The sequence below is a fragment of the Columba livia genome, chromosome 1 (genome assembly GCF_036013475.1).
Source record: "Columba livia isolate bColLiv1 breed racing homer chromosome 1, bColLiv1.pat.W.v2, whole genome shotgun sequence".
Taxonomy (NCBI): domain Eukaryota; kingdom Metazoa; phylum Chordata; class Aves; order Columbiformes; family Columbidae; genus Columba; species Columba livia.
Window position 1 is genome coordinate 10672988 of NC_088602.1, and position 60948 is coordinate 10733935.

A 60948-nucleotide genomic window follows, 5' to 3' on the forward strand; every position below is an offset into this window, starting at 1 on the left:
GACTCGATGATCCTGAGGGTCTCTTCCAACTGAACTGATTCTACAATTCTATGATTCTATGAAAACTGACAAAAAGAAAAAGTCTCAAAAGTCCAAACTCCCTTTAATTGGAGAGCTGTGAAATTCTGATATTGTAAACTTATGGAGAGCTGTGCTCCAAGCAGCCTTAAATCTGTTTGTTAGCAAAAGTATCTTCCTTCTTCCTCCTGACTCTGGATCCAGTTTTATTTTTCTGGATTCCAGTTCATGTTGTCAGCTCCACACACTGTCAATGTACAAATACACCTACAAATACAATCTACAAATACTTTTTTCGAAAGTTTTACACCGTTCTAGGAGAAACATATTGAGGAAATGTGGCATGTGGATTAACCCTTTCACTTTCAGCAGTGAAGTGCTGGCTTTAGTGATCTATGCTGTGTTGAGTCAAAGGGTATTCCACTGATTTCAGAAAGGCTCACAATAAAATAAGTCAGACCTACCCCTTTTGGACCTATCAGTATTAGCGGATCTGGAAGAGGCCCAGCACAGAGTACTAACAGAATGCCTCATATCAGACAGGCATACAGCACCAAATTAATTTCTGCATTTTCTGCTATGAAAACAATTGTTTTCCAACATCTTTGATGCCTTTTATACTTCCCAATGCTCAATTTTAAGATGTGTGTCAGACATTGGGATGATCTGCTACATTTTCCATGGTATTACCTATTTAACATTCAAGTAGTGTTTAAAATTACTTCATCTAATTCTGTGCACAGTCTGGTGCTCCTGTCCTTTTTATTAACCAGAACTATGGACTAAAACTTCACTGAAATCTTCATGGTATTTTCTTAAGTGAACTAGAATTTCTCATTCCCACCAATAAAATCATGAGTTTGTTTAATGAGTTGGGATATCCAATATCCTCTTCCCCTTCCTATTTTCCTCTCTACCAGTGTTCAACAGATATACAGATATTTCCAAAATCTATATTCTATAAACAGACTTTTTTCCTATGTTGCTCAAACATTCAGCCAGAGAACTATGACTTCTCACCGTTTCATCACTTCTATATCTTGATTTTTTTCTTTTGCTGCAGAAAACTTACAGAACACAGAGGTTCTAATGATTACTTTCCTCTTAAGTAGAATAGTTCCTGAAAGTCAACTGCCTACAAACCATTGCTTCAACCTGTGCCAGATTTTCAAAAAGCAACTTCATCAGACTGAATTTGTAGATACATGCCATTGGACTGACTCAAGTTCTTAGTCATGTTAAAATGCAGGTCAGTTTTTCCACGCCCCAAACTTCTTTCTTGGATTTTAGAGTACTCATACCCCATTTTTGGATGACTGCATGTTCCTGGATCATGAACTTGATTTAGAGCAGTTCTGCTCTGAACAGTCCCCTTCCCATTTTGTTTTAGAATGCCTTTTCCAAGACTTTCCCTAGGAGTCTGCCACTTCCTTTTAGCATTTCAAAACCTAGATACTGTTATTTAGCTGCAGACCTAATGAATTCCCTACACTTCCGAATCTGTCCATTTGGCTAAGTGGTTTTTCAGTCCAGGGATGAGATTTTCTTTGGACATATGTGATGCTGTCTGCTAACTAGTCTTGCATTTATAACAATTATTTTTATAACCAATTTTTTTTAACACTGCCAGCATTTAATAGAACTACATCCTTTAATTTTTGCATTATTGCCAATTTCCTTTGTGTCTGAATAGTTCAATAACAGTATGACCCAGGATAAAATCTTCTTTTCCCTGGATGTGGATGTTGCCCTGCTAAATATGAGAATGACAGAATGTAAAAGCTTATTTAGCACCACAGCAAATTTCTTACTTTCTGAGCATCACAGAATCACAGAATGATTGGGGTTGGAAGGGGCCTCTGTAAGTCATCTGGCCCAACATCCCTGCTCAAGCAGGGCTGCCAATATCTCGTTACCCAAGACCACATCCAAACAGTTTCTGAACATCTCCCAGGATGGAGACCTCATGACCTTTCTGGGCAACCTATGCAGTGTTCAGTCACCCTCATTAAAAATGTTTTTTCTGATGTTCAGAGGGAACCTGCCGTGTTTTGGGTTGTACCCAAAGCCCCTTGTCCAGCCACTGGGCACCAATGAAGAGAGCCTGGCTCCATTTTCTTTTTACCCTCTGTTCAGGTATTCCTATACATTGATGAGATCCCCCTGAGCCTTCTCTTCTCCAGGCTGAGCAGTCCTGGCTCTCTCAGCCTTTCCTCACAGGACAGATCCTCCAGTTCCTTCATTATCTTCATGGCCCTTGGTTGGACTCTCTCCAGTATGTTCATGTACTGAGGAGCCCAGAGCTCGACACAACACTCCAGGTGTGGCCTCACCAGTGCTGAATAAACAGGAAGCCTGTAGCACAGATCTCCATAAGTTCTCCATCAGCTCAGAGAGAGCTGATTCTTTCCTCAATGTTTAGCTTTTGGAATGCTTTAGCCAGTTGACTTTCTATTGCATGTCCAGGACTTGCACCATTTCTAGACCAATCTGTTTCCTGAGAGCAAATTTCTTCAGTTTTATTATGCTTGGGTGACTTACCTTGGCCATTAAGATATGCCTTCACATCTAGCCATTTATTTGTGTTACAGTGTTGAACTAAGAAAATAAGCTATCCTCATATATTTTTATGTAAGCTGAAACATCCTGACCTCTGGCCAAATGGCCCTCTGTCTAAGTTTCCTTATCATTACAGAAAATAGTTTGTAACTCTGTTTTTCAGCCTGCCTACACATTTTGCATTTATTGTACTAGCAAAAGCATTCAACTAAATGCCATTTTTTCCTGCTCTTTATGATAATAAAAATATAATTGTCTTTGAATTGTATGAAGTCCTTCCACTGTTGGTTCCACATTTTTGTCAGTGGGTAGTAGTTCACAGCATATCTTCTCATCAATATATTTTATTTCTAGCAACATGGTCACCTGCTTGATGAGAAAAAAAAAAATAGCTAATCAGGCTTCTTTTAAGTCAAGTAGAAATTGTGAAAAAGCTAGGTGACAGCACATCTTTGATGCTGTTGACAATTTATAAGCATCTGAACCCTCTTGAACGCAAGAGATGAAGACAAATGAAGGCAGTTTCCTGGCTTACAGAAAGCACCTTTCCAGCAGTCTTCTAACCCATTCTCCATACTTCTAAATTTGGATTGATTCTTTCTTCCAACCCCAGTTCTAACTTCTCCTTTCTTCACCTCCGTTTGCATCATACACATCAAATATCCTTCACAGAGGTTATGCTAACAATGGAATGCCATTGCACCCCCTTCACTTTTGGGCAAAATATCTGCTTAACTTTCTCCTATAAGTATTCTACATGAAAATCAATGATTTAGTAAAGTTTATCTTAACTTTTTAATCTTACATACTCCATCATTTATACAGTAAATGCAGAAACACAGAAATATAGAAAAATTAATAGAACAGTTCTACCTCCTTGTCAAATAAATAAACATTGTTTTCTTGACTGAATTATATTTCTCAAGCACAACATCATATCAAGAAATCTTTTTTTCCTGTAAACTTACAAGCAAATGCCAGGTTTTTCTAGGAGGTATCAGATAAAGCTTTTACTTTGCAGCAGAACCCTAAGCTCTCAAACTCAAAATTGTTGTGTTGCCTGCAAAATATCAAATGTGAGTAAAAAAAATAATGTAATGGAACCAATGATAAAATGTTTATATCGCAAATCACTCCACCTGGGGTATCTGTCTGCTAGAGTGGCTACCTCAGTCACGCACACCAAAGCACAGCAATCCTGCTGATTGATGCTAACAGACTGTTGAAAATGTATTACAACTTCTTCATACTTCATACCTTCTAAAGCACAGAAGTCTCAGCTTCTCAGGGGTGTGGTGCAGCAGAACCTGACTCCAGATATATTGAATTCATAATGCAATGGATATATCATCTGGGAATGCCTGACAACCTTATCTGGGGCATCAGATTTTGATGAAGTTTAATGATGGTTGGTTTGACTGATTAAGCACAGCTTCACCTTTGTCTGCACTTCAGTTTTCCATATGCATGAATCTGGAAGCATTCCATTCTGTCAGACTAAAGACGATCATCTACCATCTGTGTCTCTTCCAGGACACCTCTTTACATGTCTGGTATGTAAAGTCACTTTATTTTCCACTTGGCAATTCAGAAGGGATGTGGAGCAACTGGAGAATGTTCAGGGAACAGGGCTAGTAATAAAAAAAAACAACCAACATTTACTAGAAGAAAGAAAAAAAAAAAGAGCTGTTTTCTTTAGAGAGGGAAGACTAGGAAGATGTGTATTAACTTTTCAAATATGTTAGAGGTAGACATAAAAAGATAAAAGGAATAAACTCCTTTTTATGCTTACCATGAGTAAAATCAGTATTAGTGCTTTAAATTACAGCAGTAGAGATTTTATTCAACATTGCAAAATAAACTCTTCCTAGTAGTAAGGACAATGAAGCACAGGAATAAGTTGACAAAGTCAGTGGAACCTCCACCACAGAAGATTTTAAGGATTTGTTGGATATGCACCTTCCAGAAATGAAATCCATTTCATGTACACTTACTTCATGTATACCTTCGTGTATACTGTCCTTTTCTTCATCTGTGCTCCTTTGCAACCCTATTTTCTATGATCAAGTCCTCCCTTTGTGTCAGGTTCAGAGAGTTTTTCCAGGCAGCCCTATCACCTCTAGAAGGCACTTAGACATCTGTCTATGACTTTTGATGTACTTCCAACGTCAACATTTTCAGATAACACAAAGAAGTATTTCAGTTGAAGATTCATTGTTTGATGTTTAAGTCATGGATTTTTCTACAGCTCTGAAATGCAATTGCAGACTCTGCAATATATGTCATTTTTTCTCTCTAGACATTTTCATTGATTGGATAGAAGAAGATAGCTATGGAGTTTGGTCTAATGACTCTGTTTTGCTACATAGATACCAAATCTAGGAAAGGTTGTGTGATAAGTGGATTTTAGCACTCTTGATTAGTGTCAGGCCACAGAATTTTTATTATGCCCATTTTATTTCTTATCTTACTCGCCAGACTTTTTGCTGCACGAGATTCAAACAGTGAAAGTCTTATGAGGCAGAATACTGATAGAAAATTAAATAACTGTTTATGGACTTTTCTGATATGAAAATCCCAAGCTGCCAAGATTCATCTGAATCAGTTCTGGGAAAAGAGCAAGGCTGCAATAATGTTATATTTTTCTACTTCACTTGGTGACTTATTTCATTAACATAACAATTTGCTCTAGACTCTTGAATGATGACTGTAAAGTACAATTAGCCACCAGCTCTATCAACGGAAGTCAAACTGTAGTTTTGCTGAAGGTCAGAGGAATGCTCCATTACAGGAGGTAAAGTATTCTGCAGTACCTTAGCTAGCTTATTAAAATGTTTTGGTCCATATGCAATTTTATAAATGTCCCAGTGCTCAGCCTCTCTCCTTACCACTGGAAGCCATTTGTAGTTCTCAGCTCCTCACAGTATAGTGGAAGTGCAGTGGAAGTTTAACTACTTAAGCTCCATTTTCTTCCCAATTCTGAGAAGGTCTGAGGAATTTAGAAGATCTGAGGTCATTGAGATCTAAGAAAAGGGCATTAGTACAATTTTTTAACACTGAACAGTGAATTCAGAACAAATATTTAAGTATCTTGCATAAAAAAACCCACAGGATACCCAGCTGAAAGTACAGAATATGAAAGGCAAGTCACTTAAGACTTGTTGTAGATTCTCCTTCTAGAAAATGCAATAATTAGTCAAGAATTGGTTTTCCAGGGCAAGCAGCTCTACAGGAGGTGTTTCTTGAGTGATCAATATATTATTGCTTATTCAATGAGTGATGAAGCTTGTCTGCCTGACAAAGCGTTATTGGCTCACCTGGAAACACATCTTCCCTCTAATATGAAGAAGGACCATCAGCAGTGGACATCAGTGACATAAGTGCAATTCACAATGGCATTGCCATTATCACATTATTCTTAAGGGCTCTCTTAGGGATGTCACTGGCACAAGTGACTGGAAAAAACACTTCAGATTATGCTCTTTTCCAATAGCACACTCTTCCCTTTTCCTGGCACATTTCCCTGACTTTTGACATTGTAATCATGAAGTATGATTGAAGGATAGAGCCCATCTCCTGGCTCAGTCATCTCCTCTTGTGACGGGGGCACCCCAAAACATTACTCCAACCAAATAATAAACTTAAACCAACTTTGATTCAGAACCAAAACTGAAACCAAGCAATTTTGCCCTCACTATGGGCAGTCCCTATTCTTCATTCATGTATGAATTAATTAGGCTGCCTAAGAACAACCATACCAGGTCAACTCAAGAGTCCAGAATTTTATCACCAACAACTGTAAACAGAAGAGTGAAATATTATAACAGGACAAACACATAGTAGTATTTCTTCAGAATACACACGCTGGCTGTAATTAATTCTGGCTTAGGTAATCACTAGACGAGAGCTGATCTGTGGGGTTTTTTTTTGTAATACACAACCCAAAACTCACTTGAAAAGAGTAGATTTTATGTGGAATAAGAAAGTCTATACTGAAGAACTATACAGCATCAGAGTTAATTCAAGGTTCAGTATTGCAATTTGTATTGTAGTTAATATCATTGTAATGCTTCAAAGCTGTTCAATTAAATTTCAGATTTTATATCCCATTTAATCTGTCTATGTCCCTATCATTTGTTGCCATAGTGCTTCATAAGCTTCAGTGTCCTCTGAATTAGGCTCAGAAAAACATTCAAGTCCTAACTTCTGGAAATTCAGCTGCCTAGAGTAAACCAAGAGTCAATTAAAAGCTTTTACAATAGGATTCCCTTTCCCTCCTCTGCTTGAAAAATTTTCAAAAATAATTTTATATTAAAAAAAAATAATTGAGAAATTATGATTTCAATGAAGAAACTCTTGCAAAAAATGTAAGTGTGCTTTTTCTAATATTTTGAAATATAAGCATTTTAAAATATTTTAGATATTTTCCTTTTTTTTTTTTTTTGGTAGGAATTGCTTTCTGCTTCAAACAATATACAAAGGAAAAAAGCCAACAGGGTTTGCCACACACAAGATGACAAGCATTGGTGATGAAAAAAATATACACAAATATAACAGGTATTAAAGGTGAGAAAAAAACTTGCATTTATTTAAATTATTGCTTGTATGCCTTTTAAAAATCTTTATTTAATTAACTTTGATTGAACATCATCATTTTGCAGATGCACCTCATCATACTTGTGATTTTCCTCTTTATTTTGATTTGCCTGATTAATCTTGTAAAGATTAACCACTTTAGATGGCTATATTCTGCAGCAAACAAGAAAATAGGATTATCTCACATAGGTTAAATGATGCAGCAGTCTAATACTTTCCCTAACTTCAATATAAAGATTTCTGCATGGGCAGAACAATTCTTAGATTTAGGAGCATCTCTGCAGCATACTCTGAAGGTACTGAAATGGTATCACATAGTTTTGCTTGTGAGCTAGTGGATAAACAGCTGAAGCAACTAAGGAGACAGAAACACGGAATATTGTCCATTGACTACAACTGGCCTGTTGTTAATTTACTAGGAATATTTCCTTGACGTGATGCAATGGAGACAATATAGATATTCATTCATTTTCAGATGCGGGTTTATGACATCTGAAGACCTTTGAGTACTGACATACTTCAGATAGGCAGCTGCATGAATTACCAGTTCACTTAGACATCAAAATGACAAATGGAAAAAAAATCCTTGAGTTCCCCACTTTGTAAAATACCCTAGTGAATGAAACACCAGCTCAAATTTTGGAATGCTCTGGGCTGAGAGCTGGTAACCAAACGAAATTATGAGGTGATTTCAGCAAAGCTGTTTTAGTCTTCAGATGTTTTCTGTTTCTTCCTCTCTCATTATGGCTCCCCTTGGATGGCTTCATTCAACAAAGTGGGATCTTAGACTTTGAGGGAAAAAAAAAACCAATAAAAGGAAAAATAATAAGGAAATTTTAGTTTTGTTGCTTAAGAATGTCCTGGCAAATATTTTAAGAAAAAGAATACTGAGAGATAACTTCAATCTTTAAGACCCCTTTGTTTAGGTGGAGGGGTGTAGCTCTGAACAACCAACTTAGGAAGTTTCTTTTTATTACTGTTTCGCTAATTAAAAACGTGGAAAAATAGGTTATCTTTTTCATATCAGATACATGAGAGTCAAACATACATATGATATGCAAATATTGTTGTATCTTATATTCTTTCTAAAAAATAAACTGAAATTGTAATAAGAGCTTTGAATTACATAGGAATCTGAGACCAATGAAAACCTGACTGAAAGCCTCCACTGAAATCAGTGTTCTTAAAGGGTAAAGACATAAATACTATATTTAACTAAAACTATAGAGAACAGCTTTAGAATATGAACCTGCGTAGCTTTCCTGTCTTGGAATACCCAAGGGCTTCAGTAACTGTAAGTTGGTATATCTAGGGGTTAAAAAAAAAATACATTTTTAGGGCTCCGGAGAGGAAATAAAGAGCACATGCCTTTGCAAAGCTTCAATAATGCTATTTTGATCAGAGGAAGTTTTCTTTCTAAGGAAGTTATTAACTATAGGAGTTTTAAAAGGCTATTTTAAGATACAGGAGTAAAGCTGTTGCACTTCAGTGAGCATTAGCAAATGATTTCTGGCTGCTTTTAAAGGGGTACAGAGGGGTTAATTGGCTTCCTGCAAAAATGCAGAAAGATATGCTAACAGGCCCAAGTACTATTTTGAAGACCAGATAAGAGAATACATACACAGTTAGTTTGTGGAAGTACTGTCAGCAAAACTGGCAACCATTGCAAGTTGTGCATCCACAAGGTGTCTAAAATCCTGTAAAGACACCATACAAACCTTAGAGGAGGAAACAACAGCCTGATGACAGTGGTTTGCCCATTTTGTGGGTCCATTGAAGGGAGGACTGGTATCCTCCCCCAAAGAATGCTTGGAAGAGCATGAAAGGTTTCTTCTGAGCAACTCCAAGCACAATGTAAAGAGAAAAACATCTACTTCATGCCGTTTTAGAGGTCTGACATTTTGCAGCACATACCTAGGATGAGAGGTCCTGAGCTCCAGTGGCTATCAAGCTTTTTCAGTCAGCCTGGATGCTTTGGGGTATAAGAATTAGTAAGTTCATCAGCGCTGCTTTCAGTCATGGATCGTATCAGTCCTAGACCCACCATGTGAAAGGGACCTGGCACAAAATAACTCAATACAGAAGACATGCAAGAGCTATTGAGTGGACAGTGAATGTGCAGCATATCTGGCAACTTCCCAGGTATGCAAAAGTTCTGCACCAGGCTCCAAAAGCCCTGGAAGCCTCACTGACAGTCTTGGCCCCACCATTAGTTTGTCATCGCAGAGGGAGACTCACCCAGAGGTACATGCACTAAGGATATGGTGCCTGCTCATTTTGCCACCTTGAGAGGAAGAAAAGGCAATGCCAGTGATGGATTATCTTTCCCACAAGAACAGACAGACCAAGAAAGCATCCTTGGCATTCTGGTAACAGAAAGAGTACACAGCATATCACACACTGATACTCAAGTCCGATAGGCATCTCTTTCTTGGGTTTATCTAAGTTCATCATCAGTTCTGCTCTCTGCACTTCTATAAGCTCATGGCTTTCATACAGGCACTGTTTTTGTATGAACTCTGTCTCATGCCATCTGTCAAATTTGCAGCAGAGAGCCTTCTTGTTTTAAAGTCTTGCCCTTACACATGTTTTTTAAGCCCAGGAAGGGATGGCCAAGACTCAGGATCCCTGCATCAAATGATAGGGCTTCTTTTAAATAAACTGGTAACAAAGTCCTGGACATGCCCTTCAGCAACAGACATTGCAGCAGAAAGGACTGCACCCATTTCAAACTGTGAGTAAAAACAGATCCCAAATCGTGAAAAAAATCATTATCGTTTATTGTCTCCTGGCACTATTGAGTCAATGTGCATAGCTGACTGCTACAGATTCATAAGGACAGATGGTGGCACTTGATTAGGGTTACAGAAATGTAACCCAGCCATCTGATATCAAGGTGGGTTTACAAAATTTCTAAAAGAAAAATAAGAAAAATAATACATTTAGTCTGTGACAAAAGATGCTGGTTGAAGATTCAAGTACTAGGTCAAACTTTAATTTCTTTCTTTCTTTCCTTCTTTCTTTTTTTTTTTTTTTTTTTTTCAGAAATTGTGCTAAATAGTGAACAGAAACTACTTAAAAAGAAGCACAAAAAGGCAGTTGTGTAGTGTGACACCAAAGACAAACAAAGGAAAATAACAGAAGAAAGCAGAAATACAGACAACAGGTAAATCCTGAATCTGGCCCTCAGGGAAGCTGATTGATATTTTCCCCCTATTTTGGCAGGAAAAAGGTCTTTTCATTATGCAGGGCACATTGGCATTTTACTGTCTCTAAATTCTTACCAGCCAGTGTGCCCCACTGCCCAGAGAAAAGACAAACTCAGTTCATTAAGAAGTTCTTTGCACTCTTGCTACCATTTTTAAAAAGAGAGAAGTACCACATCTTTGCTAAGTTCACAAAGGACTGACATCACAAGTGCTAGTCATTTCAGACAGTTATTACAATGACAAGTATAAATATCCTGCAAGAAAAGGATGTTGGCATCATGATGTATTATATGTGAAAATCTTTTTGAGATTGACCTGGCTTTCAGTTAGTGACAGCTTTAATCATAATGGACACTTTGTGACAGGGTCTTCACATTTAAACCACTCATGAGACACACACATTAATCCTGGAGAGTAAAGTCCATTAGACATGCTCGTCAAAAAAGCTATCAAACCTTATCAAACTCTTATCTAACTTAGAAAAAAACATCCTAATGCACCTTAACAATGGGAAGGATAACCTCACCCAGACTATGATTTACAGGAAAACCATGGGACTCACTTTGAGAAACCTAGTGTACTGGAGGCTCATGGGCTCCATCTGTCAGAGAAGGGGAACAGCATCTTTGGCCATAGCCTCACCAAGCTAATGAGAGGGCCTTAAACTAAATTTCCCTAGGGAGGAGAACCTCAAACCATCCCACTCCTATCAGTTTGATGCCACTGCCAGCAACAGATACCCAGAGCCTGGAGAAGGATCAAAGGTCAGCAGAAGAGTACCTGAAGAACTGCATAAGGAAATTCATAGAATCATAGAATGGTTTTGGCTTGGAAGAGACATTAAAGATCATCTAGTTCCAACCTCCTTGCCATGGGCAGGGACACCTTCCACTAGACCAGGTTGCTCAAAGCCCTGTCTAACCTGACCTTGAACAATTCCAGAGATGGGTCATCCACAGCTTTCCGGGCAGCCTATTCCAGTGCCTCACCACCCTCATGGAGAAGGATTTCTTCCTTACATCTAATCTAACTCTACTCTCTTTCAGTTTCAAGCCATTAGCCCTTGTTCTATCACCAAATGATCTTGTAAGATGTCCCCCTCCAGCTTTCTTGTGGTCCTCCTTTAGGTACTAGAAGGCTGCTAATAGGTCTCCATGGAGCCTTCTCTTCTCCAGGCTGAACAACCCCAACTCTCTCAGCCTGTCTTCATAGGAGAGGTGATTCAGCCAGGTCATCTTTATGGTCCTCTTCTGGACTCACTAGAGTAGGTCCATGTCCTTCTTCTGTTGGGGCCCTCAGAGGTGGATGCAGTACTCCAGGTGGTGTGTCATGAGAGTGGAGCAGACTGAGAGAATTACCCCCCTCTAACCATGTAACTTACTCATCTCAAATGAATAGTATACGAATTAGAAACTAAGCATCATCTGTCTTTACACCCTTACTTGAAAATATTGCTATTCAAAGTGTTTTTATCCAAATATCGTTGCTCAGGAAATCATCAGGAAAGGTATTCTGAAAGCATGATATCAGAAGACATGTCCAAAGAAATTTTCTGTGGAAGATACACTAAGCAATAGTTTTGAGGACAGGTTTACAATTTTATAGTTGTCTATTAAATGCAAAGGACCAGATCCAGACAAGAATGCTAGCAAAAACGAAAAGTTGTAAAAAGGTGTTGTGGTTTAACCTGAGAGGCAGCTAAACACCACACAGCTGTTTGCTCATCCCCCTCCTCCCCTCAGTGGGATGGGGAAGAGAATTGGAAAAAAAGTAAAACTCATGGGTTGAGATAAAGATAGTTTAATAGGACAGCAAAAGAAGATAAAATAATAATAATAGTAATAATAATGAAAGAATATACAGAACATGTTATGCACAGTGCAATTGCTCACCACTTGCTAAACAATGCCTAGCCTGTCTTTGACAGCAGCCTCCCTTCCCCCGCCAGCCAGCTCCCCCCAGTTTTATTGCTGAGAATGATGTCATATGGTAAGGAATATCCCTTTGGCCAGCTTGGGTCAGCTGTCCTTGCTGTGTCCCCTTGTAGCTTCTTTTTCACTCCCAGTCTCCTTGCTGACAGGGCACTATAAGAAGTTGAAAAATCTCTGACTTGGTGTAAGCACTGCCTAGCAACAACTAAGACATCAATGTGTTATCAACATTCCCATCGCAAATCAAAAACACAGCACTATACCAGCTACTAGGAGGAAAATTAACTCTATCTCAGACAAAACCAGGACAAAAAGGTTTTCATGCAACAATGCCACAAGACTACCAGACACTACCAAGGGTGTGTATGAAGAAAGATTAAATTCAGGAATACTGTTACTGTGCTAATGGTCCAGTGGATAGGATACACAAGTGAAAATTCCTCCAAGGAGAGAAAACACAGAGTCTCATAGACACCAGGAAGAGAGGAAGCTCTCATCCTCCTGATGTAAAGTTTTACGACAGTGACTTCTACAGGAGCACAGAGCAAACAGAAAGCAATTGCCCCATCCTAGGTATACTTGATGATGTAAAATAGAATAGGATCTCATTTATAAAATAGACTGATATCTGAGTACCTGTCAACAGTTTGCCGAGATAACTAAGGCACATTGATACATATTGCTGAATGATGGGTAGAAAGAGGGAAAAAAAAGGGGTGAAGATAGGGGGAGGTTGGTTTTCTGAGGCAGTGGTGAAGATGGGATAGAGTAGACTGTGTAGTAGAAGGAAAGGATGCCACATCCCAGTGTAACGGGCAATATTCTGGTTTGAGATTCTTTCACCTTCTTCAGATTTCTCTTACATTTCATACACAAAGGAGTCTATGGGTCATAATACCCTGCAGTATGTTACAAACCAAAACCACACATTAGTTAGAAAACAGGTGTAAGCAACAGCACAACGTTCCTTGACTTAATGTTATTGCAGTGCTCATCTCTAAGCTCACAGCACCATTCATGTCCTTCAGACCATTGGCCTGGAACACTGAAATGCCTTCTTTATTGTATCACACACAGAAAACACTACAGTCCTTTAACAAAGCTACCCTCCAAATTATTTTGGGGGAAAATTCCAGGCAGCAAATGTGATTAGTCAATCTGCTGTTGATCTAGGCTGTTCAACAGACCCTTTCAGTTATGCCCATCTCATTTTCTGCCTTCTTTTGTTCCAATGCATAATTCAGTTATTCAACAATAATTTTGTAGGTACAATTGCTTTGCTATCTGCAGAGGCAGTCTTTCTTTTCCTCCTTTGCTCTACTGTCCTCTACATAGTTGTAAGAGCACCAATGAGTGAAAAAGCAAGACCTGTTTCATGGCAACAATTTTCATTTGAGGACTGCTTTTTATGTTTATGTGAATGAAACTGAAAATTGAATTTAGAGTGTGTTTTATTCTATAGAAGACTGAGTTCCCAAAAATGACACAGGGGATCGTTTTCCAGTTGACATAGCTAGTCAAACACAAAATAAAGACAGGATCTCAGAGGCAAACCTTCACACAACTCAAAGAGACTCATTTTCAAACAGTAGATTCTGCAGAATCAAATGAACAACAGCAACAAAATGGGTATTTTGCTTTCTCTCAAATTGAATTCTTGCAAGAACTATCCATTTTTTAAAGTCTTAACACAGGTTTCTATTGCAGTTCTCAGATAACACTCTCTCCTCCCTAAACACGCATTCCAGTGTGTCATGCGAGAAGCAGGCAAAGATATAAGAGCATACATTGTAAAGGATACAGCTGATGAGGATGTTAAGGCAGAGACATTTTCATATGATCTCAGGAGCAGCACCAACATTGCTCACTGAAATATAAACAGCTATCTTCTGTAATAATAATAAAAGTTCAAGATGTTTCTGTTCTAAAAAAACCCCAAATATACAAGATGGAATTTCCTCATGTATAACAGCTGGTAAAAATAACCACTGAGCTCTTCTGTTGCCATGCAGCACAGAACACATCAAAAAGGTCCAAGAGTACAGTCCTTGCTCAACCAGTTCCTGAAGCAGTGGAATCAAGGCAAGGACCAATAGTCAAACTAAGCTTTTCAAACATTTCTCCTGTTAAAAGCAATTGTCTGCCCAGGCACCATAGCATCTTCCTTACTAATGACTCCATTCACAAAATGATGAATTATCCCAACAGTCCAGCAAAATACCAGATAAATAAGTTTGCAAGAGTACTTTATCTAACATTAAAAAATTATCTCCCACCCCCTACCAAAGCACTTATCAACCTCAAGGATATTTCATAATGTAATTATTCTATAGACAGTACATTGCAATAACTCTGGTCTTGCAGCAAAGAGGACTCTGGCAAGTCATTTACAGTTCCTGCAGTGCTCTACAATCTGTGTCCCTCTTAAGTAACAGCAATATAACATAATCTTTTTTCCTGTGCATCTGTCTACTGAAAGTGAAGAAGTCTATAATATAAAACCTATTAGATATCTATAAATTATACAATGTATATATTATAGGAGCTCAGGTTTTACCACTGCTCTGGTATAACACTAACTTGAATAAAACCAAATTTTTATTATGAGTCGTGATAGTTTCACAGAAGCAAGGGTCAGTTTTAGACTCTCAGCTGTGTTATCTGTTTGTTTTTGTTTTCTTAAAAAAAAACCCTCAAAAACAAACAAACAAACAAAAACAACCAAAAAAACCCCAAAGCATTAGGAAGTCTCAAAAAAACTCTAATAGAAATGAACAGTAGCTTAGCTATTCAAGATTGACTGCTTGATCTTCAAGACTGCAAACAGAAAGGCATCAACAGCTTGGGGTATCCATGTTGAACTCAAAACTCCCTGAAGATATAAGGATGCAGCGTCATTTATTCAAGTGAAGGAATGGCAGTTAATATTCAAATCAAAAGCACAAATAGGCATGTTCTTTCATATTACCTAAACTGAAGGCAAATGATGACATTGCCTTAGGACATGAGTAACATTCTTTTTTTTTCTCTAAGATGAAAATAAAAATTGTATTGCCAGCTTTTCTTTCTAGAAGAGAATGAACAGTAGCTGCTGAAATCCTTTCCAGTCTACACATGTGAAATAAAGTAGGTCAGGAAGCAGTCAATGATAAAGCCTTTCAGAAAAGCTACCAGCAAATGAAATACGTGGGAAGGAAAGAAGTGGGCCTGTGATTTCTTATCCATGCAGTGTTCTAAATGTGTAGGCTGCTGTTTAAGGTAGAACTGAGACAAGCGGCTCCTTAGGAATCAACTTTGTAGCTATGTCCCTTTTGAAGGCCAGTCCTCAGATCAAAACCGAGAATAAGAAAACTGAAATAGTTGCTCAGAGAACCAAAATTGCACCCTGCTTCAGCCTCTTGCACTCTCCTGCAGCCAATGTGTCAAAGAAAGGGCATAAGCATGAGGGACCCATGGAAATAGCTTTCACTTTGTGCTCCCTTCTAGGTATGCCAAGGTACATCATCACAGCTGCCTTTCTGCTAACTGATTTAATGTGTTGGCTGCAACTAGCTGGCCTGAGCTGCATCCCACCACCATGCTGCACCTTTCCATCAGGCAAAGACAGCAAGAGAAGAGCCTATGGCACTGCACTTCAGCTTCAGATATTTACAGTCCAACAGGATCCCGTTAAAGAGCATTCTGTCCTACTATGAGGCCCTGTGGTCCCAGTACTCTAATACAATTTTCCTCTTGGGCTCGTATTTGACTTGACTTCCACCAGCCTGCAGCAACCTCAGAGCAGCACTAGAGCCTGCTGAGCCAGGGGCTTGCTGATGGCCAGGATGTCGTGCTGGAGAGTAATTGGACTTATCTGTAGAAAAGTGCTTCTGGAGCAAGAAGGAAACCCTCCCTTTGTTCATTCACATTACATGGTGACTAAAGAAAATAAAATGATGACACTTGGCTTGTCACTTCCTCAGCTTATACATGTCCAAGATTCTTCAGTTATTACCACATTCTAAATCTGCAGTTTTGATTTTTTTTTCCATAGAGGAAAGAAACACACCTCCTACCCTGCACCATTCTACATTACAAAGCAGTTTGGGGGAAGTTCTAGCATAATTTCTTGTCATCCACTCAGCCATGCAGGTTTTTCTTTCTTTTGGATTTAAACTTCTTTGAAGGCTTTTCTTTTTTTTTTTTTCCTTTAGGATAAAAGGTATTTAAAGAAGCAAATAATAACCAATGATAAGACAAGGGGAAACAGGTGCAAATTGGAACAGAGGAGGTTCCACTTGAATATAAGAAGAAACTTCTTAATGGTCAGGGTGACAGACACTGGAACAGGTTGCACAGGGAGGTTGTGGAGTCTCCTTGTCTGGAGACATTCAAAACCTGCCTGGACACATTCCTATGTAACCTCATCTGGGTGTTCCTGCTCCGGCAGGGGGATTGGACTGGATGAGCTTTCAAGGTCTCTTACAATCCCTAATATTCTGTGATTCTGTGAAATAAATATCCCGCAACCCTTTTAGATCAATACTCTCAAAGCTGGCCAAAGTCCAGTTAGATTTAGGGAGCCATTTGCTGCCTTTCTTTGCATTCAAGAAATTCAGAGAAACTACACTAATATCAAGATGTTTCCTCTGGAAATAAACAAATGCCATTTAATCACCAGGCCTCATTTTGTTTCTTGCATGTCTGTTATGTATGGCCCCTCCCAAGCTGCCTACTCAAATTATCCATTGGAGCAGCAAGGATATTAATATGCTGGATTTTTGTATGTTCCTCCAATCCTGCCAACTCAGAAAAACTCACAGCACACAGGCAAAACAAAAGCCAAATACAAAACACACATCTGGCAGCTCACAGAAAAACTAACCTTCATGTGTTCTTGTGTTCTCCTTGGGCAGTAATTTCTAAATTAAGTAGCCACTACACTGAAATTAAAACCAGTCCTAAGAGCTCAAGAAAACAAACCCTTAAGTGATATTTTTTGTTCACTGAATGCTATAGTGCTAGTAAACTGGAATACTGGAATCAGTGTTGGTTCTGTCTTGATAAACTGTGATCTTGGATGTGTCCCTACTCATCCTGATGATAACTCCCCCACATTATTCAGATCACAAGTCCCCTTCTAAGAAGGTCACACATCCCATAACAATTTTGCACAGGGTCCAGTCCTGCAGAACTCCGTCTCTGCAAAATGCTGACCATTACCCCTCTGACTGAAGAATTTAAGTATCTCTCTTTCAAAATAAATAAGTCAGACTTCAACTTTCATTCTACTATTGACATCAGAGTGGAAGAACAGAGGCATTTTTAACATTAGTATATCAGAGTGGAAGTCTGGTCTGAAACGAGGAGATGGGATCCTAACAGGTTCCCCATAGAATGCACATTCCAAGTAAGTTGTAATACTGCTATATGTCCCACTCAGTAGATAATGAAAGAAGGCATAAGAAGGAAGGAAAGAATGAATGGGAGTAAAGAAAGTTGAACAGTGTCTCTGACATAAGATTTAGATATAAGATATCTATAAGTATAAGATTTAGCAAGTGTCAGTATAGCTAGTGGGCTGCATGACACCAGATGCTGTAAAACTAGGACTAGGGGCCCAAGAAGGCTGGTTAATACTCAAGGATCACCTTCTCCAAGCTCAGGAGCAATGCATCCCAACAAAGAGGAAGTCAGGCAAAAACACCTTGCGTACATGAACAAGGAGCTCCTGGACAACCTCAGACACAAAAAGGAAGCCTATATAGGGTGGAAGCAAGGACAGGTAGCTTGGGAGGAATACAGAGAAATTGCCCCAGCTGCCAGGGATCAGGTTAGGAAAGCTAGAGCCCTGATAGAATTAAATATGTCCAGGGACATCAAGGGCAACAAGAAAAGCTTCTGTAGGTATGTCAGTGATAAAACTAAAGAAAACGTGGGCCCTCTCCGGAAGGGAATGGGAGAACTGGTTACCTGGAATATGGAGAAGGTTGAGGTACTCCATGATGTCTTTACCTCAGTCTTCATTGGCAAGTGCTCCAGCCACACTGCTCAAGTCACAGAAGGAAAAGGCAGGGACTGGGAGAATGAATAATGACCCACTGGAGGAGAAGATCAGGTTCAAGACCATCTAAGGAACCTGAAGTTGCACAAGTCCATGGGACCTGAAGAGATGAATCCATGGTTCCTGAGGGAACTGGCAGATAAAGTTGCTAAGCTACTATTCATCATATTTGAGAAGCTGTGGCAGTCTGGTGAAGTTCTCACTGACTAGAAAAGGGGAAAAATATATAGAAGGAAGATGCGGGAAACTACAGACCACTCAATCTCACCTCCATGCCTGGCAAGATCATGGAACAGACCCTCCAGGAATCTATGCTAAGGCACGTGGAAAATAAAGAGGTGATTTGTGGCAGCCAAAATGGCTTCACTAAGGGCAAAATGTGCCTGACAAATCTGGTAGCCTTCTACAATGGGGTTACAGAGTTGGCAGATAAGGAAAGAGTAACTGATGTCATATACCTAGACTTGTGCAAAGCATTTGACACTGTACCACATGAAATAGAGACACACAGATTTGATGGATGGAACACTCAGTGGATAAGGAATTGGCTGGATGGTTGCACTCAAGGAGTGTGATTGACAGCTCCGTGTCCAAGTGGAGACCAGTGATGAGTGGTGTTCCTCAGGGCTGGTATTGACACTAGTGCTGTTTAACATCTTTGTCAGCAACATGGACAGTGGGACTCAATGCACCCTCAGCACATTTGCCAATGACACCAAGCTGTGTGGTGCAGTTGACACTCTGGAAGGATGTCATCCAGAGGGACCTTGACAGGCTTGAAAGATGGGCCTGTGTGAACCTCATGAAGTTCAAAAAGGCCAAGTGAAAGGTCCTGCATATAGGTCAGGGCAATCCCAAGCACAAATACAGGCTGGGCAGAGAATGGATTGAGAGCAGGCCTGAGGAGAAGGACTTGAGGCTGTTGGTTGGTGAGAAGCTCAACAAGAACTATCGATGTGCATTTGCAGCCCAGAAAGCCAACCATGTCCTGGGCTGCATTAAAAGAAGTATGTCCAGGAGGTTGAGGGAGGTTATTCTGCCCCTCTGCTCTGGTGAGACCCTGCCTGGAGTAGTGCATCCAGCTCTGGGCCCCCAACAAAAGAAGGACATGGACCTGTTGAAGCAAGTTCAGAGGAGGCCACAAAGATGACCAGGGGACTGGAGCACCTCTCCTATGAAGACAGGCTGAGAGAGTTGGGATTATTCAGCCTGGAGGAAACAAGGCTCTATAGAGACCTTATAGCAGCCTTCCAGTACCTAAAGGAGGCCTATAAGAAAGATGAAGAGGGATGCTTTACAAGGTCATGTAATTATAGGACAGGGGGTAATGGCTTTAAACTAAAAGAGGGGAGATTTAGATTAGATGTAAGGAAGAAATTCTTCTCCATGAGGGTGGTGAGGCACTAGAATAGGCTGCCTAGAGAAGCTGTGGATGTCCCATTCCTGGAATTGTTCAAGGCCAGGTTGGACGGGGCTTTGAGTAACTTGGTCTAGTGGAAGGTGTCCCTGCCCATGGCAGGGAGGTTGGAACTAGATTAATTTTAATGTATCTTCCAAGCCAAAACCATTCTATGATTCTATTGTTTTCACTATCTCAGGCCAATATAACTCAGTTGAATTTGTATCATTGCCTCTTTTCGCAAGCTGAGGACATGACCTTACCCAACCAGACAAGAAAAAGAGCTGTGAGAAGAATGTAACTCTCAAAGAATGAATTTACTCTGCTGGATTTAAATGCATTACGCAGGCACATGTTTGCACACATATGAATTCAGCAGGCCTGATTCCTCACTTTCCCAAATTCTCAATGCCACAGCTGCACTTACATAAGGCAAGTATAAGTGGAGATCAGAAGAATCAAAACGGTGATGTGTGTGTTTCTTTTTGGTGGCTTCCTTGAAAGCAACACGGCTCTGTTGGGCTGTGGTCTCGGATCATGGAAATCAGATAAAAAGGAGACGAATATACTCAGATTGGTGGGCAGTCTGTGTTTGCCATCTGCTGGCTAAATGTAAATATTACAGAAAAATGCTCTCATCTCTATCGATCTTTAACAGTACTTCTAAAGAACATGTGTATTACCTGTATTTTCTTTTGTTTCAGGATTAGTAACATTTATAAGATATTCCAGGATTCAATACTTATATATGCAAGTTCTCAGAAATTTGATTATTCTAATTTACCTTTTGCTTTCAGAATGCTTCAATTATTGCATTCTCCTTCACCCTCCCTCATGTAACTTACTCTCTGCAGATGAGCTCTAAAAAGGCTTAAAAGTAGGTCTATGTAGAAGAGCAAGAGATTCTCATGTGGCCCTCATCCTTTGTCTAGTAGAACACCAACCCTACAGACAATACCAGCCCCATCACCCCTGTACCAGCACATCACTACATCCTGTAGAATCTAGATGACATTGTTAAATGGCAATAGTGGTGTTGATTGACTGAGATGTCCAGGAAGCTGATACTGAGCTGGCCAAAAGCATCAGAAGAAGCACTGATGATATGGACATCGTGAGGAAGGCTAGTCACTGAGGTGTGATGCTAGTCAGGATGCAAGTCTATGACTTTTATGTAGGAGGGATTGTTCACTTTCATTTTCCTATCAAAAACCCTGCAATTTAAGGCTGTTTCATTTATATTTTCAAAATACCAATACACAAGCTTTCCATTAATTCTCCCCATCTTCCCTATTTACATGCTGTCTTATCAAATAACTTTGTCTTGTTCCAACAGAAAAACAAGTTGCTCTTGGCAACATTTCTTTTTTAAACCCTCTTTGTGGGACTATCTAGAGGATTCACCCTGTGGGTTCAAAATGTAGAACATAAATTCTCCAAGGACTGAATGAAATGCCATGGTAAATCAGACCGCCTTTATTTAAGCTCGTCAGGTGAGGAAGAAATGATTAAACCTTTTAGTAAAACACTCATATAAAACCTTCAGTCAGGTATGTATTGTTGTGGTGCCATATTTCATAGGCATCCCCATATATGTATAGCACCAGTCACATCTGAGGCTGTAGGTACTCCTATAATACAAATTAATAATATAACATATGAAATGACACGTATGTTCTACAGAAAACTAATTTTATTAATATTCTACTAATATCTACTAGGCTTTTTTTTTAAATAATTTTATGTAGATGATCACATTTACAGTTTTGGATACAGAATGCAGCCAACCTTTGCAGCTCCTTTTTAGCATCCATTAAAAAATCTGTAAGTTCTCATCAATGGGTTTGTTTTAGTCGTCTTTTAGCAACAAAACCTAAAGTCTACATCAATTTCACTGACCATTGGCAGCCAATGAAGAGCAAGAACCTGCAAGTTAAGTGCTGTAATACTAAATACTTTGACAGAGCCAAATTCTATGTCACCAGTAACATTCAGGCAGGACATACCCAACTGATCCCCATACGTACGTACTGCCATACATCCTTTCACTTCAGTATTTCATTATATAAGTGCCAGAAATGTGTTTGGTTTGCACTTCTTGCCTAGCAGTTGAAGCATGTGTGAGAAGATATTTTCTGTGATAACGATATTTCAAAATAGACTAAGGCATGAATGGGACCTGCCCTCTTGTGCCTGCCATTCACATATGAAGAGAAAAAAATAAGTAGACATGGCAGGTCTCCTCAGAGTGATCAGTTTCATTGGCCTCATACTTGAAGACTGAGAGGCAGATGTAATTTTAACTGTACCACAACAATATTGGAATTATTAAGGTATCTCTTAACAAGAGAAGGAAAGGCGTTTACAACTGAATTAATCTTGTAGTGACTGAGGGAAGAAGTGGGCAATTTAATTCACCCTGCAATCTGACAGACTCTCATTTCAATCAATTTAGTTTAGTGCTTCTTTCAAAATCCACTGGAATTATGCATTTTCACATAAAAAGGCTCAGCAGAAGAGAGCTTTCATTACACTGCTTGGTAGAACACCCAACGTGACTGAATGCTTGAAGTTGATTTCTTTTCAAGTTCACTGACTGAACATGGGGAAACAGATGTTAGCACATCCTTTTCACATAGAGGTTCAGAGAACTGATGACTTCTCTTTTGAGGTCAGGGCAGGAGAAAACATTTTTCCCCTTGCACTGCAGGACTTTCACAAGAGTTATTTTAGAGAGTTGTTTATTTCTTGCCTTGTCTTTCTTCAGCTTCTGTCTTTAATCTGAACTCTGTCCTTTGCTCATATTTTTTTTCTACAGCTGCATATCCTTTTATTGCTCTCTCAATTGCTTTTTTTTTATCAGGAGGTTGAATGTACTCCAATTCGTCCTTGGCATGGTGATCACACAAAGTTCAGGAGTCTGCTTTACTCAAGTATCATTCCAATTTCACACCAGTGCAGTTGCTTTTTTAAGTGACTAGAGAGTAAGACTGCTGTGATTCAGGCCAACACTACAGATTTGTATGTAGTGAACATCAGTGAAGTATTTAGGTGTCTGCTTAGGGGACAGTTCATTTGAGCCACTAGGATTTTTTCAAGAAAAGACAATTCTTGAAATACGCAGACAAATGAGGAAAAAAAACCCTCACTTCTTTTTACTGACAGCAAAAATTATGACACAGCAAATTGAACTTTCCCTGGTAGAATTCTTTTCTACATCCACACAGTTCATAACTATCTCAGTCAAAACAACTTGCCTTTGCAGTAACAGCAGTTGCAAGGACCAAGAACTAGTCAGCTCACTATCTGCAAGTCAAGTGTAAGGAATACTACAGGCTTTGGACTCAGCTGTCGTAGCCTTGTGGTAGGGATACAGGGTACTGGGAAATCAGAGACCTTCCTGTCTACTACAGTGACCTCAGAAAAGTCAGAAAGACTCTGTACTTCAGACTCAGTGAGCATTAGAAGAAGTACCCTGCATGAAGTGCTTCAAACTACCTAGGAGAAATGGTTCTATCTAAGGCCAAGTACTCTAATTTCTCTGTATAATAAAAGAGATATAAAGAAATAAAAGAGCATGAAAACTCCAACCACAGAATCATCCTGAATAGGGCAAAAATTGAAACAGACATTGTAAAATTCTGAAGTGGATATTTATTTTTTACATCTGACCACAAAAAATCCCACTGAGAATTATTAGCCTTTCATTTCTGAGAAAATGAAATTCACAACAGGAAACTATTAAAAAAATAAGCTTCATACTTTGCATTACGATGTAATCACACAACAAACACAAATGTCCATAACAGTGGTGCCTATTTTTAACTTGTTTTCAAGATTTAAAGCCACTATTTCTTGTTCACCAACAGAATTGACATGTATCCCTGCTTCTGACTAGATATACTTAATCTTTTTACTGCTGCAATAGAATGTCTTAAAGAATAAACAGCTAGGAGCAGACAAAATTGCCAAAACACAGGTAACAGTAATAACTACAGCAATACCACTATTCTGTAAAATTCAAAGAATGCTTATCGGCTAACTGTGACTTACCATCAGTAAAAAGGGTATTTAATAGGTGATACAATTTAAGTCTCTTAGACTTTACTCCTGAAGTGTGAAAAAAAGTAGGATATTAGTAGGTGTCAGAGCACCCCAGTGCAGCTATGAGGAAAGCAAATATGGTCAGGATGCTCATTGTAAGGCAGTTGCAACATGACTAAATTGCTTTATTGTTTTCTCAGAGCAGAAAGGCATATATTTTAATTTCAACTATGTCCTAACACCTGAGAGGATTTTCATACGTACATCATTAATTCTGCTCCATTCTCCTTGTTTTTCGCATTGGCATCCCAGTCTTTGCTAGAAGAACCACCAGAAGAACTTGTGCTTGCTGTATGTGAAAGATCAGTGCCCTGGGAAGACAAAAGCCAAAAACAGCCACGGAAGAAATTGTTTTTTTGTAAAAACTTGTTCTCGATCCATGGAAAGATAAAAGACAGTTCAGCTGTGGTGGAGTTAATTCTGCAGTAATAACAGGCCATTTATGTTCTCATGGTGACATTAACGCAGGTCAGTTTGGGCTGATTTAACATTCTGCTGCCAAAAAAAGGGGCAGATACTCCCTGGATCACCTTCTGCCATGTCTGCAGCTTGTCTGACTCCACCACGGACCAATTCAACAGCATAATCCAGCAACAAGCTGAAGTTGAGAGAAGTAAATAGTCTTCTGTGCCATATTGATAACAAATCAGTTCATGAGTAATCTGGTAAGCACCACAAATGGGAGAAAATGGACTTGGGGAGCCAAGAGCAGGAGTAAGAAGAAAAGCTCCCTCATGCAGTATGGCAAGCTGCTAAATCAGTGCAGGCATCTTTACTTAGCTTTATCCTTCTGCACCTTGCAACACCAGGGCTGAGTGTTAACAATCCAGAACTACCTCAGGTCTCTCCATGTGTTGCTCAGATCCTTAGAGGCCTTTACAATAGTTCACAGTACCCTCCTCTTCCTTCTTTTACAGTATATTACCCCCAAATGCTGTACTATTTGAAGAACTGTACTCCCTTCTGCAAATAGATGGATGTTCACTTCTGTGGAAGCTGAAGTGTTCCACCATTTCACCAGCGAGCCCCAGAAGATGGAAGCATAAATATTTCTGACAGAGTAACTAATGTCACCATTTAAGACAGAAGGGAGTTAACAGAAGAGCACACCTGAGCTCTGAGTTAATACTGTGGTCAATTGATTACCATTTTCACTAGGGCATAAGAATGGATTCCCTTGCAGAGTTTTAAGAGCTGGAAGAGTAGGAAAGGGGATAAAAAAGGAACTTCAAAGAGAGAAGGATGACAAAATGAGTGAGCCATTATAGTAGGAAAGGAGCCTTGCTGCTACTGCCCTTTTTGACAGTCACCAGAGCCTCAGGAGAAGGAACATTATCGCAGCAACATAAATACTCCACAGATCTCTAAGCACACGGCATAGGGACAAAGCACAAACCCAACATGGAAAGGTAATAAACTTGAATATCAAAAATTAAAATCGGGGAGGTGCTGTTTACATTGACTTTTATCATTGCTCAGTGCTTCATGTAGGCCCAGAGGCAGCATTCTGACTTCTTTATACAAAGACAAAAAAGAAGAGAGATATTAAGAACGCTCAAGTTTTATTTCCAGTTCACAGGCATATGTGGCACTTTCACGTTGCAGAATGGGATGTTTCAGAACTTTAGTCACTTGGGAAAACCAGAAGCAGCATGATTTCTAGGCACCTGAGAAAGTTTTATCTATGCAATTTCTATTGCAAATACAAGAATATATAGAAGATGAAAGGAAAACAGGAGTTATAAACCTATTTATTATTTGCGTGCTTTACATTGTATGAGTAAAAAGTATGAAGCCGTTATTTTGAAAAGATGAAGCTAGAATAAAGTGTAAGAAAAGTTTTTTATGTGAAAAGTCTTCTAGGTTTCATTTCCTGCTCTTCTATTGACACTCCATAACAATACGTTTAATTTAATTCACTCATGAAGTATGTAACAATAACTTCTATTAAAAACACTTCAGATTTAATTAGTGGTTCTACAGTATAATAAAGACTTGGAACTCATAAATTTCTTTACTTTTTTTCAAAATAAATGATTTAATCCTACAGAGCCCTTGGGAACTAGGCAGGTCTTTTCATTTCACTATCTGTATTGCAAATTTGTAACAGAGAAAACCAGCCTTTCATATTTACAAAGCATATAGCATATTAATCCACAAGCAGCTCTCCATTAAAATCACAGAATCATAGAAAAATGTTAGAAGGGACCCCAGGAGGTCAATTCAGACCAACTCCTGCTGAAAACAGAGTTAATGGCCTAAGTTAGATCAGGTTGAACAGGGCTTTGTTCAGGTGTTTTGAAAAGCTCCTTAACATACAACTAGGTTCCTCAACATATTGCAAGTACAGACCCTACCTGAAAGAGTCACATTATATTGTATGCAAGTGGATGTAAGAAAAACTGTGTCGTGATAAAAGATACGTGAAAGGATAATCCTAACCAAAACACTGCCTAAGATTTGCATCTCAAAAACCAGTGAGTTTGTTTCCTCATGGGGGTGAATTGAAAATGTTCCTCATACATTCCTCACAGCTGAAAGAAAAATAACTTACAGTACTTTAATTACTTTAAGATTTTCCACTAAATCATAGAGAGAGAAAAAACATTAACTTTTCCTACTTTCAGTTTATTGAACAATGGCTTGGCCTGCAAATTGACCCGTAAGATTCTGTATAGGAACAAGCGTAGCATGTTATGCATTTATCATAACTATAATTTGTTCTTTAATAAAGCTTTCCTATGTCCTTTGGCTGCTGCAATTGTGTATTTAAGGGTCATAATATCGTGTCCAAGCTGAAGGCACACTGGAAGACGATACGTAAAATGTCTCAAAGCAGTAATCCAGAGCTTCTGAGTGGTGTGGGTAGGTCAATTACTTTCAGAGTACTGAACAGCATCAAACTTTTTACAATATGCCCATCTCAGTTTCCTCACTGTTTCCTTCCATCTTATTTCACTTGAATAAATGTGGACATAAGCCACTGGGGTTTGTTTAAATCCTTCTGGAATATTAATCAAGAGATAAGATATGCTTTTGCTCAGCACTTAGTCCCATGGTGCTTCATTAACCTTATTTCCAAGTGCTTCAAACAGAAAATAGCTGATCCAGGAGCTCTTCCAAGTTTTTATGCCCAAAGATGCCCTGGCCATATTAGTCTTTTTTAGGAAGACCAGAAGATGTGTCCATTCTTCAGCCCACTTAACTTAAACACCACATTGGCTTCAGCTTCCATCAATGAGTAGTGGTGGAGTAGTGAACACGGGCACATTATACCCTCCAGGTACATATGGGGAAGGATAGCAGGTTGCTGGGTAGGGGTACAACCTTCCACTGTGCTCATTTCCAAACCTAGCTTCCCTATATATTATAGACGAGGGCTGGGCATTCCCAGAATGGTATCTACAATGGTCAGCTAGCTGAGGGCCACTTGTCAGGCATTTGGATTTGGCCTGACAATCACAGAATCACAGAATCACGGAATGTTAGGGATTGGAAGAGACCTCAAAAGATCATCTTGTCCAATACCCCTCCTGGAGCAGGAACACCTAGGTGAGGTTACACAGGAATGTGTCCAGGCGGGTTTTGAATGTCTCCAGAGCAGGAGACTCCACAACCCCCCTGGGCAACCTGTTCCAGTGTTCTTTCACCCTCACTGAGAAGAAGTTTCTTCTCATATTCAAGTGGAACCTCCTGTGTTCCAGTTTGTACCCATTACCCCTTGTCCTATCATTGGCTGTCAACAAGAAGAGCCTGGCTCCATCCTCATGACACTCACCCTTTATATATTTGTAAACATTAATAAGGTCACTGCTCAGTTTCCTCCAAACTAAAGAGACCCAGCTCCCTCAGCCTTTCCTCATACAGAAAATGCTCCACTCCCCTCATGATCTTTGTTGCCCTGCGCTGGACTCTCTCCAGCAGTTCCCTGTCCTTCTGGAACTGAGGGGCCCAGAACTAGACACAATATTCCAGATGGGGTCTCACCAGGGCAGAGTAGAAGGGAAGGAGAACATTTCTTGACCTACTAACTACTCCCACTCTAATGCACCCCAGGATGCCATTGGCCTTCCTGGCCACAAGGGCACAGGGCTGGCTCATGGTCATCCTGCTGTCCCCAGGACCCACAGGTCCCTTTCCCCTACGCTGCTCTCTAATAGCTCACTCCCCAACTTATATTGGAACCTGGGGTTGTTCCTGCCCAGATGCACTTGCCCTTGTTATATTTCATTAAATTTTTCCCTGCCCAACTCTCCAGCCTGTCCAGCTCTCTGGATGGCAGCACAGCCTTCTGGCGTGTCAGCAACTCCTCCCAGCTTAGTGTCATCAGCAAACCTGCTGACAGTACACTCTATTCCCTCATCCAAGTCATTGATGAATATACTGAATAATACCAGCCTCCGTACTGATCCTTGAGGCACTCCACTAGATACAGGCCTCCAACTAGACTCCGCCCCATTGACCACGACTCTCTGGCTTCTTCCCTTCAGCCAGTTTGCAACCCACCTCACTACCCAGCGATGTGGTAGAGCACTCCGTTCAGATCAGCACTGAAAGTGGGGCTATCAGGCAATAGGGCCAGAATGTGTAGAATGACCTGTGCAGACTAGCCACAGCGAACCAGGTGTTGATATCATCACAGAATATTAGACTCGTTTCAGTTGGAAGACACCCTCAGGATCATCGAGTTCAACCACAACCTAACTCTAGCACTAAACCATGTCCCTAAGAACCTTGTCTAAGTGCCTTTTAAACACCTCCAGGGATGGTGACTCCACCACTGCCCTGGGCAGCCTGTTCCAATGCCTGACAACCCTTTCCAGGAAGAACTAATATCCTAACATCCAATCTAAAGTTCCCATGGTGAAACATGATGCCATCACTTTGCCTGCTCACCACACTTCATAGCAAGTTAAAAGAAATATGGGGTGGCAGGATACTTAAGTCTTGCAGGGAGAGAGGGGAAGGTAGAGGGGAGGTGGACACGCCTGGGCAGATTGAGAGACACCAGTGGGAGCAGCAAGCGCCCAGGAAGCAGCTTTGGTACCCAAAGGGCTCCAACATCTCCAGCCTCACCTGGGCCATGATGGCAGAAGGGCCTTATCCCTGTTCAGCCTGGAGAAAAGGAGACTGAGGGGAGACCTTATCACTGTCTACAACTACCTGAAAGGAGGTCGTAGCATGAAGTGGGTTGGCCTCCTCTCCCAAGTAACAAGTGTTAGGATGAGAGGAAATGGCCTCAGGTTGTACCAGGGAAGGTTCAGATTGGATATTAGGAAAAAATTCTTCCTGTAAAGGGTTGTCAGGCATTGGAACAGGCTGCCCAGGGCAGTGGTGGAGTCACCATCCCTGGAGGTGTTTAAAAGGCGTTTAGATGAGGTTCTTAGGGACACGGTTTAGTGCTAGAGTTAGGTTATGGTTGGACTAGACGATCTTGAGGGTCTCTTCCAGCAGAAATGATGCTATGATTATGGGCAGCGAGGAGAGAGCGGAGCCCTGACGGCCGGTCCCTGGATTGCGCGTGAGGCGCCCGAGCCGAGGCGGGAGCCGCTGACGGGGCCGCGACCAACGGCCGGAGCCGCTCCCCCCACCGCCTCCGGGGCGGGCCGGGCAGCGGCGGGGCTCGGCCGGCGGGGCGGGCGCTGCCGGGAGCGGCGCGGTGGAGCTGAGAGCGGGCCGGTGGCGATGTGGACGTTGCTCGGCGCCAATACGGAGCTGGCCGGCCCCAGGGCAGCCAGTGGCCGCTTCTGGGCTGTCGTCCTGGGAGCAGCGGCGGGGCTCTTCCTCCTCGGGTTCCTCATCGGTACAGTGCAGAATTAAACCCCCTTCGGATCGGGCGGTTCTCCCGGCCACCTCCGGCCTTTGCAGCCGGGGGAGGTGGCTCGGAGCCGAGCCGAGGGACGGCAGGGTTGGGGGAAGAGCGGGCGGGTTGCTGGGGGTGCCCGAGGTGAGTCCGTGTCCCCCGGCCGACACCGCCCTCCCTGCGGCCCTCAGGCCAGGCCTGTGCAGCCACCGGCCCCTCCTGGGATTTCTGACGCCTCCTATTTTGTTGAGAGTTTCATTTTTACTTGTTTGTCGGTTTCCTTTTAAATAAAGTAGAAGAAGCACACGGTGTGTGAGGCGGGTTCAGAAAGGTCCCCGGACACCACTGCGTTGAAACAGCTCCAGCCCGAACCAGAAGGGCGGGCAATACATAGGGTTTGGAGGGTCGCAGAAAGGAGGGGTGAAGTGGTCTTATAATTTAAGTCTCACCTCCCCCTCAGCCCAAGCAGGCAGTCCTGTGGGTTGCTGCCACAAGAGATTTCCCCTCCCTGCCTCCCTTTTGGCTCACAGATGGATCAGGAACGGTTTGGGGGAGGAAGGAAAACAGAAGAGCCACTTGTATTTTGAAAATACCTCTTGGTATGTACTTGAGGTTCGTGCCATTGGGAAGCCCTGACTCAATTACTCTCTCATGTGGAAAGAGCCTTTTGCTGCGCCAGTGACTGCTGTGACCCTTGCCTCGCCAGTGCCAGTTACCTGCTCTCTGCCCCCCAGCAGCTCTCTGTTTTGCATTACCCATGTAACTGCTGCTGCATTTGCACCAAACGTGTCCAGTCGCTAACTTAAAAATAAAAACAGATGTCAGAAGCACTTTCTTTATAGCCAGGTGTTCCTCTCATCACTTACTCTGGTAATGCCTGCACAGTAGGGGAAAGATTCCAGAATAAGAGCCAGACAGACCAGAGAGTGAGAAAGGAGTTACAAGACATCTGTTCCTAACGAAGGGTGTTTGTGTTTCTGTGCTTTTTTGTAAATCTGCTGCCTTATTACTGAGGTGACTGACGGGACTGACAGCATGATGTTCTGGTGCTAAAGGAAGATAGATAAGTCTCCCTCGCATGTGCAGTCAAATAACTGCGATGAATAAATATAATGTATTTTATTCCCCTCAATATCTATCTAGGTAAATAAATTCTCTTAATGTGGGGAGGACTGGCTCTGCTGTCATCATGCAGCCTGCATTACGTTGTGGCTGTTTGTCTGTCCTGAGATAAAAACAGTTGAAAAATAGTGAAAATCTTGTGGTGACACTAAAGAGAAATGGTGTGTGTCATGGGAATATTGCTCTGGTATTTTTATTGTTGCATTTTGGTGTGTTGTACAGGCTGGTTTGCAAAACCTACTGAGAAGAAGGCATCTGTGAGTCCTCATGAGGAGATGAAGGCAGAGTTCATGGCTGAAATGAAGGCTGAAAACATCAAGCAGTTTCTTTAGTAAGCAATGTGTAGACTAATCTGTCAAAAAAAACCCCAAAAACTCAAGCAGTAACCAGCGCAAGGATGCCACCAGGCAGAGAACAGTGTGCATTTTCTTGTCCGTAGGTTTTACTTAATGTGTAAAATTGACAGCTCCTCTCATTCTTGTTTGTGCTGGAAACAGTTGAGGAACTGTCAGTAATCTCAGTACTTAGAGTAATTAAAAATTGATCAGGCTCTTGCTCCAGCCTTTGATGAATGCTTGTACAATGGTGTAGAGGTTCAGCCTTTCTCTTATGTGTCCTGCTTCACTCTGCAACGATGTTTATCTTACATTGTTTTTATGGAAAAATCATTCACCTCAAACTAGACTGTATGAATGAACTTAAATCAGAAGAGATTAAATGGAAAATAATAGACTACATCAATGTAAAAGAATATCATACCAGTGTTCAAGCCTTTAGTTCTTCCTACAGATTAGGCCTTAATATCTTATTGCTACTGTCCCTTCACACTGTCATGCTGTGACCAGACTTTTGTGTTAGTCTGTCACCGTTCCAGCCTTATACTCACTTTCATGAAGAAAGACATGTTTCCAGGCTCTCTCCTTCTCCACAGTGGATAGCTAGAACAGACAGAGTAGATACCAGCTACGGTATCAGCTGATGGAACATTACACTGCTCTTAATAAATCTAATAGTCCTAAAGCTTTAGTCTTTTTTAAGACCATGTTTTTTTTCCCCAGTAATTTTTTCATCTCATTTACCCTTTAGTGCTTAAATTAATTGATTGTAAATGTACTGTTATTTCTTTTCATAAATCCTAAAAGCAGAGCTACTAACATTTATTCCTGAAAATAAAATTCAAACAATGGAAGATAACAGTAAAGATTTTTTTAATCTATTGCAGTTTAATTACTTTAATTAGTTTCTTAATTTCTGTAATTTAGAAGCTGATGCACTGTGTTGTTTTCTTTTTTTTTAATTTTAGCGATCTTGTAAAGATTTTTCTTTTTGGAGAGTATAGTATTTGTTAAAAGCTGTATTTATTCCAGTCAATAATAAACAAGTTGTAGTTTATCGGGAGAAATTTACTTGTTGTGTAAAGAAAGTGTTAAGATTATCAGTTACTTTAGGAGTAATTAACAAATTCAGGTTTGCCTTAAATTCCCAGCCTGATTAAATAGCAAAAAATTGTATCTTGTTACAAAACTAAATGACTAAAAAAACATTTTCAGTTCATAAGTCTGTGGCAATCCCACTCATTTCATTTCAAGTGCACTTGCCACAGAGTATTGCAAATAAATTAGCTGCAAATACATTCTCTTTGCTACATAACAGCCGTGCCCTGGACTATATAAACATTGGAAACTGAAGATTTAGGATTTTCTAACGTCTTAACCTGTGTTTTGGCTCCTATGAAGTGAACGTTTGTTAACCAGCTCTGTAAAAGGACCACTTTCTGCCCTCTAAACGCCCTGTCGCTATGCCGACAGGAAACATTGTGCCTCATTTACTGTAATGCGGCCAGTTCTGTGGTGCAATATGGCAGATATTTAGTCATTACTCAGAACTACCAGTACAGGCGGTCAACAGATTAGAAGAGGCAATGAAGAAAAACATGATGTTCGGTTAGATGGGAATATAATACGGGAGAATGTTACTGCATAAGTCAAATTTTAATGAAAACATGATTTAAACACTCCTAACTCATACAGAAAGCAGCTGTTGGCTTTAACAATAACAATAACTGTGCTCTTGGTTCAATATGTCATCCAGAAAATGGTACCATCACTGGAACAGATACTTTTAGAACAGTGTTGGTACTAGATTGTGACATTATCAGAGGAGCATGGTTTTATCTAGCAGCATTTGATACAGTAGCAGAAGTGTATAGTTCTTTCAGAGTGCTTTGTTCGATGGCTTTGTTCTCACTAGAACTCAAGAATCAAATTTTTTCCTAACATTATACTCCCTTATTGTGGAAGATTAGCACCAGCTGATGTGACACATACTTGCGTGACATGTTGATGCCATGGTCATATGACAGTATGAGGACATCATGATGACATCATCATTCAGCTGGGAGTTTCTTCAGTTTCACAACTGGGATTTCTCAGTGGCCTGCACTTCACTTTTTTTTTTTGGACAATGAGTTGCTCATTATTTATGGTGTCTTTCCCTGTTTGTTATTCATGCTGCATGACTTTTAAGTGACAAGCTGTTGAGTTTTTCTGTTCCTTGTTTAAGCCACTGTGAACTCTTTTATTTGCCAATGAGACACACTCAGAGTGTTTGTGCCAAAATTAATTAAAATAGGGGAATCCAAGGAGAATATCCAGTTATTTAAAAGTAGGGATCAGACTAACTATGCACATTTCTAAATCAAATACACAAATATTATTATACTCAGTTCTTTCATCACTTCACAAGAAAGGTCAGTCTTATTATGCATAGGAGTGATTGGCCTAAGGTCATCTGGAAGACAAGGAATAAAGCAAGGACAAGACCTCACAGCTGATGTCATCATGCCATTCTTGCTAAGCTACACTGTGATGAATATACAAACACCTGTGATAGCTCAGGACAGAATGAAACCTGTAACCTCAGCTTATGTACAAGACAGGCAAAAGCAGAGATACAGAGGAGTCTGGGTCCTTATTTAGCCTGGGTACATCTGGTCATCTCAAAAGGGTTTATTTCTAGCTTGACTAAGAGGAGTTTTGATTATGAGCTGCAATGCCTGATCCTGACTCGTTGCTTCTCTTTCTCTAGCAATTTTACACGACTTCCTCACCTAGCAGGAACAAAAGAGAATCTCCATCTGGCACAGCAAGTCCAAGCTGAGTGGAAGGAGTTTGGTTTGGATTCTGTTCAGTTGGTTCATTACGATGTCTTGCTCTCTTACCCTGATGACACTAAGCCCAACTACATCTCAATAATCGATGACCATGGAAATGAGGTACAGAAAACAACAGTTTTTGCAAACAGGGAACAAAATCACTTTCATCCACTCAGGAAGATGAGAAGGGAAAGCTGTCCTCTGTTAATGGTGTTGGGCCTGATCCAAAGCTCGTGGGAATGAGGGGTTCCAGTTTGCTTTTATATTTTGTATCTTCTTAATGTATGTGCTAGGAATACTAACAATTACTCTAATTCATACAGCATACTGACATATATGGATTAAAGGAGAATTATATAAGAGAATTACTTTATGTAATTCAATTGTTTTAAAATTGTTCTGTTATTTAGAAAAAGGAAGTAACTATGGTCAGCATCATTATTTGCATTAATTTATTATGCAGTATTGGTAATTGTACTAAATTAAGTTTCCTGAGGATTAGAGTTTAGGCCTTGAGATATACTGTCAGAAGCAACATCAGTTCATTACAGGGTAGCTCTGGGGTTAACAGAAGCTCCAGGGATGAGCAGAATGCAAGTGTTATTTACTTTTATGATCTAACCTGCTCATACCTGCTGTACTTGAGACCTGCTGTACTTGAGACCACCTTAAGGGACCCAGTGTTCATTTAAGCAGGATTCTGTGTGAAGAGTGGAGATAGGATCTGTAAGATCATGTATTGAACCTGTATACTGAAAGGGATGCCCAGTGCTAACTAAAGTTTTGGCCACTCCACATATAGAGTTCTAAAACGAAAGTCCTTTAAACTGCAAGTATAATACATGTGAAATGTGCCTGACTACAGTACTTCTTTTCCATTTTGCTTGGTTTACTTATTTTTTTTTCTTCTTCTTTCCCACTAGATTTTCAACACATCATTGTCTGAGCCTTCTCCTCCCGGATATGAAGCTGTTAGAGATGTGGTGCCACCTTACAGTGCATTTTCAGCCCAAGGAATGCCTGAGGTAACAGAGCAGAATAATAAAAGAAATAGAAGTAGAAAAAGAAGCAGCAACAGATCAAGAAATAGAAATGGAAAGAAATGGAAAAGTATGGAATACTGGTGCATAGTGTAGAATAGCATAGGATAGCATAGAATGGTAAAGAAGAAAGTGAAATTCCTGGGTCATAGGCTTTATTTGTTCAAAACCTGACATCACCAGTAGGAAACAAGTCCTAGCTCCAACGTCCTTGGTAGATTTGCAGTGGAACAATGTTCAAATTGAGCAGTCATACATATATGTTCCATTTTTTTTTCTAATTTGAGTCAAAATTGGATTTTATTTTTACCTTTTCCTTTGAAATTGTTGAAATAAATCTTTACTGTTGTCAGCTGCTATAACCTTCTCCAGATATTTTTGTGACTATGCACCATTGTTTCCCATCTTGGTGAACAAATAAGACTGTTATATTTATGTAGCCAGATGAACAATGTAATTTTCAAAATGCTGCTTCCCCAAGGCTCACACTGACAGGTATAACTGCATAGGGTATAGTCTGCTTGGAAATGGCTTTTGCTAGCATTTCAAGCTGGCGGTAAATGTTGCTGTGGTCTAAGCTTAACACTAATCCTTTCTGTCTTCTTGTCCAGATGGTATCAGCTGACAGGCTTTGTTTCATGAAGCTGAACTGTGTAACAGGAATTTTCATTCCTATGATTATTAGTGGTTTCAATTAAGAATTTGTGAGATTGGAATTTTTTGTTGTTTTTCTCAGTATCTTTCCTGTCTATACATAGAATAATGTAGGTTAGCAGGGCCCTCTGGAGGTCGTCTGGTCCAATCTCTGCTTTAAAGTTGGATCTGACTTTGAAACCTGCTAACAGTGCTTTGACTCACACAGCCTGGTGTTAGTCATGTGCTTTCTGAAGTTTGTTAATAAGCTGTGCAAGTCTAGAAGACAAAAGGTATCCTGTATTCATTTGCCTCAGATACTCAAAGGACGCTGGAGAACCAGGCAGATAGTCTGTACCCTAGGATACGGCAGCTTAGAGTGTTTCAAGAATTGCAGTGGGAATTTTGAAGGTAAAATTAATGGATTCTGACTTTGTATCATAACATAATATGCCAAAAGAAATAAAGAATAACTTCACCACTTTATTTGGTTTCTGCAAAGCTACCATAAGTGATGGGATATGGGAAATGATAAAAACAAGTTTTAAAAGTTGTAGCTTCCTCCTTTAGAAAATTATTTTATTTTAATGAAATGTAAGAACATTGTTTCTGAAGAAAAATGAAGACAGATTGTCTTTTCAAAATATGATGCTTCTGTTCACCTTAGTACATAATACATTGACAAAAGCTCCAGCACTATTAGAAATAACATTCTCCAGTGAGCAGTTGTCTGCACTTGTACTGCAAACAGGGAGCATGTCTGTAGCTCAGCAATGGGAATACTCAGTGAGTTCACAGCTCTTCTGAGTTCTCCCAGGCCTATTCATGTACTTTATATTAAAAGCTGTTCTATTAAAAATCAGAACTAAGCTGTGGAGAGAGATATTTGGAATTTGCCAAGTACCATCATCAGTCATAGGTTCTCTTTCTGCTCATTGATTTTGCGAACAATTCCTGCATAAAGCTCCATGTTCAATGAAGGGAGAAAGCTGTAAAGTACCTGCATCTCAAGGGTAACTGTAGTCGCACGAGTCGGCCACCTTCCTGGAAAGTGGGAGAAACGGATCAAAAGTTCTTTATACTGAGAGACCCCAAGAATGCAGCTCTCATGTTTTCTGGGTGAGTGCTCTGATCAGGGAGTTATGGAAATACAGTTTGGTGCTGCTAGCACTATTACTTTTTCCTGCAGCTGCTTTTTAGAAATAAGTGGCAGTGACTGTCTTTTGAAGATTAAATTCTGTCAGAATGGAATAGTAGTTACTTGCCTGCTAGAGTGAGACCCTGCAGAGATTTAAAGAAGTTTCCACTCATTTCAGCTTCTCAGTAGATGGAAGAGGGAATAAATCCTCATCTTTCACACAGATTGTCAGAAAATGTATGTTTCTACGATGTGGTGTATTTTAAATAAATCCCAATAAAAAGTCAGATGAAAAACTTTAAGCTTTGAGCAGAAAGTTCTTTTAACTGTAATACTTAGCAGAATGCAAAGTAGTGGAATCATATTCTGTCAGACAGTAATAATAGTTTGGAACATTAACATCATAGATAATGACAAAATTCTGCTCTTCCCTTTTTTTTTAAGTGACTGAAACAGTATTCCTATCCAGTTTATGATGGTCATGTAAGAGGTGTCCCTGAGATCTCTAACTACACTAGCAGAGCCCAGAGAAGACATTTTGTGGGTCCACACTACATTCTCAAAGCTTGTATTTTGTAATAGTTCTATAAACATGAGGGATTTCCTCACATCACTAGGAAATTGTGATACAAAACTGTCACAATGTTCTGGTAAGAAATTTATTGCATTGATGTAGCTCTTAGTCCTGTTAGTGAGAGTTAAAGATGAAGAATTTTCAGAGATGTTAAAAGAATTAAGTTAAGGAAGCCTGAGCTACTATGCAATATATCGAATATTGCCACATGCTTCAAATAAATACCTTTTAATTTAGTTTCAGAAATCTAGAGATTGAATAAATATGAATTATTCTGCAACACCAGGAAAAATGCTATGAATACAGTTTATATGCTTTATATCAGATACAGTTATGAGAGCTTCTAAAGATTAGAAATGTTCTTTTTATGATGCAATCTACTTAATCAAAGTGTAAATGGGTTTTCATCATAAAATGTTATCCTCATGTTGGCTTGTTTTGCACTTCAATGTACAAAAAGGGCCCTGAATGTGAGAACCCAGCAGGTTGCTATTAATTGTAATAATTACAGCTCTGCAATGATGTAAGCCAAACTATTGAAATCAACATGCTTGTATTTGTCATTAAAATATAATAGCCTACAAATGTAGCTATTCTGTACAACCAGAATCTTACCAGCTGTGAAAATCTTTACCTTATTTAAATGCAGTCCCATTTATTTCATGAATTGATCCTAAGTTCATTTCACATAATTTAAGCAGAAGTTGCAACTTGAGCAGATTACGGATGAAACTATTACAGTCAAAATTACTGTATCACAGTCTTATCAGGAGATGCTGCATGGTGTTAATATGAGACCATCTGAATGTCTAGTCAGCAATTTTAGTCAGTACAAGGGATTTAAGCTTACGCCTTTTTGAAATTAACTTGAAAATCTCTCTGAAGGTGTCTGGTAATATGGAGAAATGCAGTAAAGCAGAGTTTCCTGTCACCCAGTTTCAGTTGTTTGAGCTTGTAGACACCTTCCCTAAACCAGTCTTGGCAGCTTTTTAGAGGGATTTCTTCTACAACAGTCTTTGAGATATAATCCTTAAGAGGTAAATCCAGAGGGCAATTTATTCCTTCCTAAAATAGGTGTTTAAAACAGATTTGGAGTGAATTCTTCTGGAAAGAGTGAGTTCCTGTAGAACTTACCAGCTCTTCACTGGCTAGGGAGTGTACTATAGGAACTTTGTAGGCAATGCCAGCAACTTTTAGGTAGCTGACATTAAGGAAGATGAATCATGCACCAAGTATTGAGCAACATTGTTGAAACACAATCATGAAGAATACTTTATTCATGTGCGACGTGTATTTATTTTGACAGTCCAGCACCTGCAGCTTCTGTTGTATTGACTGACAACTGAGTCCTTAGAATTTAATAGGATATTGACATCATTCAGTCTACTGCATAAAATACAATTGAGGGAATGGCAGGAAGATGTGCCAGGGGAGGTTTAGGTCATATATCAGGAAAAGGTTCTTCACCCATAGGGTCTTGCAGCACTGGAACAGGCTCCCCAGGGAGGTGTCACAGCCCCAAGCCTGACAGTGTTCAAGAAGAGACTGGACAACACCTTCAGACACACAATGTGAACTGTGGGGTTGTCCTGTCTAGGGACAGGAATTGGACTCAATGATCCTTGTGGGTCCCTTCCAACTTAGGATGTTCTTTGGTTCTACGATACTTACTCTGATGTCTGGGTCCAAAATACCTCCAGCTGTCCAAGACTGACTACAGCTTAAACAGACTATGAGTAGAAGTAAGTGACATACTCTGAGCACTTAATTCTAAATTTCTGTTTCAGAAGTCATATCTTAACATTCTCCATTGAGAACAAAGTGTGACAACTTTGGATGGTAGGAGTATAAATTCATTAGAAATCGCTTACCTAACTAATTGTCTCATGATCAAAGAAGAATTAATACCAGAGCCATCCCTGGAGTTAATTGTTTTCTCTTTATTTTCTTACTACATCACATCCTTCTTTTGACATGCTCATTGACATTATTGTTTGAAATTCTGCTTCTTTCTATTAGGGTGAGTTAGTGTACGTGAATTACGGCCGCACCGAGGACTTCTTTAAGCTAGAACGTGAAATGGGAATTAACTGTTCAGGAAAGATTGTTATTGCCAGATATGGGAAGATCTTCAGAGGAAATAAGGTAATGGTTCTATATCGAAATGTTACTTGTGCTGTCCTTCACTTTATTTCAAGAGACTGAAACACTTATGTAAAGTATTCTGAAGATTTTAGTGTAGCTGAGTTTTCATAGAGCTGTGTTTAAATATGATTCTTTAGTGGAAGATATAAAATATATATTTGACATTTTTGTAATATATCTATAGGATAAAAGTAAATAATTTGGAAAATGTTATGTGTTTTTATATTAATCTGCATGCTGTATATTGCTCCAAAATATTTCTGACATTCTTGGGTCATACATTCTAACTGAACTAGACTGTTCTTCATGATTGGGGCAGCTGTTCTTTAAGATGCCTATATCGTGTTTCTAAAGGTGTCTGTATGCTAGGCAGAGACAATAACTATATGGAGGTTATTCTAAATTCTGTATTTGTTTATTCAGTGTCCCTATCATATAAATATTTTTTAAACTACAGTTTTATTCAGATTTTCATGGCCTGACAGGTAAGGACATATTCATGTGCATATTTCAGGCATACACTCAAGTTATTTGCTCAATAGGGATGCAAGAAGAAAGTCTATTTAAAGTGTGTTTGGCTGTTGTACAAAAATTAGTTTGACCCTAATTTGGGCAGGACTGTAGTTTGTATTTCTCAGTTACCTAAGGGTACCAAACACTGAATCTCCTTGCTGGAGTGCCAACTCTTATTCTACACTGTTGACTAATATTCTGTGAGCTTATAAGTGGGTAACTCACTGGTTTATGTACAAGCCATTTTCACCAGTGAAAAGTAACTCATATTCTGGGTCAGATAGTGTTTTCGCGAAATTGTTTACCACTCTTAAAGATACTATCTGAATGGAAAAGATTTAAAAATTGAAGAAGTTACTGCTGTCTATGAATCTTTTATTAAGATGAAATGCACAGACCTTGGAGTTACTAATATCTAGACGGGCAGTTGTCCTGTGATCTGGAAATTACATGCCCTCATTGACACCAAGGGGTGATATGTTAATTCTTACAGTAGTATTTCTAATGATGTTTTATATACTGAAAAATTTGTTAGCCTGTATAATATCTTGAGAACTGTACTGGCGTTTTTCCACTTCCTAAGGGTGTACAAGAATAGGATAGAGGTTAGAAGGCAAGTACTATGTTTCCTAAAAAAAAACCCTGTGGTATTTCTGAATTAAAATACACAAATTTTAAACTGTTGGGGATTAGTTGTCACTCGGTCATTATACATCACTGTCATATCTAGTGGCAAAACAGATTGGGAAGTCAGAATGAAATATATTTTCTCTCTTTCACTTTTTACCAAGCAATATTATACAATAATAAAGTCACATGAGAACACTTTTAAATCAAAACAGCATGCAGGTCAGTCCTTCTGCCATAATAAGCCCAAAATACATACTCTTTGGAGTTACTCTTGTTCACAGCCAAAGACAGTTTCAAGCTCTCCAATAATAATCTTTCTGTGTAGTCTGAACCCCGAGTATTGAGGACATCACTTAGGTAAAAATGATAAATACATGACTAACTGAAAGATAAAGTTGCATCAATGTGATACAGTTTTTTCCATCTGTGATGTGTACGTTTCAATAGTCAGCTGATTGTATTGATCTGAACAGCAGAATACAAACTCAGGTTCTATAGTAATACTGTGAAGGATGTTTTCTGTGTTACTGCAATTGTCTCCTAGCTAAAATTCAGAGCAACAACCAACCTCTTACTTTCATATAGAACCTGATATCTGCATGTATATTTGAAGGAAATATTATTATATGGGACAGTTATGGGCCCTTTACTTAGCCCAAGCTTGCAAAAGGCCCTGAGGAATAATTGCTGTAATTTATAATGCTTTCTTTTGCCCTTTGAACTCCTGTCAAGCTGTAAAAGGACTGGATAGGGACTGGAGATGTGCTTTGCAGGTGAAGAATGCTGAATTGGCAGGTGCCAAGGGAGTTATTCTGTACTCTGACCCTGCTGACTACTGCGCCCCAGGAGTAGGTGCTTACCCAGATGGCTGGAACCTTCCAGGAGGAGGAGCCCAGCGTGGGAATGTGTTAAACCTGAATGGGGCTGGGGACCCTCTGACACCAGGTTATCCTGCGAAAGGTGAGTGACACTAGAGAAGTCATGCTAGGAGTGTCTGGTTTCAGGAAAGGAGGAGAAGGTCGTGGAGGTGTTCTTTCCCTTGGAATAAAACACATTTTTTCTTGGTCTTTCTGTTGCTCAAAAGAGGCTGCTTTGAGCTTCACATCAGTAGGCTACTTCTGCAAATGGTGCATGAGAAACAGTGAGGGAACGTTAAGGGAGCCACACAGTGCAGCGGTGGGCTGCTTAGCTTCACAGACATACCCAAGTTAGCCCAGAGATCACGACACAAGCATTCGACAGCTGAAACCCAAGTCATTTCTTTCTGCTTCTCATCAGTAAGTCAGCAAGGAGCCAGCCTGCACAGCTCTCAGATTTCTTTGCTTTTGCACTTCTCCTTTCTGCAGAATTTTGTAGAATCGTAGAAAAGTTTGCGTTGGAGAGGACCTTTAAAGGTCGTCTAGTCCAACCCGCCTGGTAATGAGCAGGGACATCTTCAACTACATCTGGTTGCTCAGAGCTCTGTCCAACCTGACCTTGAGTGTTTCCAGGGGTGAAGCATCTACCATCTTTCTGTGCAACCTGTGCCAGTGTTTCACCACCCTCGTAATAAAAAAATTGGACCGCTTTCCCTCCACAAAAGCCCCTACTGGCAATGCTGACATCTTTCATTCTGGGCCTCACGTCACCTAGCTGCAGCTGAAGCTCCTGAGAAGGTGACCAGTCCCCACTGGTTCATCACCTTCACTTCATGCTTTCTCGACTGCTTATTTGAGTTCTACCTAAGCTGTTTCATTTAACTGGACTGCATTAAGAACTACTCAAGCCAGCACTTGAGCCAGCATATATGAGAGAGGCTGTCACCTCAAGAAGAGCAGTCCCTCAGTGATGGGGAATGCTGCCTTTAGCCAGCACAACTTGCACCAGAAGAGGACACATGTTCACAATGGCAGATGGCAGGAGCTGACCATGAGGGAGATTTCTGGTTCCTCACGCTAAATTCAGTGATCTCATAGATGGCTCCCTGTCTGCTTCACTCAACAAGGGTCCTGTGAATGTTGTATTAAGGAGGAAACTTATTTTTTTCCATACCTGCTGGCTTACAAACATCAAATTTTGTCAAGATTGTGAAAATTAAGTTTCTCATTTGTAAAAATAAAAAAAAACAATTTGTATTTGGCCTCTGTCAGAACAAAATCTAGACTTAATTTTGTTCACAAAAACAGCAAAATGGAATATTCAGTAGCCCAACATGTAAGATTTTATCTGCATCTTTAATCAACTGGCAAATTTTTTTTAGTTCCCAGCTGAATATTCCAAACATCAGACTACAGACTTCTTCTTTGCTCTTGTTCTTTCTGTGGCTCAGTCTGAAGGTTTTTTCACATGGAAAGAAATATTTCTACCTAAAAGCATTTCAATGCAAAAAAAAGCACAAATAATTTAAAAATTCCAGCCACTTCTAAATGCCTGACTGCAGACACTATGGGAGAATCTTTGTTTGTGACTCTCTGAAAATGTGTTGGTAAAGAATGAAATCACTGAAGAAATGCCAGCATGACTTCCAGGTAACTGAAATTATTATCCCTGACTCTGGCATTAGGGCTGTGCTGTGAACTGTACAGATTCTTTCTGAGAGTTGTAAATGTGAACATATCTCTTTTGCTTTCAGAATACACCTACCGATTAGACAAAGGCAGTGGTGTAGGTCTCCCAAAAATTCCAGTTCATCCCATTGGCTATCATGATGCTGAGTATTTACTGCGGTGAGTGTATGGGAGACATGAGGAATTTTAAGCAGACTGTGTTTTGAAAGTTATGAGAGTATTTGAAAAGAAAGGGTAAAGACTTTTGCACTGTGCTTTTCCTATAGCTGTTGAAATAGTGTATGCTTGTTTGTCATTAGGTTCTCTGTAGGAGGTAAACATGTTGTCTGTTGTACATAGCAGACACGTGCAGAGTGTTCTTGAAAGGATAATTTGTAATATGTTATGATAGTCGGGTATCCTGAAGTTATAAAGTGCTTCTCAGTTCAAATAAAGGGAAAAGTTTTTGAGGATGGCATGATACCATTCTTGTGAAAAAGACCACAAATGAAGGCACTCATTTGTCCACGGTAATACTTGCCATGCGTGTTTGATGGGACAGTATCTGTACTGCCTTCTGTTAAAGGAAGCCGTGTGCTTTCTCTCATCAGGTGTATTATGTTGCATAAATAATGAATTATGGTAGTGAACTAATATAAGGACACTGGGGAAACTGGACTGGTTTAGGGGGTATAGTAGACATCTGTGTTTAAGTAAGGGTGCTTACTAAACATGCGAGTGATGTGAAGACAGACTGGCAGCTTACCAGAGGACAGCATTAAAATGCAGAATTATCTTAACAAACCAAATAAGTTATCTGAAAAAGCTAATGTGATTGAGTTGGCAAGTGTATCACTCCCCTAAAAATGTAGCAGTTATCATCTGTATCAACTGCTGAGATACAGAGCAGGAAATAACAGTGTTGGCAACAGTACCGGGGATAAGAGTTTAGGACAAGAAGTGAACATAATCTTCAGTGTGTATTTGTATGGAATTTTACATCCAAATTATATGAACAATTATTCAGCTCTGTATGGTGCTTCTGTGGGAATACTGAGTCCCTGAAAAATAGAACTATCTTGGTTCTCTATGCAGGTTTTGTTTGAAGCATTGAGGCTATTTATTTTTATACGAGGCAGAATTTTACTGTCTTTGCTGTCTTTGCATACCTTATGTTCATCAACACTGTTCTAGTGTTTTTCCTATTTCCTCCCAGACTTTTATGGACTAATAAGTCTTCAAACTGTATTTTTGGTAACACTTTATGGCCATCACTGTTCTGAGGATAACTGCTCATGAGGATAAAGTTATAGGCTAAAATAACTCTTTTTTCCACTGCCAACTAGTAGTGGTACAGCAGATTAATATGTATTAATATAGTGTAGCTAGATATTTCCCTTCAATAAATTGTAAGTAATTCTAGAACTTGATTTTAATGATCATTAATGAAATTTAGTCCTCTAAAAACACCGGGGCCTTGTTTTTAGTTTTGTCTTGAGAAGTCATAATTTCTAGTTGTTCCTTCTATCATATTTTTATATAAAAATATACCAAGGACTATAAATCCTTTAAAATAGGTGAATAATGAGGGGTGATTGTGATCCACTGAATTACTGCATTTCCAGTTGTGTTAACTGAGAAAAAACATCTCACCTTTGACAGTGGAACAAGAAAAGGTGACCTGGATTAATCATGTTTCTCCAGCTTTAGACACTTTTGAAACACATCAGCTCTGTCTATGCTACCAGATAAAACAGTATCTAGGGACAGACACTGGAAGACAACTGCCTGTGCTGATAAACTGTTAGAATGGTCCAAGTTATTCTCCACTAATTCAAATGCAAATGTAGCTCAAGGCAGTAGAATGTTCCAGGAACCATTTACAAGAAGCAGCTTGTAAACAAAACCTTTGGAGGCCAACACTGTTTTCCAGGATAGCTTCAGGCCATTCCAAGCTGATCTCAATGCCCAGGACTATTCCTTTTTGTTAGTTTACTAGTATTAACGTAGATCAAAAGATAGATTATTCTTCTGTAGAAGTTTGTAGTATAAATTGTCTAAGTCTAAGACCATCACTGTGGTCTGTGTGTGTGATGGGACCTAACAGAGTGTGGTTCCTGGTTCCTCATTTGTGTTTGGTGCTATTGTAAGATGTCTGTAACTAATAATGATAACTTTTTTTTATTATAGTAATATGGGAGGATATGCACCACCACATAGTAGCTGGAAAGGAAATTTGAATGTGTCCTACAACATTGGTCCTGGTTTCACAACAAGTTATTCTACAAGGTCAGTTTTGTTTCATAAAGAAAGCATGCTTGGGATCAGAGAAAAGCAGATGGAGCAATAGAATTTGACCAAAGGTAGAGTAGTTGGGGTTATCTGCAGCATTTCTTTGATTGTGACCATTTACTGGGCTGAAATGCGTCCAGTGCAAAGCTTCGCTAGATTTACATCTTGATTGGATGGATATGACTGAATTGCTTTAGTTTCCAGCTAGTCTTGAACCAGTTTAATTTGAAAAGCATCTAGCCTTTGACAGACTATTTGATGAGGCTGATTATTTTTGAGAATTGAATTTGTGTGTTGTCTTTTTTACCTGATGCTGGTTTTTATTCTTTCAGATTGGTTTTAAACAGATTTAGTAATTACAATATAGGACCAAAGTCCAGGTCTTTCAGTATTGATGGAGCTATTGTACTGACTTCATGTGAACCGTTTGACCTTTTCCTTATGTCTTAGTCATACCACATGAAAAATACTTTCTGAAAAATACACAAGCAACCCTTGAGGATGAGTTGCTGCATCTCCATCTGTGTCGTAGATAAACAGGCAAAGTCTCTTGGTGCAACTCAGGTTGGCTGATTTTCTACTGCCTGAGGTGCCACATTAGTACTGACTGTGCTGGAGTCAGTTCTGATTTGCACCAACTTCTAGATGTTTAGAACTATTTACCTTTTTAATGCTTGTTATGGTTCAGCCCCAGCTGACAATCAAGCACCACACAGCTGCTTCCTCACTGCCGCCCCTCCAGTGGGACAGGGGAGAGATTCCAAAAAAAACCTCATGGGTTGAGCTGAGAACAGTTTAATAGGACAGCAAAGGAAAATAGAATAACAATGACAATAACAATGAGATATACAAAACAAGTGATGCACGATGAAATTGCTCACCAACCACTGACAGATGCCCAGCCCGTCCCTGAGCAGCAATCCCCTCTGACCAACTTCCTCAAAGTTTATATGCTGATCGGGACTTCATATAGTTTGGGACATCCCTTTGGTCGGTTGGGATCAGTTGTCCTGGCTGTGTCCCCTCCCAGCTTCTTGTCACTCCCTAACTTCTCATTGTCAGGCCGGTATGAGAAGCTGAAAAGTCCTTGACTGCTTAGCAACAACTAAAATATCAGTGTTCTAAATCTAAAACACAGCACTGTACCAACTATTAGGTAGAAAGTGAACTCTATCCCAGCTGAAACCAGGACATTAGAGGGTTTTCATTTTTTTTTTCACTATGCCAAATTTAAAAACTAGCTGCTAGCAGAAAATCTTTGAATTTGGAGTTCTAAGCCTGTTATCTGTATAAACCTGACATCAATAACAGTACAATACTCTCAAGGGCTAAATGCTGTTCTTAGTTGCACAAGTATAAATCCAGAAAAAAAATGGACTGAAATCTTTTCAGATTTACTTTGGTTTAATGAAGGTCAAAATGCTTTCCTTACAATTTATATTACTGACTTCTGAAAGGTGTCAAGATGTTTTGTTATCTAATCTGGTGGATTTTCTCTTTGGATTTTCTTCCCAATACACTAGAAAGGTAAAAATGCACATTAACAGCCACAACGAAATCACAAGGATTTACAATGTGATTGGTACCATTAGAGGCACAGTGGAACCAGGTAAGGTTATTTGTCTTCAGTGTAATGTGAGCATGCAGTGACCTCCACATGCACTTCATAGTTAAAAGGGGGAAATTAAGAGTATAGTTTTCTCTAAAATATTGCACTACTTGATCATTGGTGTTGAAATATTTATTGTACCAGCTTTCATATGGTTCAGGGTATGTCAGCACTTTCACCGTAAATGCTGATTTTTGAGGGGGAGTCATAACAAAGGCAGAAATATTTGTCTTCAGGCAAGTAACTTAGCAATTGAAAGAGTATTCTTAAGTGGATATTCTTCCCTGCTAACATGGGAATGGATTTTTCATTCTATCTGAAGACATCATGTCCACCACTATTGACTTTTTGTCTGTCTTACAGTCTCTTGTAACCAATGCGATCTTACAGTCTAAAAAACCAGATATGTAGACATCTCTAGGGTGATGATAACATCATTTAGCTTGTAAGTGCAGCACTTCCCCGTTGCTTGAAGTATAACTGTTAACCATATTATAGTAGCACAGAGATCTAGTCTGGCTTTGATCTTATTGATCACATATCTGTCATGATTTGGACAACCCTTTTGATGATTGACTATATATATATTCAGAGAAATACTGCACACTTTAATGTTGTGAGTTGGTGTGCTGTACAAATATAATTAGTGGATCAGCTTTACCATGAAACATACTGTTGTAAAATATGAAAAGGTGCTTCTATCTTCAGAGGAATGCTGCAGTATTTCTAATAATAGAAATAACATTTGGGAATTTAAGAGATTTTAATTCTTATAGGATCAAGTTGTTGTGTTTGGCAAATTCTTTATCCCTGTCTGAAAATACAGGAAAATATCTCTGGAGATTTAAAATGTCTTTCACATTTCTATCATGTATATTATAAACTATTAAGTTTGTTGCCTGACATCTGTGTGGAAAATGATAAATTACTTCCAATTAACATCCATATGTCAGGAAAAAAGTCTTTCTAAGTAAACTTCCATAATTCATTTATCCAGACAGATATGTCATCCTGGGAGGCCACCGTGACTCATGGGTGTTTGGTGGCATTGATCCTCAGAGTGGGGCAGCAGTGGTTCACGAGATTGTGAGAAGCTTTGGAACACTGAAAAAGAAAGGTAGTGTGATGAAAGAAGAAAGCACATCAAAATCACTGCTCTCAACAGTTCCTCTTGAGTTCTTTTGGATTTAAGCATAAGCTTAATATTAAATATGTGTATCTCACTGATCTCTGGAATAAGCACTACTCTGCAGCACTTAATTTATTCCAGTTACAAGCTTGGTCTATGTGAAGTAATTTTGCTCAAGACAAAGGACACCTAAAGGAAAACAAAACACAAAATGAGGGATACTGAAATAAATATGATGTCTAGACACAATTGCTTACTGTGTATTTGAGGCTAGTCAAATTGGATGTTTCAATGGTCCTATAAAATTGATATGGGGCAACATCGAGAACCTTCTCAGCACTTGACTGTAGTTTGGAGACAGACCCAAGAATAAGTAGAGCATGTCTGTGTAATGCAAAGAATGATCTGTGCAAACATAGTAGGAGGTAATGGTTAAAAATACCTCATGCCTAGTTACATTAGAATAGGAGCAAATGTCAACTGCACCAAGTTTCAGCTGCTGTCAGAACAAATGCTGTCACCCTGCGTGACATCCTGTGGATAGAACCTCTGACATAACTCAAATACTGTGCTAGAGGAGCTTGCTTTGCCTGCCCATCGTACTGAAAAACTCATGACATTTAGTTTTCTTTCCATTCCCTCCCAGCTATTGGATAAGAGGAAACTGTCTTTGGAATACAAGCTGAAAAAAAAAAAAAAAAAAAAGGAAAAAGGTAAAAAAAACAGGGAGTAAAAGATGTAAAAGATGAACAGGTTCCAGTAGACTCAAAGGAAACTTTCAGCAAAGATACAGAGGCAAGGTAGCAGAGCCTGTTCCATTTGACCTGGGTTTAGCTCAGATGCAGAACTTCAAGCAAAAGATCTTCATTTTGAAGGTGATCTGACAGAGTGATAGAGAATTCCTTAGAGTTTGAAATTCGGCATTTGAGAGACAGGTCAAAGAAATTCAGTAACAGATATGAAAACATGGCCAAGACTTTGCTGTCGAAGTAGAAACTGGTATGCAATGTGTACTAAATTGAACAGTGCAAAAAGAGTAGAAAAGCATTTTTTGAAGAATTTGTGTGCAAGCACATTATTCGATATTAGAACAGAGATTGATACAAAATTGGCAAACCATCATTAGATTAGCTTGATGAAGAAGTTGATGTTAAAGTTCCTTAAATGCAACTCTTTCTCTACAGATCAAGGGTAGAAGACGAGCCCCCCAAAAAGCTACATTTGTTTTCACATTAGTTACCATGTAACTAACATGTAACTAACTTTATTTCTGTAATACAGTTTTCATGGTCTTTTATTGCAGGATGGAGGCCAAGGAGAACAGTGATATTTGCAAGCTGGGATGCAGAAGAATTTGGCTTGTTAGGATCGACAGAGTGGGCTGAGGTAAACCAAGGGTGTTCAAAGAGAAATTTTCACCGTGCCAGATCTTTGAGAAATCTCACAGAATCACAGAATGTTAGGGATTGCAAGGGACCTCAAAAGATCATCCAGTCCAGTCCCCCTGCCGGAGCAGGAACACCCAGATGAGGTTACACAAGAATGTGTCCAGGCGGGTTTTGAATGTCTTCAGAGTAGGAGACTCCACAACCCCCCTGGGCAGCCTGTTCCAGTGTTCTGGCACCCTCACTGAGAAGGAGTTTCTTCTCAAATTTAAGTGGAACCTTTTGTGTTCCAGTTTGAACCCATTACCCCTTGTCCTATCACTGGTTGTCACCGAGAAGAGCCTGGCTCCATCCTCCTGACACTCACCCTTTATATATCTGTAAATATTAATGAGGTCACTCCTCAGTCTCCTCTTCTCCAAGCTAAAGAGCCCCAGCTCCCTCAACCATTCCTCATAAGGGAGATTCTTCACTCCCTTCATCATCTTTGTTGCCCTAGTCTGTACCAGAAAGCAACATTTCTTCCCTCTCTCTTCTTTACACACACACACACGCACACACACACACTCTTAAATTTCCTTTTGAACTACCAAGAAGATATGGCTCCTTGCAGTATATGATGTCTTTCCATGAAACAACTGCTACTTCTCTGGATGGGAAAATAGTTCTGAGGAAAAAAAAGTTGATCAGCATTTTCTTCCTCTTTTCCTTCTCATAGGAAAATGCCAAAGTATTGCAAGCACGAGGAGTGGCTTATATCAATGCAGATTCCTCCATCGAAGGTACATAGTTTTGACTTATGTTTTACAGGAATGTGATGGTATATACAGATGACCGGGAGGCAACTTGGCTTGGAGATCCATGAAAGCTTCAATGTGATAATGTTATTGCATTAATTCAGGAATTGATATGGGGAGAAACCGTGACCCAGAATAATGAAGTATAATTCAGATATACCTGTCCCTTAGGGAAGAAGTCCATTACAATAGCTACAGTATTTGGGAAGCCATGGTAAGGGACAAGAAGTGTTGTGTCCCTGTCAGCAGTCCTATGACAACTCTTTAGATTCAGCTCCTCCTCTTATAATGTGTGTAACAAACATAGGGGCATCCTAACAAATATAAATGCTCTGACAAGGTCACAGGAGGAGAACCTTTCTACAGGTACAATCAGTGAGTTCCTTGTGGAGAGTGTAGCTCTCTAATCACTTTCTTATTGACAAATAATGGCACAAGGTTTCAGCTGAGTAGAACTTGCTTCTTTGGATAAATAGTTTTCCCTGTTTTTCAGGAAACTACACACTACGTGTGGATTGCACACCACTGATGTACAGACTGGTGTACAGTCTGACTAAAGAGGTAATACTGCTTGAAATTTTTAGCCAGTGTGTCCAGTGCTCACTTACTGAATGAGGCTCTGTGTATAAAATATGGTATCAGATGATTCCTTGTTTTCTACCTGCAGTACCTCTTCTAAGACAATAGCTAAGTAACTGGGGCTTTTTTTTTTTTTTCCCAGGAGTGGCAAAGAGATTTCAAACTTAAACCTTTAAATTATTAGCTATTCAAGATTAGGGGATTTTTCCATTCCTCCTGTGAAATTATTCCTCCTAAGAACAAAATAATTTTAAAAAGTCATGAACCAGAGAACAGAAACAAGCACAAACTTGGCTGCCCAGTTCAACTACTAGGGTGCTCACAGTAGTGGGAGACTAGGACTGCCTTTAGGCAGGGGAGAAAATTGGGCTTCCTACAGTGTTGTTTTCAGCATACTGTGAAAATGGTCAATGTGCTCAGCTTCAGTGTAGCCTGTTAGAGATTCACTGGCTCTCACCGTGATGCTCTAACACATATTTGTGTGGCACACAAAATTAAAAGATGGGGGCCCTTTCTCAGGAAATAGCCTCACCATCTTGAATGCAAGAATTTGCTTGCTTTGAGAGTGGGTCTTAGAGACTGGCACTAAGGGGCTTTTATTAGTGTGGGTTTTTTTTTTGTTTGGTTGGGGTTTTTTTGTTTTGTTTTTTTTTCGTTGTTTTATTTGGTTGTTTTTTCCCTGTTCATTTGTATTAAAACATGAACATTTAATTAGTCTTCTGTGTGTGTTGTTTATATACATATATATATAATGTACATTCAGCTACTGTATGTATTCTATGAATCTACTATATCTGTCTTCATCTGCTGTATATATTCAGTCATCTGTCTTTTCCAGGGTCAATAATTTGTTATCTCTTAGAAGCTGGCCTTAGACCGGTACAAAAGGAAAGGAAGTGTAGTCATTCAGTATAATAATTTTCTGGCAATTGAAAGACAACAAATAAAATTTAACTCTGTTAAAATTAGGTGCCCAGATAAAGATATTTCTGTCCTGAACTACAGAAGAGCTGATCACCTGCAGTTCTCATGGTAACCTGTGCTACATGCAGGTGTTCAGAACAGTCAGAAAATCAGATCAGCAGAGTCTCAGTTTGGGCACCAAGATCCATCGTTAAAATATTGACCTAAATACCAGTAAGCGTGGTTGTGTAACCCTTCCTCAAGCTGGAAAGCAGCAACAAAGGCTGAAGAATGTGGGTAACCACAGCTTGTTGGTAGGCAATGCCTGCAGAGAATGCTGATCAGGAAGCAGGTCCTGTGGGATCCCATCCAAAGTTAATGTGTGGCAAATAGTGTTAACGCTGTTCTGTGAACAGTTGCCTTCCTGACCAAAAATCCCAAATATATTAGTTTTATTTTTATTCTTATTGTGGAATAATTCTTAGATTCTAGGCATATATATTAATAATAGAATCTATATTAATAATAATTCATAGATTAAAGATAATAAAACCTCAGCAGCCCATCAATAAAAAGGAAAGATGAAAAACTACCCACAGTGTTTAGCCTTCTCAGTAATCAGAAAGGTAGTCTGAAAAGTGTGATAAAAATACACTTTATGATGGTCATGATTTGTGTACCTATGTAGCAGTTATGATTTTGTAAACACCAAGTACTGTACCCTTTGCCCTTCTATGGTTACTGCTGCATCCATGAAAATATTTTTTGTGAACTAAAACAAGGTAGAAACAGTTTTGAATTCAACCAAGACAAAACTGAGAGATTTTTGTGTTGAATATTTAAATTAAATGGCTGAAAATCTCATAAATAAGTGTCAGAATGTAAATATTGACTTGAAATGTTTTGCTTTCCTTGTGTTTTCTACCCATTTGTAGCAAATGAACTATTCCTCTGGAAAATACTATGTATTTGAGCTGTTAAAATGGAAACGCAGAAAGGTTGAGGGACTTAAGACTGTGACTTATTCATTGCCCTAAGCCATAGACTTTACATGATGCCAGGTTACAGATTTGTTGCTTGGTAACATTTAAAATTGTTCCCTTTGTCTTTTTTTTATAATATACTTTTTTTAGATACCAAGTCCTGATGAGGGGTTTGAAGGAAAATCTCTTTATGAGAGCTGGTATAAAAAAAATCCATCAAGAGAATATAAAGAGGTCCCCAGGTCAGTGACAAAAGAACATAAAAGAAATTCCAAGAATTATTATAACTTGTAGAGTGGGGGTTTTAAAGAAATATCCACTTGAAAAACTAAGCGTGTAAAAGAAATGGTGTGATTCTCAGCTGGTATAAATTTCAGAGCTTTATTGATTGCAACTGATACATTATTGTACAACAGTTTCATGAACTTGCCTTTGTAACATGGACAGAAGGCTGTATATATGAAAAGTAAAATGTTTGTGTAGTTTCTAGAGATTTAGACAAATAAGAGTAGCATGTATAAGCCAGCGGCAGGCACACCAGGTGCTGACACAGCAGCTTTCCCTTGCAGTTGCTTCCAGTGTTCTGGAAGGCCCCTGGGTTTGGGTGGCTGGGGAGGACATCAGGCAGGTTTTTACAACATTGTCCTTCAAAGTTACCAGGGTTTCTCTATAGAATCTCAAAGATTTACTGTATCCCGTCAAGCCATGCTGGCACTGTTCTGTTTTCTCTGAGGTGTGATGATAGTTGAATTTCAGCATGAGGAAGGTCATTTGGTCTTCTCAATGATAAAAGACAGTGAGTTAAATTCTCCTGTTGAGATTTTGATTTCTCTGCCCCTGAGAATGATGACTCTGCTCCTCTGAGAATGCAGCTGATGAGGTGCGTGTAATGTCAGAGTCACAGGCAATTCATGCTATATTGACAGAAAGAACATACTAGGGCAAGACTGTGTAATGACTGTGGCTGTGACTGCAGAATAATTACCACAATACTTGTAAGCAAAATAAATTCTAGTTTAAGTGTTTTCACTCAAGGCATTTTCCTCTTTCTTATTAAAAGAATAAATAAACTGGGTTCTGGCAATGACTTTGAAGTCTTTTTTCAACGTCTTGGCATCGCTTCAGGCAGAGCACGTTACAGTAAAAATTGGGTAAGTCTGTGTCTGTTATTTTGTCTCCTCTGTAACTTCCTGAATAATATCACCTGTAATTGAACCATTTAGACTGCCGGTTTTTGGGAATAGTTCAGTTTAATGTCTCAAGGTGGAGTCCCAGTTCATTACTAGATCTCTATGTGGCACTACAACACAAATATTTACTAAATAGGAATGGTCAGTTTGGTGCCAGTCAGACAAAAAGACCATTGCTCAGTGCAAGTGGATGTGCTCAAAATTACCTGTGGTTGATGAAGGCTTATGAGTGGCTTATGATGACTTTTGAATGATTTATAATAGCTAATGAAGTTTTGAATTCGAAATGGTTCATGTTTTATGGAAAATACGTTTTTGACTCTGGAGTGTACAGTGAGATGAAACTAACTGAGGAATGTCCAAGGTGGACAATGTGGTCTTTTCCTCTGAAGTCATATCCAAAGATAGAAACAGAAATGACTGCTGAGATCCAAGCAAAGAGAGGAAGGGCAATCTCACCTTTATGTAGCCAACTCAAAGTTGGGTGTCTGTTCTTAACTATTTTCTTTAGGCTCTCTACATTGACAGTGAGGAGAGGCATCTTTAAATGACCGTTCATCTCATCATAGGTTGGTGTCTAAGAGAGCCACTACTGAGCAGTTCTCCTCATTTGGCTCTCTGTAGTGGCTACTTAGGATTACTGTGACCTGAACACTTAACTTTACAGTGTCTTGAATCCCACAGCAAAGGTTCTCAAGCAAAGCTGAAGTGTCTGCAGCTCAATAACGATTTTGTTTGGGTTGGTTTGTTTCAGAATGTAGAAAAATATAGCAGCTATCCTGTTTACCACAGTGTCTATGAAACCTATGAAATTGTGGAGAGGTTTTACGATCCCACTTTCAAGAATCACCTGACAGTAGCTCAGGTACGGGGAGGGCTGGTGTTTGAATTGGCCAACTCCGTTGTGCTTCCTTTCGACTGTAGAGATTATGCATCAGCTGTGAGCAACTATGCTCACATCATCTATAATCTGTCAAGGAATCATGAAAAGGAACTGGCAACATACAATGTGTCCTTTGGTATGTACAATCTTTCATCACACTTCTCTGTTAATGGTAATAATGGCCTTATCTTAACGTATATCTTAGTCATGACCTGGTATTTACCTTGTGCTGTGCTGTATGAACAGTAAATAAAACAGCCACACCCTCCAATAATTTGAAATTTGAATATTCTGTCACTAGTATGCCTGTGTAGAGAATACGCCACTGCCAAGTAGAGCTAATACTTCCAGTTGTGTTCTTTGACCTGTGCATGGGTCACCAATGTTGGCCAGGAGATACGTTTGTCTTGGTCCCTAAAAAAAATCACGCTGCTTTGCAGCGTATGGTGTTGGATAATTCTCTGTCCAACACTGATCATAGGACCAGAAGACAATTCAGATTAGAAGCAACCTCAGGAGGTCTCTAGGTCAATGTGCCCAAGGCAGGGGGAGCTCTGAGGTCAGACCAGGTTGCTTAGGGTTTTTTCCTATCTAGTCTTGGAAACCTTCAAGGACAGAAAATACAGAACCTCTCTGGACCGCAGTGCTTGACTGTCCTCAGAGTGAAAAGCTTTTCCTTATATCCAGTCAGAACTTGTTTCAGTTGATAGGCACAGGATGGCAAGTGCAGGCACCATAAGAAGTTTGCCGTGGGCCTTGGTTAGGCAAGAATGGCTCATCCCTATGCCACAACAGGCATCTTGTGAAATTTTATTTTGTGTTCTAGGGATTCACAATATGCCTCCTGCCTGAGGAGCCTTTATTTTATTGGCGACATTATACACTTCTCAGTTTAAGACTTGGCAGCTAATGACCAATATCAAAATCCCAGACCTACCTGAACAGTCTGATTCTGGCAATGTGTGCTCTAGTTCTTCGTATATCTACACGCTCTTCAAGTGAAAAATAATAATATTCACAAAAATACTGATTTCTGTTGTCTCCAAGGAAAGTTTTCACAAAGAATTACATCATTTTTAATGTAGAAGTATGAGGTCATCTGATTTTCATTCAGTCAGAATTGACACATCATGATCACAGTGAAAGATAAAGCTTTAATTTGAAGAATTTCATTTGTTAAATGATTCCTTTAGAATTTGAAGTTAAATGCTTCCTTCCTGCTCCCTCCAGATGCTCTCTTCTCAGCTGTGAAGAATTTTACAGAACTTGCTGCTAGTTTTCATGAGAGACTGCAACAAATTGATATCAATAAGTAAGTTTAATTCTTTTGTTTTTTCCAGTCAAATACTCCCTGTAGACCTCTGTGCCCAAAGGGCATAATTTTCATTTGCATTTAGTCCCCTAAATAACCTTGGTGACAAATTACTGTCAGTCATTTGTTTCATTTTAAGTCCTTATGGACTCTTGTCTTTAAGGATCTGGTTACTCTAGGAAACAAAAGTGTAGAAATTTTGAATTAGTGGACATAAGAGACACCGCAGAGCCATGTTAGCTTCAAAAAGTGTCCAGACTAATTATTGTCAACTCTTGACAGATTTTAGTTGACAAGCAGTGCTAGGATGATACATGGATGTGACTAGAATGCTGGTTAGCATAAGCAGAGCCAGCCCAGTTGTGTAACTCTCTCTGAGTAGAGACATGTCTTATGATTTTGTCACTGGATTATCATTAAAGAACAAATGTTGATTTGTGGTCTTTGTCTGCCAGTACTCTAGTTGTCATGATACTGGGATCACTTAATGGAAAAAAAAACGAACCAAACCAAATCGAACTATGCCATGATTGTAGTCATGGCAAACTTTTTGATGAGCTTTCAAAAAATTCCGTGCACCACCTATGCCAAAAGGCCTAGTTTGCACTTGACTTAATTCTTAATTTATTCTTTGTAGGCTGTGCCCAGAATGACAAACGAAACTTCCTTTTGTATATACATATGTGTATGTTACATTTCTTGGGACAAATCTAGTTCAGCCATATGCTTACCCTTATGGAAGCCTAAGTGAGAATAAAAGCCATCTTTTTAATGGCAGTGAGTCTCAAGATAAAGGAGTTAACAATAATTTCTTATGTAAAATATGACATTTATGACATATGACATGTATGTGACATTTTCAAAATGGTTTCATTGATGGATGGTGTAAATCTAATCTTTAATTCAACCAACCAGTTTCGGTTTCCATTTACACCAATGTAAACTTGAAGCAATTTTATTGACAGTAGTAGGTACTACAGGCTTACTGTGATATAAATTTTACCACTCTTTATTGGTGAATGCCTTTGAAGCTCTACCATGGTTTCTTTGGATGTAAACTACCAAACCAACATATATTGAGTAAAATCTTCTTCACAGTTCTTTTATTTGTTAAACATCAGTAGTAGGCTCAGAGCTTTTCAAAGCACGAAGGCACAGATGGTCTCTGCTCTAGGAAATTTACAATCTGCCATCAGAAATGCACAATTCTTGGATGACTCAGAAGATGATTCTAACATCACAAGGTTCCTGTTTCTCAGATGTTCTGGTTTTACATACAAATAAATGTGATTTTATTGAAGTAATCTGTGGCTGGCTGGCTTTGTAGAAAATAGGGTCTTTAGAAAACTGTTGTACAAGAGAATGGTCTGAATCCTACTGAAAAGGAGATAAAGGAATAAGATGCAACATGAGAGAACATACCTGGAAGTCTCTGTCTTTGTCACTATTCCTTGGCCTTTAAAAGCTGCTTTAAGAGACTTTCAAGTTATGAACCAAACTATCTCATGGTACATATCGGCATAATCCTGTTGCGCAAGTTAGCTGATATGACCTGTCTTTTGTGGGCTACACTTTAAATTCAACATCTTTGATCTACTGTTCTTCATAAATCCAGAGCTGTGTACATTGGGGCGTAGAATGAGAGTGGGCCAAATGCTTTGTAGCTAACATATTCTTGGGTTTTGTTTTGTTTTGTTTTTAGCCTCCTTGCTGTTAGATCACTAAATGATCAGCTCATGTTTCTAGAAAGGGCTTTCATTGATCCTCTTGGATTACCTGGCAGGCCATTCTATAGGTAAGAAAGGCTTACTTTTCACTCTCTGCCTATAGTACCTTATGAGAATCCTTTTAGGATTTACAGGTCTCTAAATGGAATTGCAATGATTTTATTCAATGTGGTAAAAGCAAATTAAACAGGAAAAATAAGCTTGAAAAGGCAAAACAAAATTAGAGATAAATTCAGTGGGATACACTATAGAGAATGAGGACGAGTCTTGTTGAAAGCCTATTCACATCAGTCCGCCCATTTCCATTGACTTCCGTGGGCTTTGAAACAGATTGAAAAGTTTGACTCTCGACTCAGTTCAAGTGATTTCAGTCATAAAGGATCTTTAGGATGCTATTACTATTTGAAAGTGAAATAGGGTATAATTGAAGTATCTACAGTTTGATCAATTATAGAAAAATAGTCATGCCAGCAAATACAGTCTAGGGAGTAGCGCTTCAACAACAGTGAATTCAGTAATTCTCTCATCCAGTTCAAGAAGTAAATCCTGTCTGAGAGGCAGAATAGCCAAGTCTAGCTTTTTGGTCCTTCTGCCAGTCTGCATAATTCAGAACAGTAATCTTTTTGCTGAAAAGTTCCAATAAAAAGTAACTGCAGAAAGAGAACTTAAGTTCTACAATCCTTGTACCTCTCATGAATTATTAAAATTCTGTTGATAACAGTCTTTGTTAAAGCATCAAATTTCCTACCTCAAACCATGCCTGTATCTGTTGGAGATTGTATATATCTGTGAGAAAAACATCTGGCTTTTTTTTTAATCTTTCCACTTAATCTAAAATGAGGGAAATGAAAATACTTCAGTCAACTTCATCTGAAGTCTTCTTAAGTATGAAGTTCTAGAATTTCCATGGAATAACGTAGCTTATTTTTTTGCTTCATAGATGATAGGTATTGTTACTGCAATAATCCTATTTATTTACATCTTCAGTGTCAAGAATTTAACAGATGACAAAGAAAGAGTTTAGTTTTATTCAGAAAATAGTATGTTTTATTTTCCTCATGCAGAATATTGTTATTTTTTTCCCCTCAACTTCCCTACAGGCATGTTATCTTTGCTCCAAGCAGCCATAACAAGTATGCAGGAGAATCATTCCCAGGGATCTACGATGCCATGTTCGACATTAAAAACAAAGCTGATCAACATGAAGCCTGGGAAGAAGTTAAGAGGCAGATTTCCATTGCAGCCTTCACTGTACAGGCAGCAGCAGAAACACTGAAAGAAGTAGCATGAATATCAACAACATAATCATCAATGAAGACTACATATGACAGTTTGCAGAAGCCTTTAAAAATGGAGCTTTTAGAAACACTGGATGGATTATGACAAAGAGCATAACATCAAAGCAGCTTGTTCTTTGCAAATAGTATACCCAAGTGGAATGCATTTAGCAATGCTAACAAGGCAGTGAACAACATTCAGAGAGCTCAGGCTTTAGATAACTTCTGAATTGAGAGTGAAAAATTTTCATGTATTCTCTCAGCTTCATCTTTTAAGAAACGCTAACCACTGTATTTATTTTCAGAGCTTTGAATTTTGCCGGTTTAATTATCATAGCAGTCTTCAATAATGCATCAGGAAACCAGAAGTTGTTTCACATTCCTATCAGTTCCTAATATTGTTGCTGACTTTTTATTATTTGTCTTGGAATCGCATAATTAAACTGCAAGAGAGCCCTTTCAGCTCTTGTTTTAAACAAAGATTCATGTATCAAGATGAGAAAATTGTCACATACCATGTGAGGGATGTATAATGATCATTAAAAGTTTTGGGCAGCCGGCCCAGAGTACACATCCATGACATTTTCTGCTTCACATGCTGAGTCTTGCAGTTTTTTGCAAATAAAATTAAGCAGGAAGCTCTGTAGTCACCCAGGTAAAAGCAAAGCAATACAACTTTCATCCAAAATCTACCCCTGCCACGCCTTGACTTTATCAAGGTATTTTTAATATGAAAACAACTAGAATCAAAGAAAATTCATCATGTCCTCAGTTTGAAAGGATACAAAGTTATTACCATCTTTGTAGCATCTGATTTTGGTGTTCAGCTTAATCTTATGACAGACTGCTCAAAAGACTACAGTGGGACAACTGAGATCAGACACAGAAGACTCAGAAGATCAGATCACTTGTGATACTCTGCCACTAGAAGATTAATAACATCTTGCACAGCAAATATTTTGTGTAATTTGATCTGCCATTTCTGCTGAGGCCTCCACCATGTCTTAGAAGACTGTCCCAGGATCTGATAGATTTCAGTGTCATGGTAGATATTTTTCTTTTTGTAAGACCTCTTTATTCATAAATATTTCCACTCTTCACATTAAAGCCCTTTAGGAAGGTTACTGTACTTAAGTCATTATTTTACTTAACTGCAGCCTTCAGTTCTTCAAAGATTGTTCCAGGTAGAAGTGACCGGTGTCATTACTGGAGAGCAAAAGGCAGAGGCTGTGTAGCTAATTACTGAAGTTACATGATTTGTAGTCAGCTGTCCAAGCCATATGTCAAAATATATGCGTGAGTGCATACGCAACTGTCCATTTCCTATATGTGTCACTAGGGTTATGAATTCTAAACAAAAAGCAAAAAAATAAAGAATAGTTATGTATGCAGTGAGAAATGTCGTTTCACATGACTCATCTACTAGGAGGATACAAAGAAGCAAGGGTCACATTTGGCATTTGTAAACAAAATCGCACCAACTGACATGTGCTTGAGAATGAGGACATCTAGTTCCTACCAGACAAGTGGGGAACAATGCTTAAATAAATAAGTAATACTCAATAAAAGTACTGTCTGTTAATATATTCGTGTGAACTTTGTAGCTGCATTGAGAAACATTTCCAGTCCATTGATTCTTAGAGCTCAAAAATCTGAAACAGCCATATGAGCAAGGAGGCGAATACTATGAAGCAGTCTACTAAGGTGAGGCAGACAATGAGAACCCGGATAAAGGAATAACTACTT

At 39.3% G+C, this 60948-nt stretch overlaps 1 protein-coding gene across 1 annotated transcript; it reads left to right on the plus strand.

Moving 5' to 3' along the window:
• The first annotated feature begins 29439 nt into the window (after positions 1-29439).
• Positions 29440-60441, plus strand: LOC102095234 (putative N-acetylated-alpha-linked acidic dipeptidase). Its single transcript, XM_065036197.1, has 19 exons — positions 29440-29662; positions 31007-31115; positions 33872-34058; positions 34862-34963; positions 39343-39468; positions 41385-41571; positions 43223-43316; positions 45327-45425; positions 46952-47037; positions 48035-48154; positions 49470-49552; positions 50270-50333; positions 50842-50909; positions 52964-53055; positions 53874-53964; positions 54758-55022; positions 56117-56198; positions 57901-57993; positions 59026-60441. Exons 1-19 carry the CDS (start codon positions 29545-29547, stop codon positions 59213-59215), a joined length of 2256 nt encoding a protein of 751 aa, XP_064892269.1. The 5' UTR covers positions 29440-29544; the 3' UTR covers positions 59216-60441.
• Positions 60442-60948: the final 507 nt, after the last annotated feature.

Coding starts and splice junctions, on each gene's coding strand:
- LOC102095234 (XM_065036197.1), top strand. CDS start 29,545: ATGTGGACGTTGCTCGGCGCCAATACGGAGCTGGCCGGCCCCAGGGCA. Junction 47,038..48,034: donor TAGAGGCACAGTGGAACCAG/GTAAGGTTATTT, acceptor TCATTTATCCAG/ACAGATATGTCATCCTGGGA. Junction 57,994..59,025: donor CCTGGCAGGCCATTCTATAG/GTAAGAAAGGCT, acceptor ACTTCCCTACAG/GCATGTTATCTTTGCTCCAA.